Raw genomic sequence first — 72,089 nt, 5'->3', positions numbered from 1 at the left:
AGAACACAACTTTAAGTCTCTAGTTGTAGAACTGCTAGGAAAAGGGATGTATACTTTTCACTAGAGAAAAACAAAGGAAGCATAATCTTTATTAGCGAATAAAGAAAAATCCAGAAACCATTGTAAACAAAAAGCACAAGATAAGATAAGAATACCAATCATATCAGCTATAACAATTAAAACACAAAGACTTTTAGGGTTCATATATATGGTAAGAATTAAAATCCAACTCTGGTCTGTCTACTTTTTTTATATCAATATTTGGTAATAGTGGAAAAAAACTTGAGAAAAATAAATTGTATTAATAGGGGAATGATGACCTAAACTGCAGTGCATCCACATTATGAAATATAAAGCAGTCAAAAGATGAAGTGGGAGAGTGGCGTGGACATACATACACTACCAAATGTAAAATAGATAGCTGGTGGGAAGCAGCTGCACAGCACAGGGAGATCAGCTCGGTGCTTTGTGACCACCTAGAGGGGTGGGATAGGGAGAGTGGGAGGGAGGCTCAAAAGGGAGGAGATATGGGGATATATGTATATGTATAGCTGACTCACTTTGTTATAGAGCAGAAACTAACACACCATTGTAAAGCAATTATACTCCAATAAATATGAGAAAGAAAGGAAGGAAGGAAGGAAGGAAGGAGGGAGGGAGGAAAGGAAGTAAGGAAGGAAGGAGGGAACGAAGGAAGGCAGGAAGGAAGTTAGGAAGGAGAGAAAGAAAGAATTTGGTCATGTTCCATACGCTACGCATGCAAAATGGAATGCTCTTCAAGATATAGTAAGTTAAAAAATCAAATTATAAATTAATATCCAACCTGTAATCTCATTTATTTAGAACAAAACAGTAACTTTCATATGTACAAAAATATATGTAGGTAAAGGCATAGACAGAGTTCTTAGATGATGCATCCCATTTGAATGACAGGGGTTATCTCAGGGACTAGAACTACATGGGATTCAAGGAGGCTTTCATTGGCTATGTATTGATTTTATTTTTCACACTGAACTTATTTACATTTTAAACTTACAAATACATTTAAGAATTTTTAAATCAGAGCAACAATGCCTATTATAGCTTGAATTAGACGACTCATTTAAAAATGTTATTTCTTTTCCAAATTAATTTATAAATTAATGTAATTCCAATGAAAAAGTTTTCTTTGTATGTTTTACATTTAGATTGTTTCTCCTTTTTCACAGTTAAAAACATCTTAAATTATTCTCCATGACTCTTGACTCTGGAGAGAGGACTTAGTGATGAATTTTCTATCATAGCTCGATCTTCTGGATAACTTGCTGCAGCTCCTATATCAGGAGATAAGCACATGGAAAGAATTTTTAAATAGGTTAGGGAGTATACTTTATACTCTATTGGACAGCCAGTGGAGAATCAGAACATGAAACTGGTGAAATAGAACTTTTAGAAGTTTAATTTGATAACTGGTGCATATTGAACTGGAGGAGAAAAAGAATTGAGGCAGAAAAAAACAACCAACTTAGAATTTGAGCATTGTTAAATATTGCAAAGATCATGTAGTTCAAGATTTTTCATTTAGGGATGAAGAAACTGAAGTCGAGAAAAGTCACAGACCTTGTGTGATGCAGCTTCAGTAGAATTCAGGTCTCTTCAAATCTAGTGCTTTATCTGAAGCTCTGTTCTACTGTTAAAAGTCTAGTGTATCAGGCTAAGCATAAGGTGATAAGACTCTAGAAGATGATGGCCATAGGAATGAAGAAAATAAACCTAAGTGTGAGAGTAGAGAATGACAGCAGCATTGGGGGAAGTATTATTTATATAACAGTCATGGAATGCCTCCCTTAGGTGATGTACTTGAACAGAATCATGATGTCAGTGAGGGGGAGTCATGTGAAATCCGGAGGAGGAAAGTTCCAAGAAAGATGTACAGCCAGTACAAATCCCTGAGACAGAAATGAGCAAGAGGGCCATAATACTGTTAGCTGACAAGCAAAGGTAGAGTGGTACAAGGCGATATCCTTAGGCAAAGGTCCGATTGTAGGGGATCTTGTAGAGCCTTGTAGGCCATATGAAAGAGTTTGGAGTTCCTTGGATATGTAATGGAAAGTTGGAAGGCTTTGACCAGGATACTGAGATGCAAATGTACTTTTAAAAAATCACTCTGAATATCTGTAGAGAATTCACTATGGAGAAGCCAGATGGGAAGGAAGACTAACCCAGACAAGAAAAGATCAGATCAGAGTGATAATGGCACAGCTGGCAAGAAGTGATTCTAGATATATTTTCATTTAGCACAGCTGAGTGACTGGCAGTGTCATTTACTGACATGAGCATGGTATGGGGATGAGTGGGGAAGAAAAAAATTCTATATGGTTAATGAAAATTTTGAGATGACTATCAGTTCACAATCTCTGATCTGAAACTCTTGAGATCACATGTCTATAGGAACCTAATTTTTTCAGAATTAAGGAAGGTAATATTGTTCATATAATTCATATCACATAACATCCCTAACAGAGTCTGGGACAGTATCTCTTAATCCTTTTATCAAGCACATTAAAATCTCTGCAGTAGAAGTATTCATTCTTTTTAAATTTTTTTTTAGACTTTTATCAATTTAACCTGAATTAACAAGGTTTTACTATATCAGTGATGTATATTACAAGATTAATGTCTACCAATGTTATGCTAATGATCTCTCTATACAGCATCATTTTTGGCATGGTTGTTGTGGTATATCTTGTACATTTGATTGTTAGCTGTTGATAGAATTGACATAGCAATAAATCTGATTCAGTTCTTAAATTTTAAAAAATGCCAGATATGATACTGTGTCATAATCCCATTATACTTTTTTTGTTGTTTTGTTTTTTGATTTTTTACATCTTTATTGGAATATAATTGCTTTACAGTGGTGTGTTAGCTTCTGCTTTATAACAAAGTGAATCAGTTATACGTATACATATGTTCCCATATCTCTTCCCTCTGGCATCTCCCTCCCTCCCACCCACCCTATCCTACCCCTCTAGGTGGTCACAAAGCACGGAGCTGATCGCCCTGTGCTGCTATGCGGCTGCTTCCCACTAGCTATCTGCCTTACGTTTGGTAGTGTGTATATGTCCATGCCTCTCTCTCACTTTGTCTCAGCTTACCTTTCCCCCTCCCCATATCCTCAAGTCCATTCTCTAGTAGGTCTGTGTCTTTATTCCCGTCTTACTCCTAGGTTCTTCATGACATTTTTTTTCTTAGATTCCATATATATGTATTAGCATACAGTATTTGTCTTTCTCTTTCTTACTTACTTCACTCTGTATGACAGACTCTAGGTCCATCCACCTCATTACAAATAGCTCAATTTCGTTTCTTTTTATGGCTGAGTAATATTCCATTGTATATATGTGCCACATCTTCTTTATCCATTCATCCGATGTCTTTTTAAATTTTTTTTATTGAAGTATACTTGATTTACAATGTCAGGTGTGCAGCCAAGTGATTCAGTTATATACTTTATATATATATATATATATATATATATATATATATACACACACACACACATTTATTCTTTTTCAGATTCTTTTCCCTTATAGGTTATTATAAAATATTGAGTATAATTCCCTGTGCTGTACAGTAGGTCTTTGTTGGCTATCCATTTTATATATAGTAGCATGTATATGTTAATCACAACCTCCTAATTTATCCCTCTCCCACCCCTTTCACCTTTGGTAACTGTAAGTTTATTTTCTGTGTCTGTGGGTCTATTTCTGTTTTGTAAATAAGTTCATTTGTATCTTTTTTTTCATATTCCATATATAAGCAATATCATATGATATTTGTCTTTCTCTGTCTGGCTTACTTGACTTAGTATGATAATCTCTAGGTCCATCCATGTTGCTGCAAATGACATTACTTCATTCTTTTTTATGGCTGAGTAATATTCCGTTGTAAATAATGTGCCACATCTTCTTTATCCATTCCTCTGTCGATGGACACTTAGGTTGCTTCCATGTCTTAGCTATCATAAATAGTGTTGCAATGTACATTGGGGTGCATGTATCTTTTCAAATTATGGTTTTCTCTGGATACATGACCAGGAGTAGGATTGCAGGATCATATGGTAGTTCTGTTTTTAGTTTTTTAAGGAACCTCATACTGTTCTGCGTAGTGGCTGTACCAATTTACATTCCCACCAACGGTGTAGGAGGGTTCCTTTTTCTCCACACCCTCTCCAGCATTTATTGTTTGCAGACTTTTTGATGATGGCCATTCTGACCAGAGTGAGGTGATACCTCACTGTAGTTTTGATTTGCATTTCTCTAATAATTAGAGATGTTGAGCATCTTTTCATGTGCCTGTTAGCCATCTGTGTGTCTTCTTTGGAGAAATGTCCATTTAAGTCTTCTGCCCATTTTTTGATTGGCTTGTTTAAGAAATAGTCATTCTTAAATGGGATAAATTGAGATAATAAATAGCTCAAGTCAGTTCAAGTCAAATTCTGCCTATAAGGGAGTCTAGGGCAATGCTTTTTGGATTTTGGAATAGCGCATAAGAGGTTGTAGATTCATATTAAATCTATAAGGCTTTTGGGGGGATAGGTAAGTGATATGTGTGGAGTGCCTCCCAACTTTGTAAAAACATGGTAAACTAAAGGGAAAATCATTGTTTTATTGATTCCTTTATACCTTGGGTCAGTGGGGATTGATAACTAGACGTGCTATAACCCAGTAAAGTCACACTGGTTAAAAACTCTGATAAAGAGAAACTGCATGATTTTCATCCCACATTACTTGAAGACTGTTGGTGCCATTTCCTGAAATAATGAAGGCAAGGTTGAAATAATGAAGACAACAAAGGTAATGGAAGCTATGGTGTCTTTTAGCAGTTTTCGTCTAAACAGGGCCAAATAATAAATACTTTAGGTTTTGCAGTCCATTGTATGTAGTGCCAAAGCAGCCATGGATAATAGGTAAAGGAATGAATGTGGCAGTGTTCCAATAAAGCTTTATTTACGGACTCTGAAATTCAAATTTCATATAATTTTCACATCCACAAAATAAAATAATAAATAATAATAAAAGTTTTTTCAAACTTTTAAAAATAACAGAACTCATTCTTAGCTCAAGGGACATTTTAAAACAGGTAGTGGGTCAAATTTAGCTGGTTGGCCATAGTTTGCTGACTCTTGCACTAGAGTGACAAGTTAATAGCTTCATATAATTATAAAGAATGTCCACATCCAGAGGATTGGAGGTAGAGTCAGAATCAAAGAGGTAGTAATATTATGAGAGAATGGCTCTAAACAGGGAGAGATGACATGAAAGAGATGGAGTCCAGGGGAGGAATTCTTTGCACATGTATATTTGTTTTCCCTATGAAACAGTCACTCAGAGCATCACAATGTGGTCTCCGTGGCACTATGCTTTTCTTGCTTCCTAGAAGTCTCAATCTCTGCTCAGAAAAACACTATCTCACGTACTTGAAGGATCTGCCAGCCCACCCTTTGTGATTTGTCGGCCAAGTATTGTAGTTGACTTTATATTTCCTTCCTTTCAGCAACCTCTTAGCTACAAAAATCAACTAGATATAGTCTTCTAAAACTATGAATCTTGGCTCTAAAAAGATGGAAAATATAATTTTCTTTTCCAGTGAGCCTAAACATAAAGCATCATATTTTAAAGTTTTTTAAAGTCAGAGATTGATGCAGAATTTTATTTTAATATTAATTTAAATGTTTCTATCTAACCCCTCAATTCCCATATACTCTTCTTTCCCATATAATTTGGCCTTAAGGGAAACTAAGGAAGAAAAAAAAAAGAGTTCAAGAAAACAGATCTGCAATGGTGTCTCTAGCAGGTGGCAGAGAGGAGAATTAAAGAGACCAAAATTACCAGATCCTTCTCTTTTTTGTCCCCCACCCCCAACCCCTGATTCTTTCTCATGATAAAGTCTAGCGCATTAAAATAAAGATGGGATGCTTTGACCTTTAAGTCTGATGGGACAATGAATTCCGTTTTTTCAAATTATCTGATAATAGCTAAGTTACTGGCTCTAGTGGTTTTTAAAAATTATTAAATCATTTTTTTAGAAAGACTGTAAAATTATTTAAATTTCTGTGTGTACTATGTGATATTTCTGGTTCTCTTTCACACTTAAAGCTCTCATTGAGAATAAAACAGTTTTTTGCATCAAACTGTAACATGATTTGGCATTTATATATCCTGTACAAGAGAGTGAAACACTACCTGCTTTAAATTATGATTTCTAGGAGGGTTTCTGGATGTAGTAAGCCTCAGATACCAAAAAGTGAAGTAAAAATTTTGAAATTGCCTTGCCAAGGGTAAGATTCATATGTCTATTTTTACTCAACACCAAATAAAGGTACCATTTCTAATCCAAGAACCTTGCCGTCTTCCATCATATTGACATTTTCCACATGCATTTCTTGTTTTACTTAATATATTTTTTCTAGTTTTTCTTAATATGATATATGAGGATTTTTGTTGCTATTGATTTAAAAATTTTAAATTATGGTTAAATTGTGACTATCCTGCACATTGTCAGAGGTACGTTTACTATTTTCAAAGCTTTTTGTATTTGTTGGCTTTGATTAAATAAAACTTCAAGGGGGATAATTCAGAGAATTTTTTTAAATTGTAGAATGAAGTAGAGCTCTGAATGCAAAGTAGAACTTCCCAACACTGCAAGAGATTTCCATTGCCATCCATATGTAGCTGGACAAAGAATAGTTTTGGTCAGAAAGCTTATTTTTCCCATAGCAATAACATGAGGAAGGATAGTATGATTTTTCTAAGTACTGTTTATTTAATTACTTGGAGGCATTTTGTACATTAAAATTCAACTCCAAATTAAAGTAATTTATCCCATTGTATATTTAACCATATGAGGTCAAATTATTTCTTTCATAATTATTTTGCATTTAGGTTATTGCTTTCTAAGATCACTTACTTGGTTTCAAAAGAAAAACATGGTTATAGGCTCATGATTACTATGAAAACAAGATTTTTAAATATTTGATTTCACAAGTTCATGAGAAGGCAAATAGGTTTTCTTTCTCATTTTGTTCTGGTTTTTTGTTTGTTTCATTTAAATTTTCCCAAATTATGCCAAAAATATTTTCTGATATAATAAATATCACTTCTGATATTTCAGCAATATCTGTGGGCAATCTTTACTTTGACCTTCACTTTTTTTTTCATGAAACATAAGCAAGAGGAATTCCCATTTTATGTGTAACGTACACTTTACCCAGGGAAAAACTCAACTAGAGGATGCTGCTAAAGCCAATAGCTTTGAAAGTTTAGGAGAAAATGATTAGAAACTGATATGAGCAAAACTAAGAATATCAGGATAATAAATTAGGGTAAAATAACCAGAGTTATCCATGCTTATTCTGCAGAACATAATCTCCTAACATTTGCAAAAACACCCAAGTTCTATTCTTGGATTAAGTAACATGTCTAAATTTTACCACTTGTTTAGAATGGTCCCTTGGTTATATCAGTTTCCCAGTGTGATTAGATTAAAGAACAACTCAGTCTCCATCACAGCTCTATTATTCCTACATATCCCACAATCCTAAAAGGAAACATAAAGGTAAAGGTTACAAAAGTGCTTTCTCTGCCACACCATGAAATCTGTCCTACTTGCAAATAAAAAGGCTCCTGTAGAACCCTTTCTTGCCATCAAGAATCCAAATTAGCAACAGCTTGCAATGATAATCAGTTCATTTCAGTGTACTCAAAATGGGCTCATTATTATTAATTTTTGCCAACTCCCAAGCAATTCATGAACCATTTTTAGATTTTCAAAAAGCAGTTCATGAATCAGACAAAAAAATTTAAAAGGAACCCATCCCACAATGAGATGATGACTCAGAGTCCTTTGCTGTAGCTGTGTCAACTGCCGAGCATCTGAAATCTGATGAGGATGGGGTTGATGGAGAAAAGGCCATGATGAGCATGAAACAATGTGTTGAATTTACATGTTAAAACTTCTTGTTGGTTTTGGCAATTTTTGCTGAGGATTATTGAGAAATCTATAACATCTGGATGTGGGGGAGAAGTTCCACTAAAATGATGAAGTTTATATTGGTCGACAAGACTATAAATGGAAAAGAAAGTAGTTTCTTAACACAGCTGTTTCCAATTTTGTTAACATTTTAGGCCAAATTCATTTGAAAAAAAAAGAAATAACATAAAACTCTAATGTTCAAGATATACTTTACAAGTCTGACTTAATGTACACATACTGAAGACATTCTTGACTCAAACTAGTATATCCAGAGGATGGACAGATAGCCACTGGCCTAAGTCTAGTCCCTAATCTGTCTTTAAAATAGATGCTAGCATAAGCCATTTTGCCAAGAAATTTGGATTTCAAAATCAAATCATCACTTTAGGTTAATTTGGTTTTAAGTGAAATAAAACCATTAGACTCCTGGCACTATCTTCTGTTTCAGTACATATCATAGCTCTCATGTCTTAGAAGATAATTTAAGGGATAGATCATTGGTTGACTCTCAAAAGAACTAGATATTCTTCATTCTTCCCACTGACTGGGTGACGTCTTACTCATCACTTACTCTTTCTGCCCTTTATTTTCTTTCTCTGTAAGATGAGAATTATGCAAGAAGACAAAGAAAATATATGCAAATATATTTTCTAGTGCTCTTGAAAGGAACACTGAATAAATCAAATACATTAACAATATGCATGTATGTGCACAAATGTACACAGATATATTTATTTAAGCAATGTCATGTTGGCTTCCAATTTCTCATTTTTCTGTTATTACTTTTCTGATATATCTTTTCCTATATTTTAGCAGGAAAAGCATGGCAAACATTTAAAAATTCTCTTCCATTTTCTCTTTGCCTCTTTTTTCCTTCTTTTCCTTTCTTTTCATTTTTCCTCTCGCAGCCTTCAAACACCTTTTTGGATTTTTGCACAAAGAACAAAAGTGGAATAAGAAGCTCAAAGATAAACAAGCTTCCCTATCATTTTCATTTTGTGACCCTCTGAAGTCATTATGCAGCCAAATAAAATGGGAGCAGCATCTTTGTCAAATGTTCTATATTAGCTTGTTGATGCTTTTTGTCTGGAGATGACTCTTAAATATTGATGACAATTACAATTTACTTCCTATGCTTTTATTTTCAAAATTCAAGATTTGGTAAAGGCATGAACATACGAGTATCAGATAGATTTGTTAATTCTCCTTGACATAAGTAAAGTCTGGGACAGCAAGATGTTTTAAAGATCATCAACAATATGATCAATACAGATTGCCAAAATCAATTCTGGAGTCTGACTCTGCCTGCTGTGAGCAGTTGTCACAATGTTCTTTGAGAAAACTGGCAAGAAATGATAAGGATTCTGTCAACAGACACCCATCAATAGGAAATAATCTCCCTGCAGACATATTGCACTCCTTTTGCCTTTTCCTTGCAAACAGGTCATGAATAAGGAAAGCCTGGCTGAATTTTGTAATTAATCAAGTTAATATGAGATCTTATCTAAGATCTTGGTTATGAACAGATTAATAACATTAAATTGGAAAATACACTTCTCAATTTACAGAGTACTTCAGAACTCAAAAGCAGTACCTATTGTATGAAATTTATTTGAAGTTTCTATAAGTAATTTATTTTAAATTTTTATTTTATACTGGAGTATAGTTGATTAACAATGCTGTGTTAGTTTCAGGTGTACAGCAAAGTGATTCAGTTACACCTATATACATGTGTTTATTTTTTTTCAGATTCTTTTCCCATTTAGGGTATTACAGAATACTGAGCAGAGTTCCTTGTGCTATACAGTATGTCCTTGTTTTTATCTATCTTAAATATAGATAACCAACATGTCATGTACATGTACATGTGTACATGTACATCCCAAACTCGCAATCTATCCATCCCCTCAACCTTTCCCCCCCAGTAACCATAAGTTCATTAAGTCTGTGAGTCTGTTTCTGTTTTGTAAATAAGTTCATTTGTATCATTTTTTTTAGATACTGCATATAAGCAATATCATAGGATATTTGTCTTTCTCTGTCTGACTTACTTCACTTAGTATGATAATCTCTAGGCCCATCTATATTGCTGCAAATGGCATTATTTCATTCTTTTTTATGGCTGAGTAATTTTCCATTGTATATAGGTACCACATCTTCTTTATCCATTTGTCTGTTGATGGACATTTAGATTGATTCCATGTCTTGGCTATTGTAAACAGCACTGCAATGAACATTGGGGTGCATGTATCCTTTCAAACCATGTTTTTCTTTGGATAAATGCCCAGGAGTAGGATTGCAGGATCATATGGTAGTTCTATTTTTAGTTTTGTAAGGAGTCCCCATACGGTTTTCCATAGTGGCTGTATCAATTTACATTCCCACCAACAGTGTAAGAGGGTTCCCTTTTCTCCACACCCTCTCTAGCATTTATTGTTTGTAGATTTTTTGCTGATGGCCATTCTGACTGGTGTGAGGTGATATCTTATTGTAGTTTTGATTTGCATTTCTCTAATAATTAGAGATTTGAGCATCTTTTCATGTGCCTCTTGGCCATCTGTATGTCTTCTTTGGAGAAATGTCTATTTTGGTCTTCTGCCCATTTTTTGATTGGGTTGTTTGTTTTTTTGATATTGAGCCGCATGAGCTGTTTGTAAATTTTGGAGACTAATCCCTTGTCAGTCACATCAATGGAAACCATAGACAAAACAAAAAGACAACCTACAGAATGGGAGAAAATATAAGTAGTTTTTTTTAAATTCAGTGAGATTCCTTCCATAGGTACAGAGTTTGACACTTTAGGTAGCTTGTTGGTTGACTTTGGTAAGGATCTTTGTTGTTGTTGTTGCTTTTTAACTTCTTAACTTCACCATATTTAGAAAAGCTGCATATGTGGTTGACTATAGAATTTGTTTTAGAGGTTTCCTAAAGCTTTTACTGGCACCTGTGGATCCTATGAGTTTATGAATGTCTTCAAGATGTCTATGAACTTCCTAAAATTGAATTAAAACATTTTGTGTGTGTGTTCACAGTTATATTATTTACGGAGATAGGAATCCTAACAATTACCTGACTGACCAAAGTGCGTATGAAAAAAAATTTTTTTAAAGAATGGAAGGAAGGAGAGAAGGAATGGGAGAAAGCTATCTGATAGAAAATGATTTTTCAAAACTTGGATAATTTATCCCTACCCAGGCATCAATCTATTAAAAGATAAGTGCTCATTGAGTGCTTATTATGTGCCATCAGTGGGCTATAATAACAGAAAGCTCCACCCTTGAAGAGCTTATATTCACATAACAGAACGACAATAGAGTAGGTCAAGTTTTATGTGATACAAACCTAAAATATAACCCTCCAATAACTTTATCCGTTTTGCAGCTATGCTATTAGGAAACAGAATAGAATTGTTATACAAATAACAAACAAATTTGCTTTTTTTTAAAGCAAATAGTTTCTAATATTCTTTGGCAATTCCTTAACAATAGATTCAACGCCTCTTTCTAAAGAGTTGTCCCTTACCCTGGGTACTACTGACATTTGAGTCAGTTAATTCCCTTATGAGGAGCTGTCCTGTGTATCTGTTTAGCAGCAATCCTGGCCTCTACCCACTAGATGCCAGTAGTTAGCCCTCCCCAGTTATTATATCTAAGAATTTCTCTAGAAATCGCCAAATGTTCCCTGGAGGAGAAAATCACTCCTCTCTTGAGAACCACTACTGTACAGAATGCATCTGTCAATAGTTCAAGCCAATAGCAAGGCGTGTAGTGATGAATGCAATGTTTTCATTGTCATGGAAAACTTCCCATGTCTTGGAGAGAACCCAGTCTTGAAGGAATCAAATTTAGAATTCATCAGTCTACAAAATATCTACTAAAAAAGCATACCTTGTTCTTGAAGGAAGTTTTTTCTCTCTCCTTCCTCCTTGCTTTCCCATTTTCTTTTACTTTTTATTTGCTTACTTATTTTTTGTCTGTTTTTCTTTCATACCTAAGCTAATGGAGGGCCAATGTTATAGGCATTCTCTTACTAAACAAAATTGACTTTCTAATAGTACAATCTAGCTGTTTAAAATGTAACTAATATTGAAGATACTTACTTAAAGGAGGGATTTGTAGATTTGTAAGTAGCATCTAGAAATCCAAGAAAAATAGCTAAAGGAATAAAAGTTAAAGAAATAAATATTGATATAGATTTATTGATTTTTTTCTTTCATTGAAGCTCAAAATTTCTAGTTATTTCAGAGATCCTGAATTCAGCAGTAACAGCCTCTTTTGACTCTCTGTCACTGCCATTCTTATAAAGGAAACACCTCCAGGAAGAAAGAAAACAAGGCTGTATTAAAAGGAGTAGAGGAAAATAGAGTCAATTTAATGAGAAAGTATAGGAAGAAGGTAGAAAAAGCAGGCAAAAGATGACAAAAATTAGTTATAAAATAGGAATAAAAAAATCAGGAAAAAAGTAAATGGAAATAATTATTTTTAAAGAAGGAATAAATGGAAGCCTATGCTGGTATAGAGAAAGAAGAGAAAACAGAAAAAAAAATGTTTCTAAAGTAGTAGGCTACATAAATTTGCTACATGTTTCCCTATTGATTTGCATATATGAGGTGTTTAGAGATTGACCCTAGAAGGACACTCAGAACACATTTAAGATTGACATAAGGACTCTTTCCTTCTCCAAGAAAAGCCTCTCTAGCTCCTCAAACTAAATGACAGTCCTACTAGTGTATTCTGATACACTCTAATTTATCAAGGATTTGAATGCCTTGTAAACTCTGTTCACCATCAAGAAAAATTGATTCCCCCTCTTTTTAAACTTCCATTATTGTAAGGTTAAATTCACTTTTTTGAGCAGCCACATAGTTTTTACTCTTCTCTTCTTATTGGAGATCAATAATTCAGGTCTTTTCCTTGTATTTTGTATTTTTTATACCGCTTGTATCTTGACCAAACAAAATTAAGTTTAGATTCCAAATTCAGGTTTTACAATTATCTATGTTGGATTGAATCCATTACTCAAGGCTATTCAGTTATTTTGTCCAGACTTTGCCATTCAAGGCACTTGCAATTCATCTTGAATTCATATAATCTGCAAATTTGAATAGAATGGGTGACATTATAGTATTCTCTGCCAACAGCACCTCTGCTTTCTGGCTGTAAGAGTGTGCCTTCCAATATAAAGGCTGAAATACAAATATTCACTTCCCAGCCTTCTTTGTGGTAGGTCATGAGTATGTAATTTAATTCTGGCCAATGGAATTTGACCATTGGATGGCTCCTAAGGGCTTTGCGGAAAGGTTTTGCTCCATAAATATTCACTGAGCATTCATATGATACATGGAACTGCTATAGCTCTGTTGCAACCAGGAAGGAAGACAACAGTGATAGAGTTGGCAGAGTGGAAAGATAAAAAATCACTGGTTCTTTGATATCATTAAGCCACAAATTAACCCTAAAACAGTCTCCCTCTAGATATTTTGTTATTTAAGATCACACACATCTTAACATTTAATTCAACGTGGATTGTGTATTTGGTTGCTTGTATTTGGTAGCCCAAAGAATTCCAACTGATACAATAAATATGTCTCCTATATCTTCATTGACGCTTCATGATGCCTTCTCTTTAATATATTAACTTGGACTTGGGGATATAAACATATTTAGAACAGCTGTTTGGAAGAATTTACCCATCATGAGTTTCAGATCATTTTATTCAGTTCCCTCTCCTTCTTCAGTTTATTCCATCGTTTTTGATCTGTGACCCATCCTGGAATTTAGTAAAAGAGAGAGACATAATATTTAAAATCAAGGTGTATGAATAGTGTATGGAGATAGCATATGGAGGAAAGAAAAGAAAGTCAAAAGTGAGAGCTCTGGAAGTTCCTGTTTTGATTGGAAGTAGAAAATATTAAACAGTGAAATAGACCAAGAAGGGAGCAACCAAGAGGAGGGGGAATAGAAAAGTTGGTTCCATATGTTGACAGGAAGTAGGCGATTGTCAGAAAGATTTAATAGATTCTTGAATTGGATCTTTCAGCATCCATTTTGCCCTCATTCTATTTGTAAAGTCTAGGGACTTAAAATCTGTATTTCCTAAATTCCCTGGCAGCTGGGCTTCTGAATGAGACTTGGATGCTGTCAGCTAGATGCTCTCATACAATATTTAAAAGGCGAAAGAGAGGCAGAGGTCATCCTTCCCATGACTAGTGACTGATAAGTGGTGGGCAGACCTCGAGTTCCAGTGACTAGTTGCCAGCCTTGTTGGGTGCGGTCTCTGCAACAGTGGCAGTGCAGGCTTAGCAGCTGCAGATTCCTGATATCTGTGTCAAAGCAACAGTGGAATGACTTTCAAATGATACAGAGGCAGTCTCCTGAATTCTACTCCACCAGGACTTCCAACAATTTTGAAGGCATTTAATTCCCTAGAAGAACCCCTTTTCAGCTTGAAATATCTAAGGTGATAGAGAAGTATAGGCAACATGGTCAAATAACACTGATAGGTTAAGATCATGACTGTTAAGAGAATTTTGAATGGCAATTAAAGTATCTAGAAAGCAATTTCATCAGACTAATGAGAGCACAGACCTAGATACCAGGAATTAAAGAATATAATTCAGAAAAGTGTTGATTACAAGTTAGAGAAAACAAACTCAAACTTGCACAAAAAGAGATGTGCTGCACCTGGGTTGCAGCATATCCTAACCAAAGGACATAAATAGGTTCATTAAATCTGTCTCATCATCTTGAACTCTTACCTCTACTTATCTCTGCTTAGTTCTCTCTTTGAAGATGGGTGAGTGGCTTCTGACAATCCTAAGCTCACAATATCCCAGCATCCATAAATCAATTCCGCAGAAATTCAGACTGGTTTGTTCACATGCCCACTCTTGGATTAATCTGTTTCCAGAAAGGGTTTGTGTGTTATTTTTAAGGTGGGGTACCCATCTTTTTACTTGGTAGTTTAACAAAAACCACATGAGCAGGTGAGAAAATTTCTGCGAGGATAGGAAAATACTGTAGCACGTGAATGAGGAAAAGGATGCTGGGATAAAAACCAATAGAATTCCTGTACAAGGAATGAGTGAATAGGGGGGAAGAGACGCTAATGTCTTGAGTGAGATTAAGGCCAATGTAGGATGTATAAGATATTAGAAAGCTGGTGTATATATAGACTGGGAAAAAGAACCATCTCAGAGGAAGGAATGTCACTTTTAATGGGAAGAAGCAGAAATATTTGCTCAAAGTCTACAAATAGTAGGGGAAGTAGAGAGAGCTAATTTTGAGAATAATGCAGAGAACATGTTCATCTTAAATAAAAAAGAAAAAAATTATATATTTATTATATATATATAAATATAATGGTCATTGATAATACATTATATATATTATATGGTGTAGAAACACTTGAAGTAGAGAGGAATGAACTTGAAAGTTTTATTTATGATTATTCTTTTAAAAAAAATAAGGCCATTTGCTGAAATTTACGTTTTAGTCAGCCAGGCTGGAACCTTAAGGTTTTATACACCTTTGTATGTTTTGAATATCTATGGTGATCATGTATTACATTTATTAAAAATAATGAGAAAGCCTATTAGAATGTGGAACATTTCTGAGTAATGATAAGAAATAATGGGAGGGGGCCTCCCTGGTGGCGCAGTGGTTGAGGGTCTGCCTGCCAATGCGGGGGACACGGGTTCGAGCCCTGGTCTGGGAGGATCCCACATGCCGCAGAGCAGCTGGGCCTGTGAACCACAACTACTGAGCCTGCGCGTCTGGAGCCTGTGCTCCACAACAAGAGAGGCCGCCATAGTGAGAGGCCCACATACCGCGATTTAGAGTGGCCCCCACTTGCCACAACTAGAGAAAGCCCTCGCAGAGAAACGAAGACCCAGCACAGCCATAAATAATAAATAAATAAATAAATAAGTTAATAATTAAAAAAAAAAAAGAAAGAATGGGGGGGTGTTTCAGTGAAAATTACTGCACGATGTTACACAAGTTACATGATGATTGAAGGGATTTAACTGCCGAGTGTTGCCTTTATGAATCAGCAGGCGTCTAAGGAGTAGGAGGCGTTGCAGATGTGAAGTAGTGGTTGTTGGGCAAAAAAATCCAGGTTTCAACTGGGGAAAGGAGGCTAAAGAGGCAAGTGAGACAAGCCAAGGACAGAGAAGTTACATTAAATCAGGGGTGTAAATTGGCGGCTAAGCCAGGCCAGCAGTCAGGACTGTGTGGCCCACGTGGTGTATGCTCATTCTGATGCTTTAATCCTGGGCTTGCTTGCTCGATTGATCACAATTTCTACCACTCTGAATGCACTGTAGAGTTCTTGTGCAGTTTTCATATTTATTATCTTATGTATGCTCACAACAATTTTGTGCTCACAATAGATTTTCCGATTTTCAGTTGAGCATTTTGGACAGGCCACTGGGTCCAATAAACAAAATAATTGTCTAAGATACTTTGATGTAGTGTCCAGTTTCTGGGCCTTCCATGGAGAGCCCATGCTATGTGGAAGGTGAAGGAACATAAGGTTTGAGCTGGAAATTTAGCTCTGATACCTCCTCTCTCTGTTTCTGTTAATCCTCTGCAGAATCTAATTTCTGATCTCAAAGAACTCTGGACTTAGATTTAGAATATCTGGATCCTTAAATTCTATTCCTGGGAAGTTAGGCTAAAAATCACAAAAAATAAAACAAGTCTTATGAATAAAGGCAAACAAAGCAACACTATTTCTAATGAAACAGAATTAGAAAAAATTAAAATTTCTAGTCATAAGGGAATGGATAAACAAACAATGATAGCCCACCATGGAGCCATTAGAAATATTTATGGAGGCATAAAAAATTGAGTAATATGTTAATTGAATAAAGCAAGATATATTGTACATACACCATATAATGTATAATAAACAGTATATAAATAAATGCACTTATTTAAAATGAAATTAAAATGGTGACAACACTTCTGCTTAGGTTACAGTACAGCAGGTACCATTTTCCCTTTCAACTTTTCTACATTTTCAAGATTGTTAAAATAAAAATAGTTAAATACAAGTAATGGTCATTGAAGAGAAATAATTCTCAGAATTTAGGAGAATACCAACTGCCAGAAAAAATACCTAGGGCCTAATGTAAGATCCTATAAATGAGCTGCTAAGGGAGGGAGACCAAAAACTATGTAGAAAAAAAATATGTTCAAATCTCTTAAAATGTAGTTAAGAGGTACTGAGAAGGATGATGGGGTCAGTTGGGAAGAGGGATAAAAATGAGTGTGTTTTTCAGGGGAAACATATTTTACCTCAATATATTTCTGTTTTATTCAAATTTAATATTTTATTATTAGATATTGGATACCTTATTCTTTGCACAAATAGAGAAAAAGTTACTGCAAAAGGGGCATCAAAGGATTTGATTTTTCTTTCTCTTATTCACTTAGTTTGGCTGTTGCCATTGGACCTGACTTCCAGAGAGTTGCACATTGCAAGGAAAATATTATGACTTTATGAATTAAGATTAAATAAATTAATATTTATAAAGTTCTTAGAAAATAGTCTGGCACAGAATAAGCACTATTTAGAATATTGTTATATAAGTACTCTACTTTTGAGTAGCCTGACATATTGCATAAAACATCTTTAAAAAACAACCCCTTAATCTCTAAGTACCAGAATGTAACTTGGAAATATTGTACTTTTTTTTCCTAATGCTTTAGAACAACCAAAAAAACCTAAAAAGGTACAAAGCAAATAACTCTTTATTTTGTTTCATAGACCCAAAATAATGAAAATGGGTATATACCAATTTGAATTTTAAAAAAGAATGAACAGGCACACTATCTTTAAAGCCACTGTAAATTACCAGCTTAATAAATTGCAAAGATTGTGTGTAGCTATTTATTCTTCTCTTCAGTAAAAAAAATGTATAGTTACCATGGCAACTACCAAATCTCATAGTGTGTGTGCTACTTCTATGATATGATCACTTTTTGTAATAAAGACATGAGTAATATATCATCTGGGCTCTGGTATTAAATGTTTTGAAATGCTTTCAAACACACACGTTGCTGATATACATATTCACTATTTTTGACTCCTTTAGCTCTCTGACATTAAATACACTTTAAAGTTTAAAATTTTTGTGCTTCAGATATTTTCTGAATATATTACCACGTTATATCAAATCTCTGAAAATTGTAGAATTACAGTCAACACCCCAAATTTCTCAATGACTTGTAATTGGCTTTCCATAAGCACTATAGAAATGGATTAAAGGAATGTTTTTCCTAAAGAATTTAAAATGGAGTTCCAATTTTTTTTTAAAATTGAATCTTCCATAACAAGAAAAGCACTCTTTATATTTTCTTAAAATAAATAACAATTTGTATTAGAAATTGACCAAGATACTGTTTTCCAAGTCTCTATGCTCCTGTACATTTAATGCAGGGTCCATTTATGAGACAGCTAAAATTAAATATAAAAGTGCAACATTTCTTCACAGCTATTATTAGACAAAATGATATGAACCCCTAAAGTGAGCTGTGCCTCACTTGAACCCATGTCCCCAAGCATATGGAGGAAAGAGAAGAGAGTCAAGAGTGAGAGCTCTGGAGACTACTGTGTTTTTTGGGAGCAGCTGAGAGAAAGGGGAACAGAAAAGTTGATACCATATGTTGACAGGAAGTAGACAATTGTCAGAAAGATTTAATAGATTCTTGAATTGGATCTTTCAACGTCTGTTTTGTTCTCATCTATTGCGGATGAGACTTGGGTGCTGTTAGTTAGATGTTCTCATACAATATCTAAATGGCGAACGAGAGGCAGAGGTCATCTTCCACAGAAGAAGATTTAGCTGAAGCTTAGATGCAACATTGGCTCATGTTTTGTCATGTCTCCTTGGCTTCCTTTGAAAAACTCAAGGGGAGGTTATTCTCTCTGAAAATCTCACCAGGTAAATAAGAGGGCTTGGATCCCCAGGGTTGCCGATGGGATGCTTTCTGTAAAAACTTAGCCTAACTGAAATATGGTTAACTTGACCTAACTGAAATATGGTTAACTTCCTTGCTCTATTAGTCTCAAAAAGCAGGAGCTACAGTGAGCAAAATGAAGCAGAAATTTCACAAATCATAAAATTACTTAATCATTTAAATGCCTAATGTTTTTTGAGTTGTGCTGCTCTTTTGTTTGATTTTTTTTGACTCTCCCATGAAGAAGAAAGGGCTTTATTACATTTAATTTTTAATGGAATTGAATTAAATTATTGTCACAAATATTTAATGTCTTACCTTAAGGTAATTGTGTAAAACCAAGGCAATCAGTATTATTAAGAAGATGTTTGGTTGTTATGCCAAATATTCTCATTACATAAATTTTAGGAAAAAAGAAAATAGGCATCTAAAGCAGAGAAAGCCCTGTACCAAGGTTGCTAAATTCTCCTTATCTGGCAGCTCTTTCTTTTTAGAATTCCGTAGATTTATTTTTCTTGCATTTATTTAACAACTTAGAGTTTGCATAGTGCTTTCCTAGACATGATTCCCTGTGCTCTTCACAACATCTTTATGAGGGGACAGGGTTCATAGTATTTATTTTTAACTTCTGTTTACCAAGATTTAAAGAGGTTACAATAAGGGGAGAGAGATGAGAACAGAATCAGAGATGAAGGTTAAAGATGAGGTAAAGTAATAAAATATAAAAGAAGAAAGGTGAATAAAGCTAGATGGAAAAATATCCCACAGACTGTAAGCAAGTAGATGGAGACAAACCATTAACAGCCACAAGGCATGATACTGGGATAAGCAGAGGAAGCAATTGGATATCTGAGAACAAAACCTCAAAGCGGGTTGTGGCCTTGCAGTTCTGGGTGAATGCAGGAACCAGTACTAGGAGAGTCTGAGAGACTGAGGCTGGACAGCTTCTATGAGCTATCAACCTGACCCATTAGGGCTCCTTTCCAGGACAGGGCCCCATACTGGGGAGAACATTAAGGGAATGGAATAAATATTGAGGAGAAATAGGGACAAGAGACACAGACAAGCAAAGGGAAGGTCTAGATCTGCCCTATTCAATAACGTAGCCAATAGCTATTGTAGTGACACTGTTGAGCACTTTAACTGAGACCAGTCTGAACTGAGATGTGGTGCTGTAAGTGTAAGATACACCATGGATATTGAAGACTTAGAATAAAAACTATAAATGATCTTATTAATAATTTTAAAATATTTGATTACATGTTAAAACGGTAATAGTTTGGTTATATTGGGTTACATCAAATATACTAAATTGATTTCACCTTTTGTCCGTTTTTCTAAAATGTGATTACTGGGAATTCCCTGGTGGTCCAGTCGTTAGGACTCCATGCTTCCACTGTAGGGGGCACAGGTCTCCTGGTCGGGGAACTAAGTTCCTGCATGCTTGCATGGTGCGGCCAAAACAAACAAAAAAAAGTGTTTAAAAAATGTGATTATTAAAAATTTTAAATTATGTATGTGCTTTATATTTGTGGTTCTCATCTATTGGACAAATTGGACCAGAGGTAGACAAACTATGGCTTGTGCGCCAAATCCAACCTGCTACTTACTTCTGTAAATAACGTCTGATTAAGGTACAGCCCTGCTCATTTGCTTAGGTATTGTCTATAGAGTTGAATAGATATAAAAGAGACTATATAGTCTGCAAAGCCTAAAATATTTACTACCTGGCCTCGAGAGAAAAAAACTTTACCAATGCCTGATATAAACCAATTGGAGGAAGAAAAAAACATAGTCAGAAAATCCCAGAAATCAAGCCAGCCTATTTCTGAACACTATGCAAAAACAGTAAGAGAGAAAGCTCTTTGAAATTAAAAAGCTTTCCTGAACGCTGCCTCATTTTAGAAGTCTGGCAAAATTAATTTCATGTAAATATTAACAACATAGAAGGATCAAGGTCAAATTCAATGCAAAAGTACTATACAAAGAAAAAGAATAAAGAACAGGATAATTTTTTCCCACATCAGAAAGCTAAGTCCACAATCAGAATGAAACTGAAACCACATTTTGAAAATGAGCTAAAAGACACAAAGAAAATGTTACAACACTTAAAAGCAAAACATAAATCAGAATTAGAAATCTTTGTAAATGTGTGACTGAACTCAAGAAATAATTCAAAATAAAAAATTAAATAAAACATAGTGTAACTTTAAATAAATAGATGAAAAAGAAATATTTAAAAACCAAATAAATAAATAAAATTAGCAAGAGATAAAAAAGATCCAAGAAAAAGTGATAAATATTGAAAAGAGGCCAAAAATACAAAAAAAATGTATAAGATGGTCTTGTGTAGTCTGATAATGAGTGTCTCAAGTCTGGGATGAAGGCTTATGAACAAAATTGAAAGCAAATAGAGTGTCTTAAAATCTTTGGGTTAGTGAAGATTATACTCATCCTACCCTCTTCCTGAATGTTAGTATTCATAGAAGCTAATGTAATAGAAATGGACCTTTTGAAATAACTGAAGATTATGAGAAAGACATGCAATCTTTTTGCATAAAAAGTTTTTGCATAAAAAGCACTCCCTTTGTTACTTAGTAGCAGAGTACAGAAGAACAAGAGCCTTGTCATGCCACAAAGCAGTCAGAAGGAAAGGTAGAACGTTGGGTAGGGGATAGTGAAGGTGTTCAACAGGTTCAAGATGTTATGAGTGAGGGAAAAAAATGAAAGGAGAGAAGAAAAGAAAAGGCCTGGGAGACACACTTACAGATTACCCTGAGAGTCCGGGACTAACTGGGCCATCTTCCACAGATGGACCACAGGGCTAAATTAAACAGAATAGAAATTCTACTATGAACCTCTGTACCTTTATATAGTCTGGCTTTTGTCACTTGACTCTGAAAGAAAGGACTGATGAAAACTTCTTTTGGACTCTTTGAGTCTATGCTTGACCAATTAACAGTGAGAATATGTTCATGTTGTTGCAGATACTGGCTGAGATTGCTAATAATACCCCCAATAGTCATTTCTTACTCTTATTGATATAGCACTTGGTAATAGAAATAAAATAAAAATTTAGCAGGACACATTGTTATCCAGGTTGGGATAACACTTTCCTGCCTCTTTTGCAGCTAGTTATGGCCATGTGACTCAGTTCTGCCCAGTGAGATGTGAGCAAAAGAAATCCATATTACTTCTTAGCTGTACCCTTAAAAGAAGCATCTTGCCCTCCAATTTCTCTTTCATCCTTGCCACAGACTCGAGCATGGAGCAGGTAGGACCTAAGGGGTTGACAGAGAAGTAAGATAAATGATCTTATGGAGCCTGCCAAGTCAAATTTTTCAATGAGCAAGTAATAAATATTCTCTTTTGCATAAGCCACTATTCTTTTGGTCTCTATTGAAGCTACTAGACAAATATCCTAGCAATATACTACTGTTCTTTTCTTTATATAATTAAGAGCTAGCACATGGGCCCTAAGACATTATTGGAATGGTGGTAGGAATCAAATTACAATGCACCACTGAGCCAAGTGTCACCTCACCATGACAGCCAAACTCTTAGCAAAATGGTGCAGAGGAATGGAATTATTCATTTAAGCACTAACTCAAAATATTTGGAGAAAACTCTTAGACATGCTAGAAATTCTTTCTGGAGAGAAAAGACAATGGAGCCTAAGTATGGGTTTCTTGGACTCTGTGTGTCACGCTACTGTGAATAACATCATTCAATAAGGATTCATTCCTTTTTTCTGTATGTTTAAGTGAGAGCCCCCACCTTCCATACTTTCTTCTTTTGTAAATTAAGGGAAAGAAAGAAGGGAGTTCATCTGACATGACCCTAAACTGAAGGATAAATACCAAATGGCCTATCATTTGCCTACCATGTCAATATAAAGTAGCGGTTAAGAATGTAAGTGAAACTAGTTTTTCTGAGGTTAAACCAATGGTGTGACTTTCAACAATTTATTTAACCTTCCCATGCATCAGTTTCATCATCTATAAAATGGATAATAATAGTACCTATCATACTGAGTTGTTGTTCACTAAATGAGTTAATACACACAGAGCACTCCAATCAATGCCTGTTACTTAGTAAATAATAAATGTTAGCAAATATTATCTTAGATAACTAAGATATTATTATCTTAGATAACTAAGATATTATTATCTTAGTTGGGGGGAAAAACTCAAACAATCCAAGGGTGATGCCCAAAACAACAGACTGGAGATTGCATTGCTACAAAATACTGCAGTGCTGGGCATTCATGAAATAAGTGATCACTGGAAATGGTCTAGTATTCTATGGTGAATCATTAGGTACCTGTCAGTTTATAAACTGCAATGAGAGTTCAGAGAAGAGCCAATAGCAGTGGGTAAGGGACCTGCTAAGACCCAAGACACTAAGCCCCAAGGCAGGATTTGTTATACATAAGTGAGATAAGGCCTGTAGGATAAGGAAGCAGACTTTAACTGGAAATAAAGGTGAGGCACATGAATATAAAAATTAGTCATGAAGCAATAAGTTTTAAGTTAATTAGACCCTGCTGAATATCACAAATGATGATGAGGACTGAGAAAAAGGTGACAACATAAAACAAGAGGAAAAATTGGCTCTTCTCAGAAGGCACGAGATATCACTCAGTATTGAGCTAAATTTAATGAACATTTTAATGTTCTCACCACACACAAACAGATAATTATGTGAGGTGATAGATGTGATAGATGTGTTAACCTTATCATGGTTATTGCAATATACAGGTGTATCAAATCATCATGTTGCACACCTTAAACATATACAATGTTATATGTCAGTTATATCTCAATAAAGCTGAAAAAGATTTTTCCAGGTTGTTACATACAGCACAAGTTCATTCATTTTACCTGCTGCATAATATTCCGCTGAGTAAATTTATTTATTTATACTTCTACTAATGATCATTTAGATGCTGGGAATTTTTCACTATTATAAACAAGGCTACAAATGACTACTCTTCCTCATGATTACTGATATACCTCTGCAGCTGTTTCTCTATATTATGTTTATACATCCAGATTTGAACTTTCTGGGTCAAAAGGCATAGGCAAATTCAATTTCTTTGGAAATGGCCAAATTGTTCTCACATTTGGCTTTACCAAATAACACTCAATTCTTTTATTCTGTTATTTATACCATATTTCAAAGAAGCGTATTATTCCACTTTAACACTGTGCAACACTACATGAACTAACTTTTAAATATGCCTTACAGATCAATGCTTACTTCTTATCTAACATAGGTCAAAGATACGTATGATGGATTAAGACAAGTCCTAATATTTGCAAAATATCAGGGTTATAAAAGAATATAGGAAGGGAAAAACAAATCAAAACTTTTTTCTGGGTAGACTTGGAGAAGCAATAAAACCAAACTTCTTCCCAGCAAAAATGTATTATTCTTATTACTTCTTGTCTTTCAGTAGTTTTGTACATATTATTGCATGATAGATGACAATTCAATAATAGGATGTGAAATATAGAAAATACTTTGCATACAACTCTACATAAAGCTTCCATTCTTAAATCATTCCTAAATCATTGAAACATGTTTGCATTTAGTCTGTATTTAATATCCAACTCTGTAACTGAAAGCAAAGCTAGTGAAAATTTTTTCTTCATATATAAAACATAATGGTGATTTTTTTCTCCCATGTTTCTCTCTTTTTGATGATATGTTTTTCAAAGTGAGTACTTGAGGAATAAAGATGTAGACCACATAGGCACTTCTTTCTGCTTAGAAGAGACACAGTTAAGAAATGAGAAAGGCATAAACCAAAATAAGGAGATTTCACAAGTGCTCTGAATAAAGCATAAGATGCTTCAGCACGCATATGCTGCAAAATGCTGTCACATTAACTCAATATTCTAGACGAGTTTTATCCTAAACAATTTTTTCTACCTTACCTTAACTGATCAAAGACCTATAGGTATAATTTCTCCATATATTATTTATTCTGTTCAGATATCATCTTTCAAGTATCTTGAAATGATTGTAATAGCAAATTGCTGATTTTTAAAAGCTGAATCAGTGATAGCTTCAGTAGTGTACTGTCATTACATTAGAGATTTTAGACATTGATGCATAACTCAGGTGTTTAAAACATAGAACTATTACTTCTCATTATTGTTTTTCTTTCAACTTAATATAATTATTCATTCAAGAAAGTACCTCATCAATTATTTTTTATCTATGTAGTGTATTGCTTTAAATGATTTTGCCTTTCTATTTTGCCAGAAATAATTGTTCTTAACTGGCTACAAAAGTGAAGTCATCGAGTCTCTTACCACCTTAGTATCATCCATGAAATTGGCTACTGTTCTCTATCCTTTTGTTTTATTATCAAACCACAAAGGAAAGACTGATCTTGGCCTTGCCTCCCTTCAAAGCACACGTGCTATTTATCCCATGTCAGATGTGCAGAGTTATTGCAACACTCTTAAATATTATAACAAGAATAAATTAAATGCTTAAAAAACATTGAGAAGATACAATGACTTGTTGTAGAGACATGTACTAAAAAATGAGGAAATTCCAAACTGGGAATATATATGCAAGACTCACAGACAGAGTGCATAGTATCTTGGGAATGTCTTCATAGCAATAATTTGTGGAGTGGCTGAAATTTTTATCTTTCATTTCTCTGGATTAAATAATAATGTTAATATAAACATGTCAAAGTTTACTTAAAATTTTCCTTTTTTCTATATTTGTCTTAATCCTGAATTATGTTAGACTATTTCAGTGACAACACAAAGAAATAATAATTGCTTGAGTTAAAATTTTTACCATAAAAGGTGAAATTTAAGTGGAGAGCCTCTCTCTTTAACTCAGATAACTTTAGTTATAAATATTTTTAACTTTTGGTATTGAATGTGAAATGAACAACTCATTTTGTAAGTAGCTAACTTTACGGGGGGGCAAATTACTGAAAACAACAATTTTAAAATTATTTCTTGTTTGGAAAGATTATTCCAACATTTATTTAATGTAGGGTAGTTTATCAATTATTTGTAATTTTAGAAGTGTTAAACAAGATTCTAGAGAACCTAGAATACTAGCCCTCGTTCTGTCATTAACAGTGTATTTTAGGAAAAATTATTTAATGTCTCTATTTTAAAATGTACAAATAATGCTAAATGTAGACTTCAGTGACATAGATTTGAAGATTCTGAATAACATAGATTTACAGGTTCTAAAGATTCTGTAGACTTTAGTAACATAGATTTGAAGATTCTGAATTCTTTGGCATAGTCATAATTACAAAGTGTGTAGTTGTTGGTGGAAGGAGAGATGCCAGAAAACTTGAAGGGGCAGGAAGACATGATCTAATGTCAATGTCAATTAGGAGACCATGATAGCTCCTAATTTCACAGCCTGTACATTCGCTTGCCTTCTAACCTTGATCTTTAGCCATTTTGACAGGCTCCAGGCTAATCTCTGGGAAAATGTCCCCTTTTTAGTCTTCAAATAATATCAATATGAAATAAGAGGTGTTTTTAAGAAATCAGATCTGTTTTGAGCTGACATGAGAAAAAAGGGTTTATATATATATATGTGTGTGTATAAAACACTTGTTGTGGAAGGGAAAAGCAAGTAATGATAAAAAAATTTCCTTTTCTATAACACCAAATGTGGTGATAGGAACACATCTTCATTAATACCTACTACACTCAGATGGCCACATGACATAGCTTCTGTTCTTTCCCCAGCATCCTAAATTCATTCTCTAGTTTCGTAGTCTTCACACAAATTTTTTCAAGTGAGTGTTGCTGTGATGATGGTACCATTTGGTTGTGGCCAACATGCGACACTACATGAAAATCTTCACTACCATTGCCTTTCTTCTCTCTCAAAGGAATGGTACAAATGACATACTCCCACTTTTTTCTTTACAATTTACTTCTAAATTCAGTTTATTTGTTTAATGAAGTCTTTTTTTAAAATCATATGAACACACATATATTTGTAAATACTTATTTCCTTTTTTCTTCCCAGGTCTTGCATACTAACCTAAGGAAAAAACTCTTTCTTTTCTCTTCAGCCTTCATTTCTTTTTCTTTTCCTTTACCCAAATAAATCTAATCTAATCTAATAATGCATAAAGTTTCCTGTGTCAAGGAAATAGAAATCTATGTGTTTTGTTACACTTAGACAAGGCAGAGACTCAGTGCCCTTGGTTTCTGTAACCTTGACTCTACTCTTTTACATGCTTCAGGTATCTTTCTTCCCTGCTTGCAGTTATTTATTCTCCTTTCCATCACTCATGAACATTTCTAGAGCATTCTGCACTCCCACTGTGTTACTCAATGGAAATGTGATAATAAGTAAGACACAGTTCCTGACCAAAAAGGAGAAAGACAAATATATAAGGACTCATTTTTCAATTTGGTTTATTTAATAACATTCATTGAAGCAATATTGTTTAAGTATTTTTTGGGACAAATAAGGTTTATGTAAGTTATATCATGGGTTAAATAGGTTGTGCAATAACTGCCAACTATTTACATCCAAAAACTTATTTCCATAGCACTGTTTTCACAGGAAAAAAAGTCTGAATTCCAGTCCACTGCCTACAAATGCAGTGTTGGAACACAACTCACTTACGTGTAGTCTGCTTGTTAAATTATGTTGAATTGCACCTTTTCTCAGAAGGACCCTCTAAATATCTCCACGTGTAATATCATGGGGTCTTATTTGTTTATTCTCTGTTTTCTTTCACAAGCAATTTGAAACAGTTTACACATATAACAAAATAATAATGCAATATAAACAAGGTAAAGAGGTAGGACTAGGAAAAATTGTAAATGAAAGCAGAAATCCAAGCCTGGAGTAGGGCGGGGCCAGGTGGGCCAGCACACGTGTAGCTATGACTGCCCTGTAGAAGGTGCCCTGTGGAAGATGACCATGAGAGGATGTTGGGCATTTGCACTGAAGACTCTTCTTTGGAGTCTCTGCTGAGTTGCTACTTGAAAGTGAATCCATAGGCTTCAGAAACTTGAAGAGTAGATGAAAAGTTTGGCATTCGTTTGGGAAAACTTAGAAGCCTCTTGGAAATGATTTCTTTAACATAAGAAAAAGTCACATCTCTACCTAGAAGTGGGTTTCAAAGTGGCCTATAGAAAAATTCAAGAGATTATCTCAATAAATCCTTGGAGGTTCTCTCTAACACAGTTTATTGGCTTCTTTAATCTCCCAAATCTTATCATGCAGAGTTGACTAAGATGATTGGGGGCTGAAAGATTTTCAGAGCAGCTATTTCCAGGTAGCTAACACAGGTAAATAACAATATGAATCATAAAGATATTTTGGAATATTCAATTTTGGGTATTATATTGCCCTGCTGAATGTTCCAGAAAAAATTAATTTCTAAAAGTGTTACTGAGTAGCTCAAGATGTAGACTATTATATAAGATTATTGGAAATAAAATGCCCAAATTGAAGAGATAATCTACAAAAAGATGGCTTCATTTTTTAATAGTTTAAATCATTATTTCCAACAAAGATGGTAGAGGCAATTATCTTTCATGTCTCTTTTTAGAGAGGCACAATGTGGTCATATCATCAGTAAATAATATGATGTTATTTAGTCTTAAAATAAATGCTCTTGTGAATTAGACATAAGACAATGCATTATTTCTATTTTACAAAGACAAAACTGAAGTGATGAAGAAAAAATTGTAGTGAAAATTAAGCCAAGGATTGAGGATGTTCTGCTGGGCATGTGGTGTACAAGCACTTAATATTTGCTAAGTAGTTGATTGTTTTACATCTATATGTGTGACAGCTAAATCGAAATGGCCGATAGCTTTAAATAACTTAGTTTTTTTATATTGTTTAGTGATGATCACAAGTCTCATAGTGACAGAAATTTAGAATATTGGTCTTTTGCATTTTCATCTAATATAGCAGTCCCTGAACCCTAAATAGCTGTCGATCAGAAAGCCTTAATGAATTTTCAGTGTAAAATCAAAGACATAGTGATTCTAAATTTAGTCACAAGAGAAGTACATTGCTTCCCTTGGCTCTTTGTGAATCATATTAGAATTGCTTCACCCAAATTAAGTATTTACTTATTAGAAGATGGACTTTTCTAATGTGCATAATGTTCTTTGCTTTTAAAAGTTATGTCACACTGTAGCAAATAAGGGAATTTAATTCAATCATATTTTTAAAATATGATCCCAAGATTCCTATGAAAAACTTCTGGACAAACTAAAGAATTAATTTTTAAAACATTTTACTTTTGCCTAAATATAATAGGCCTTATTATGAAATATGATATCCATATGAAATATAATAAATTCTTAAATATATGTTAAAATGCCTGTCTTAATTCCTTCCTTTTCCCTTTTTCTTCGCTAAGCTTATAAAAGTAAAAATCAATTACACTGATGAAAAAAACTCTGTATTTAAATTGCAGAATGTTACATAAACAACACCCCCCCAAAAAAAGCAAAACAAGTAGTATTTGAATATTTAATAGTTTCAATTTCCATTTGTTCTGGAGTAAATTCTATGTGAGATGTATTTCTGAGCAACCAATAAAAATATGTTCAAATAAAACAATCATTTGGAGTTAGAGAAAACATTAAATATCTTTTTAAAACACAAGCAGCTTTTTCATTTTTAAATTTTCATGCAAAATAGTGCAAATAGAACTGCTGCTATAAATAGATTGTAGAATATTAACACTGTGTTGTAGGTGGATATTTGCATTATTATAATAAAAGATCTAAATCTTAGTTTGGGAAACAATTCATTTTGAGTGTTATCAACCAACCAATATTTATTGACCATCTGACCAAATATTCTTAATATTGAGTTAGTGGCTTTTTGGTTTGGGAATGAAGTGATCCTGAAGAAGTTTAGGGCATGGGGTCTGCTTTTAAGGAAATTAAAATCTAAGTTTCTGTTTGCATCCCTATATAAACCAATACTCAAGTCTTTAAAGCCATTTTCAAGAAAACACAATCCCTCTCACAGTAAAGGAGAAACCAAAAAGAGTTAGAGCACCACAAGATTTAGGAGGTGTTCTGAATAGTTAATAAATATTATGATCTGACTGAGATGTGATTAAAACCAAGTGTAGGAAGTGTCTATATTCATTGGAATGGTAGTTGTCACATTGCCATTTCTGCCACAAAATGCTATTTCATGCTTGAAAACAACCCTCTCCATTAGCAAAGGTATAAGTCAGCTACTTGGAAATGGTTACGCAATTCTTTCCTCCAATGCTAAAAGCAGAATCACAGTTCCTGTTTTTCTTTTCCTTGAAAGGAGGTGAAAATCTGACAGCTCAAAATGAATCAAAAACCCAAGATAAAACCGACACCATTTTGTGCCCACTCAGTCTTCTTTCCAGGGTCATACATGTGTAAGTGGCTGTTTGTTTATAGTCAAGACCTTCTGTGGGTAAATCTGGCAGGATATCAAAGACATTTAGCATAGATATTTCATTTTCAATGCATGTGTCTATTTTTTCCCCTGTTGATGAACCAAATATAGCACATGCAGATGATTTTTAGGAATTTATTTTAAATCATAAATGTTTCCTTTTTTTCTTTCTCTGAATGTTCACAGTAGCTGGGAGACAAGTAAGTATTTGCCTATCACTCCCCTCTCATCACAGCATTGAATGGTTGGGTGAAATGGAACACAAAATTACATAATGTGTTTCCCTCCTTTACTATCTCTCTGTCTCTATCAATCTATTAATTAATAATATAGTCATCAATCTAGTAATCATCTATCATCTATCTGTTTGTCATTTATAACCCATAGCATAGTGTTTAAGAATAAGGGCTTTGAATTTAGTTAAACCTGGAGTTGAAGGCAGGGTCTGCCTGTTATTAGCTGAATGGCCTTAGTTAAATCACTTAACCTCTCTAAGCCTAATTGGCTTATCAGTTTAAACCAAGCAATGAAAATATTTATTTCATTAGGAATGTTATGAAGATTAAAACAGATAACTCATGCAAAGGGCTTAGCACATTGCTTGGCATGTAGTAAACATTCAATAAAATTTAAAGATTATTCTTATTTTTTAAAATAACAATAATCACTTTCAGAATAGATGACAAGCATGAGGCAGAGATCATTCAAATTTCAGTTTAATATCTTTAGTAGTATTTCATTCATTGATGAAAAAACGTGATTTTAGTTAACTCTAGGCAAAACCGGGAGATAGTAAAATTTTTCTTTTAATTAATGGTTCTTTCATCTCCCCATTTCAGATATTTTCATAACAGTGGTACTGTTTTTCTCTTTTCCTAATAGAATAAAATGTTTTCCAATTGTTCTTTTCTTTCAGTAGCAAAATACTTGCTTTTATAGTTTATTGTGACTAAGTCGATGCATAACCTCCTTGTAATACAGTTTGGTGGGGTATTTTTGGGTTTTTTTTGTTTTGTTTTTCTGTGTTTTTTATTTTGGAAATGCTATCTTAACCCAGTTTGAAGCCCTAGCTAGAAGATCATCAGTTCACCACAAGCAGCTGATTAAGTCCATACCACAACCACTTTGGGGGGCTCTCTCACACACCAGGATCACTGTGCACCCACCCGAATCGCCCCGTGACCAGGTACCAGATAACTAGAGACAGCTCTTATGCTCTAGAGTCCGGGGAATTACTCAAATTAGCCAATCCAGAGAGAACCCCAGAAACCTAGCTAACTCCACCCCTCTCACCACACCTAAACTGCCCCCCTAGGTATAGCTCCAGCTTGTGGTACCTTTGCCCCCACCCCCAGTGCTACTCCCTGTATGACCCTGAGTGAAGCCTTCTCTCTTTCAAAGTTGGAAGCAACAAAGCCACCAAAGTCTTTAAATCTTATAAAACACTTCCTTAACCAGTTTTTATTTGAAGCCTTTGTGCTCTATTATCAGATATGAGCATTTTATTGTATGTTAAAGGAGTTTTTATTTTAAATATTATAATTATGTTCAGAAGTAATACAGGGTCATTTTAGGACTTACTGAAAATACTAAAAAAAAAAATTCCTAAAGAAAAAAAATCCATTCACAAACTCATAAAAAGCTAATACCAAAGTTTAGTTATACTTTCTATTAGTTTTTAACCATATATGTCACTATCTATTATATTTATATATACATACCCATACATATGGAGATATAGTCATATCTATATATGCATATGTATATGTATTTTTATCCAGTATAGCTAGACAGATACAGATATATATCTTTTCTATTTGTACAAAGATAAATAACTTTAAATAAATCAATTCATAAATTTCCTTCAGAATTCATATCACAATTATAGTTAAATAATTATTTATATAATTATGTAAAACTTAATCCCACCTCTAGATTATAAACACCATGAGTGTAAGGTTTGTGACTGCTCTAAACAGTTTGCCTAATGTGGTCTCTGACAAATGGATGATCCATGAATTTGTTGAAGGAATGAAAATAACTTTTATGAACACTGCACATAACCTGCTTTATTTTTTAATTCACTTAATCTTTTTCTGTATATCCTTAAATTTCATACTATTTCATATGATATATGTTAAAGGAATACAAAACATCAACAAGCAGCAATAGATCCAACTATATCATACTCCTAAAATACACCGCAGCTAGTTATCAACGCTGCCTATATGAAGGAGACTGGCCTGTCCAATTCATTTCCTTCAGTCTGATGGGTAGAATGGAATGTAAGATCATGTGCAATGAAGCTGTGAGGCTCTGCAAAAAAACCAAGTTTGTATCATATAAAACAAAGGGAAGTGTTGACAATTATTTACTCGTCTGAACTAAATAATTCAGTAATAAAATGTTTTGTTGTGTTTAAAGAAGCTGGTTCTGTAGGTAAAATTAAGGGGCTAATTGCCAAAGTTGTATACTTGGCACAGGAAAAATAGAGAGAGAGAGAGAGAGAGAGAGAGAGAACAGAGAGACAGGGGGAAAGATAGAGACAGAGAAACAGAATAGCTCAGGAAAAAAAATAAAGTTGTACCTCTATGCCATTGAGAGAGACGGCATAATCTTGCAAGAATTATGTGAGTCATTTCAGAATTTACTCAGTCCAAAACACAACTGATCAGTGAAAAACAGGCACTTCCTGATAACATGTACATTCTATTAACCTGAAAGAGAGCTCAACCTAATTAGAAATAAACATTGTGACAGATAGATAGATATAGATATGTAGATACAGGGAGAGAATAGTAAATTTACAAGTGCAATAGAAGTAACCTCTTCTGCAGAGAGAAGGTGTTATTTGAGTTGTTTCTTGTTCAAAGAAAGAGGGGTAGGAATGGATTCTGAATGGAGATAATAACATGAATAAAGATGGAGTGGTGTGAAAATGTACAATGGAGGGTATATATCTGGAGGATGTAGTGTGAGACAAAGCTAGAGACCACACATGGGTTTATAAATAGGGCTTATTTCTTTCTATTTTATCCTCTATGAGACCAGTTGTTCTCAGCCAGAGGCAATTTTTGTCCCTGAGGGACATTTGACAATATCTGGAGACAAATATCTTGGGGATGGGTGCCACTGGCATCTAGTGAGAATCCAGAGATAATGCTAAATATCCTATGATGAATAGGATAGCACCCTCCACACCAAAAAGAATTTTCTAGCTGAAATGTCAGTAGTCCAAGATTAAGAGAGCCTGGACTGCACCAGTGGTCTCCAAAATGGGATGTTTGAACCTGATGAGTGATAAAAGAGAACACATTAGGGTGCAGAAAGAAAATATTAAAATTTTATAGTTGTATTATCTCATTTCTAAAATTTTGTTTTTGAAAGTATATTTTGTAGCACACAAAGTATATATTTGTGGTACATGTGTGCAATTTATAAATATATGTACATGCATTTGTAGTGCCTGCTCAACCTTTTTTCCTACTGGGTTACACAGCCAAAAAGTTTGTAGACCCTTGATTTAGCAAATAGGACGCCATCAAAAATTTAGGTGGGTATGTTATAGAAAAACAAATGTGGTTGTAATATTGGGAAAGGATGAGAACAAAGAAGACTGGAGGCATGGAGAAGAGTCGGGCATCTACTGCAATATTCCAGGCAGGAAATGAAAAAGATAGGCTTTAAGGCATTGTCATTAGAGATAAAATAAGGAGATCAATTCAAGACACATGTTTGAAGGAGATTCAACAAGAATTCTTGGGTGACAGATTGGATTTGAGAATTGAGTAAGAAAGATGTTGGGAAATAACTCTAAGGTTTCCACCTTAGACTTGCTCATTGTTCTTTCTGCCTCATATTTTAATTGATAGTATGCAGGTCTCTCTGATTTTGTGTAAACGCAGAGCCAGAGTTTGAGTTATCTTGGGGACTGGTGGATGAGGGAGAAACTTAGGATGACCCTGATGAGTAAATTGTGGATAGTGAAGGTACCATCAGAGATGAGAATGTGAGAGGAAATACAGTGGATATCTTTTATTTGAGATGGGTATAGTAAGTTTATTTTGATGATTTTGATTTTGTAGTCTTCTGGGAACTCAGGTAAACATGTCAGATAAAGATTTGGAGACTACTTTTTCTGCTTAGGTAAAGCTGAAAGGATAAGTTTGAGGAGGTAACTAAAAAGACTAATGATATTGGTAATAATATATTTCTAACAATGTGAATTATCTTACTTATACCTTGTTCTTTGATCCCTGCATAGTAACCAAAAAAAGGAAAAAGGCAAAAAGAGAGAAAGAAAGAAAGAGAGAGAGGAAGAGAAAGAGAGAAAGGGAGAAAGAAAGAAAGAAAGAAAGAAAGAAAAAGAAAGAAAGAAAGAAAGAAGAAAGAAAGAAAGAAAGAAAGAAAGAAAGAAAGAAAGAAAGAAAGAAAGAAAGAAAGAAAGAAAGAAAGAAAGAGAGAGAAAGAGAGAAAGAAAGAAAGAAAGAGAAAGTAAGTTTGGAATAATGCAGAGCTGGGGGTTAAAATGATTGGTAGAGTGAAGAATACAAGGTTTAGAAGTTAAGATTGCAGCAGAAGGATTAATAGTGTCATTTCAGGCTATGGCAGTAAGGGGGAAATTAAAGTGAGAAGACATTTATTCAAAAGAATGTGGAAGGTTTAAGACAAGGTCTCGAGGATGGTGAAGAGAAAGTCTAGTTGGAGTAATGGGTGGGAAGAATGGAAAAATTAGAGGTTGTGGTCCAAGAGTATAATTTCTCGGTTTACAAATTTTAGTTTTATAATTATTATTTCCATAGGACTGTATAGAAGACTCTCATATATCTCAACATACACACACGTCTATGAAAGGAATTTGGAAAATAAACTACTCATTACAAAGAATGAGTACAAAAGTAATGGAAGGGAATTTAGTATCTGTTCTTAATAAATGTCATCTTCTCCTGAATTTTCCTCTTCCTACACAGTTTAAGTAGTAATAAGTATGTTTCATCTGGCCTTCCAGATCTCTCAGTGCATCCAAAAAAAAATTCTTTAAGGCCAATCCTGCAACTGTATTTTCTCAAATAGAGATGGAATAAAAGAGAGGGATGGGGGAGAGAGAAATTCATCATAGACACATTTGCTGAAAAAGTCTGGCAGATGAACAAAACATGATTTTTTGAGAGGTTCTGTAATGGATAGATCTTTTTCTCACTTATGTACTTATGTGAAACTAGGAAAGATAGTAAAGTGCAAAAAAAAACCTACCAACTTTAAAAAAATTACTAAATCTTAGCAGCTTTGACTCTAGCGACTTATAGTTAAGTTATCCAAATGCTCTTAAGGCTGCCTTTTTATTTCCTTTCATTTTGACACTATAATATAATGTTTCATTTCTCAAAATCAGAATGTGAATCAGATAGATACAGTAAATTGATAAATCCTACATCTGTGATTTTATCTTCAGCAGTAAAAATAATGTCATACCATAAGGTCAAAGATTATTAACTACAAAACATTAAAACTACTGAGTTTAAAATATTTTTCCTATTTTCTAGAGGAAGAGGCCAAGAAGCATACTTTAAATTTTCACATTTTCTCCACACATTAGCTGGGCTACAGTTTTATTTCTAAGGCATAATTAAACAAATATGCCACTTTAGGGAGATTCTATAAGCCATTCAATTCACTTTAGGTTAACAAGAAAGTGAAATCCATAATAAAATATGTTGTTGAATTGTCATTGTACTTAGTCATTTCTTCATAGATATTTGCATGTTTTGTATTATTTTCCTCACATTATTTCACAAGGGGAAGTTTAGTAAAAATGGTTTTTGATAGTAACAAATAAGCAGAAATCCTTCCAGGATGCCCAAGATGGCATATGGAAAACACTTTTTTTTCTTAATAATCTCTACTGGCATTCATTTAGAAATTGTTGAAATTCTAAGGAGTCACACAACTAGCTACCATTAGAATAGAAAGCCTGCCAGATCCCGGCAGCAAAAGAGTTACTCTTTCAGTCTTGCTCCCCCACATCGCTACCTACAATTTACTTTTAGGTCTATGTGCCCTAAACTGTTTATACGATTGTCAAGGACGAATTGTTCTGATATTCGTACCGTGCTGTTTTACACATTGCTCTGTTAAGAGGTTTCCTAGGGACTAAGGAATCTGTTTATTAGAATTCTTGTGTTGGTGGTGTTTCTTTTAATGAAATGTTCAGTTTATGGTTAGCATTATGACAAGAGACCAAAGCCTTTTTGTCAGGATAGAGGTTTCCTCTCCATGACTGACAAAATCCTTTGACGCTCTCTCTCTGGCAATAAACAAAAAACAAAATAAGAGTTTGAAAGGGTAGAAGTAAGGAGCTCTCTAGAAATTTCTCTACACTTTTGCTTCTGTCTTATGAGGGCAAGTCTTACATACCAACTTCAGAGCAGGACCCTGAATGCCCATTTTGGATTATTAATCCCATATTTCAAACTAAAATAGAAGCCAAAAAAATGGAACCTGTACCAAGCTAATTATAATTGAATTAGATTCCGATATTATAGCCAAAAGGGCAAAGAGAAGGGTTCTTAGCAGATTAGAAGCAGTTTATGTATAGGAAAAATGAAGAACATTACAAGACAAAAAGGCTCTCAGAGATTAGAAGATAAAAAGGTTGATAGCAGGAGAGATTTTTCACCTTTTTACATGGATAAAATATAATATTGGCTTGTTAGGGACTATCTGAATCTGGGAGCGTGTGGAAGCAAGCATTGTAAGTGCCTCCTTGAAACAAGTATCCCTTAACCACAGGAGGGGGTTTGACCCATACTTGGAAAATACCACTCTAAAATTTATCTCTTCCCCTTTCCTTTATATATAAATCACAAAGCACTAAAAGAAAAGACATGGGACTATAACAAGGCATTGCGTAGTTAGCAAAGAAATGCCTAGCCTTCAAGAGTTGTAGGTTTAAGAAGAGCCAAGTGGAATGAACTAGTCCTTTTGGTTTGCTACTAAAATAGAAAACGGAATACATGGCTGAATCTCTAAAAATGCTAAATTTGATATATGGTTGGGTAAAAGACTTGGGCTTTTTGACTTAAGGAAACCTTTTATGTCTTATTCTGTAAATGAAGAAAGAAAGGACTGCTATCTTTGTATAAGGGGTCTATGGAGAAATATGTAAGAACAGCATGCCACATAAATGTGAAATTATAGCAACAAGAGCAAAAAGCCCCTTTTTTTTGTCAGTTTAATATCAAGATTGAATTATTTCAAACATTCACATAACAGGACTTTATTAATCGCTATCAAGTGTGGCCCAGTCCAGGGAAATCCATATGTCTCTCCAGTTCCCAGATGAGCACTACACAGATTTCTGAAAATGTTTTCTGCTAGTGTCCATGAGCAGACAAGCACTAGACAAATAATACTTGCAGAGTTCTTTTCCTGGCTTCATTTTCCTTACTCCCTTACTTTGTTTTTCTGTCCTCCCTGTCTTTCAGGGAGTATAACTGGCTGCTCAAAATACTGATTAGTAGCATATAATAATTCTCAATTTAAATTCATGAAAAGTAGTATGAATTGAACAACATCTCAGCTTCGTCTTTTATTTTCTTTTAAGAAGATTTTCTTAACTCCGTACTATTTGGATGCCTGAGTTCTTTTGGTTTTGAACTCATCTAAGAGATGCCTTCTGTCTAATGCTTGAATTCCTTTTTTTTTCCTTCTTTCTAACCTCACCTGAATGCTGAGAGGAAATCTGTTATTGTTTCTACCTTGTCAGAGTAAATGTTGCTTATTAACTGGTGTCTCACCAGTATGAGAGGTCCCTTTGAACTCCTAGGGAATAAAAACCAGGAGTGTGCTCCATGGAAAGAGTCAATAGCTCATCATTTTATTTCTAAGAATTGCTTGAGAGAGGTTTAAATCCTTTGAGAGAAGTCCACTAAAGTGGAAAAATAAAACAAAACAAAAAAACACAAGGGCCTTAGATGAAATAGTCCATAATTTAAATCTGGCATCCCTACATAGAAGTTTTATGACTCTGGCCAAGTTCAGTTTCCTCATCCACAAAGCTAGAAATAGCAATATATATTTCTGTTAGTCAACTAGTAAATGTGAATGCACCTAGTATTAGCTTGATCCATTAAAAAAAATCATTATTTTTGGAGGCCCCAAATAGTCAATATCAGCAAATGTATATGGTTCATAATATATAGCAGAGGCTTAAATATGATTAGGTAAAAATCTATAATATTTTCTCCTCTCTTCTTTTTTTTTTTCCTTGCGGTACGCGGGCCTCTCACTGTTGTGGCCTCTCCCGTTGCGGAGCACAGGCTCCGGACGCGCAGGCTCAGCGGCCGTGGCTCACGGGCCCAGCTTCTCCGCAGCATGTGGGATCCTCTCGGACCGGGGCACAAACCCGTGTCCCCTGCATCGGGGGACCACTGCGCCACCAGGGAAGCCCTCCTCTCTTCTTTTGTCTTTTGTTTTCTTCTCAAATTTATTGGCATATAAAATATTCTTTCAAAACACTCCGTATCTTGCCACTAAATGTAATATCTGGTTAAAGTATACCTCATAGGATATACATATAATCATAAAAATTATGATTATGGAAGTAAGTGTATCTAGAGCTTGTCCCTTGTCCAAATCCACTGAAATGGATCCACTGTATACATGCTTGCTAATATTTTCTAATAATCTGCAGAGCTTTATTCTCCTTTTGTTATGTTTGGAAACTATGAGAGTTAGATTGCATGACTGTGTGTTCAGACTGCCAAATGCCAATAGGAGCAGACTGCACAGGAAGAGAAGTGTGTTCGTTTGACAATGTGTTATACACTATTGATGATGATTTTGAAATCGAAGTTGGTACTCTTGCCTTTTGCTCAGGGATATGAAGTTTTAAAATTGTCTTTATTTCAATTAAAGAGCAATGGTTAGTGCTGTTGTTTATGTTCATCCCTCCTGTCAGTGTATGTGTGTAATTATAACACGTAAGGTTTTACTCTCCCAAATGCTTTTGAATTTTGTCCAGAACAACATATTTCTTAAGGTATTTGCATTTATTCAGCAGAGACTATTCATGATGCTGCTTATTTTCTTGATTAAATAGTGTTTACTCAGAGTCGCCTGTCTCCTCTGTTTCTAATTCCTAAGCTGGGACTGCTCATCATCATAGCCCGTGATAGATGCAGGACAGACCCACACGACTTTGGGATTTTTTTCCTGACAGTCCTCAACAAATATTAAGTAACTTAAATTCTTATTGCTTACATTATAGCTTAGAGGAAATATGGAAATAAAAGAATTGGGATTCTTGCTTTCCACCAATATGCAAATTGCTTAGCAGTTTACAAATGTCAGATTCTGAGAGTAAATGATTTTCATTTTCATCACAACAGCTTCTCTAGCTGATAAATGACGATAATTGTACTTGTCTCATACTTGAAACCGATACTGAAGGTCATGCAAAATGCTATAGAGAAACAGGTGAAGAGACATTATTGACTCAAGTGTGTGTTTGTATTTGTGTGCATTTGTCAACCTTCAGGACAAAAGTAGGGGATTTGACCCAGGGGAAGTTGCCAGATTTCAGTGAGCCCCAAAGGCAATACAGAGGGAGAATTTCCACATCAGGTGTTTCTCCATGAATTACTCCAGATAGTTGCTTGTATGCTGAAAGAAATTCTAGGATGTCATTTCAAGTTTTTGAGAATTATTTCTACACTGTTCTAATGAAATGTCATATACGTGTTTAGAAAATTTCTAATATCCTTTCAAAGCGACCTGAGAAGAGAATCCTGTCATTAGTAGGTGGCTAATATTTGAGAATTACTAAGGATCCAGCAAGAAGACTAGGGCTTAACTATCCAGGTTTTGTTTTCCTCTTAGTACAAAAGACACTTAAAATGTATGTGTTTCACGGAGATATTTAGCTGAGAAAAAATATGTACCCAAAAATGTGCACTTTGGCGGGGAGAACTTACTAACAGGACAGCCATTTCCCGTTTACCACATTTGCAACTTTGTAGCTGGAAAGACACTAGACATGGTTCTCACCGATAAGATGTGAGCAGAAGTGCCTTAAGAATCTTTCATTTTTCTTTCTGCCATAAAATAAAAACAAATTACATGAGGACAAACCTTTTGCTCTGCTCCCCCCCCAGCTTCCTTTTGGGGGGATGGCAGTCATAGAGCCTGGAAGTAGAACAGCCAGTATGGAGCCCTAAGAACAAAAGTCTTATCCTGATAATGATAATATGGAAAGATAGAAGGAGCCTGTGTTCTTGAGGGCATCGTTTGGCCACTGTGCCATCTGTGGACTGTCTTTCCGGGGAATTCTTATTGTTGAATATATATAAACTCTTTCCTTATTTATGCTACTGTTGATCAGATTTTCAGTTTCTGGTAGCTGAAAATATTTGTGCTGAAAAAACCCCCACCATTCCATTCTCTGCACCAATGTTTTTCAGATTTTAGTGTGCATCAGAATCACCTAAGGGCTTGCTAAAGCATGGATTGTTGGGTCCACAGTAAGTCTGCGATGACACCTGAGAATTTGCTTTTCTAGCAGGTTCCCAGGTGATGCTGATGCCAGTGGTCCAGCGGCCACACTTTGAGCACCATTGCTCAGAAGAATGATTTTCCTAAAATATAAATTTTAGGGTTTTCCTGGTGGTGCAGTGGTTAAGAATCTGCCTGCCAATGCAGGGGACACGGGTTCGATCCCTGGTCTGGGAATATCCCACATGCCGTGGAGCATCTAAGCCTTTTTGCCACAACTACTGAGCCTGCGTGCCCTAGAGCCTGTGCTCTGCAGCAAGAGAAGGCACCACAATGAGAAGCCCATGCGCCGCAACAAAGAGTAGCCCCTGCTCGCGGCAACAAAGACCCGATGCAGCCATATATATATAAATTTTAATATGACAATTATCTGCTTAAAATATATTAGTACTATCCCCCAAACCTTTCAAAACAAAAGGCAAGCTCTTTGCAATGATATCTAGATCTGTTTCTCCATCTTTGTCTTTGGTATCTCTTCCATGTTGACCCTAAGCTCCTGACACACTCAACTGTCCATAGTTCCCTGATAGTATTCTCTCTTCTCTGTAGCCACTTTGTAACATACTTTTTCCTCTGCCTAGAATATTCTTCTCTAGTATTTTCTTGACCCTTCTAACTAGTCTTTCAAGACTCAGTCTTCACTTGGCTAAGTCATGGAGTTAAGCACCCTACAGTGTGAAACAATTGTTTACTTTTCGGTCCTATGCATGTACTTTTCTTGGAGTGGAGTCTGTGGCATTCAGGCACTCACCTCCATAGCCCTAGTGCCCAACATACGTGCTGAAACATAGGAAGTACTCAGTTAAAAGGCTTGCTGAGTGAAAGACTGAGTATTTGTTGAAGCATCAGGAATGTTATGTGTTTATGATATAGTTCTTTTATACCCGTAATATGAAATAGAACTTCCCTCTTTCTGTAGAGATCTGTTTGTTGTTTATAATAACACAATTTAATACTTTATTATAATCACTTTCGTCACAGTTTTAAAATAATTTTGATGGGTGACCTTTGAACATAGTCCCTTGCAAGGGACAAAGGCCTTGTTTTCTCTCTCTCTCTCTTCTTTTTTTTTTGATGCAACAGAAATTGAAACCAGAAAATTCTCACAGAACAGATGCCCTTGCAATTGAAAAGCACTCCCTCTAATAATGCTTGGCATAATTTTTGTTAGGTTTGTATCTCTGGTATAATTACATGATGATTTTAGTGGAAATTATAAAGAAGTATTTTACAAAGGAATGGAATATTTTATGTGTAGTTATATGTAAATTTACTCTTATAAATATGCAAGCTTTCTTTTTCACATGGGTATTTGCTTAAGGATCACTCTGATAAATGCAAACAAGCCTCATATTATTTATTAGAAGATTGCTGAGATATATAACAGTAATTGTCATACCACTCTGTAGAATTCACTTCCAGAATCTGCAGTTGTTCCGATTGACTGATAATGCACAGTAAAAATTGGCGTATTTATAAATTCTGTTGAGATATTAAAATATCTAAGTTTTTATTTTCTTCAGATGCATAAATCACTTTTTATGTGCATGTTGTTATTTACCAAGCTAATCTGGCTTTCAAATGAGGCAAAAGCTTTAGTTTGTACAATGTGATTCCTGATAGTATCATTCATAGCAGTGTTAATCTAATAATAGATAAGAGAAGTATAAAGGATGAAAAGTTTGATCTGTGGAATCCTGTATGATACAATATATCATAAGAGGAATGTTCCACTACTGGCTGTGTTTTCCCAAGGTTAAGTTTGAGGTACAAATAACATTAGTGTCCATTTCACAACAAGATGTACAAGACTATTCTTTCCTTTATAAGGTAAATAGCAGCATTTCCATAAGAAAATTAAAACAAACAAAAAACTTGAGTTCAGTTCATTTCAGTTAATATAACACCACTTGTTGAGAGTCTTCTGCTTCATTAGCACTGTCTAAATATTCTGGGAAGCGCTTGAATGCATAGATGCATAAAGACATAAGGATAAACACTAAAATTATTTTGCAATGCTTAGTATTTTAGGCCAACTTCAGAAGATAGTGGCTTGGTTTCAGCCATGGCAAATGTCCATTGCTTATTTCCTTATTCTCTGTGCATCAAAATGTTTAATTATTCAAGAGATGTTCTTGTTTTCTAAGTGAAACTCAGGAAAGAGCATGACAGGTCCCTAGAGTGATACTGAGATATTGTCATAAAGACTTTCTTTAAATAATTTAAATTCTGAAACATGGTCAGAAAATGTTAAGAGCTTAAATACATCTCAAGACATACAAATCATGTATTACTGAATTCTCGAGGATAGACACACTGGCTCTGTTTTTCTCCCTTTTATGGCATGATATCATGTTGGAAAAATCAGGTAACACTTGAGGCAGAGGAAATTCTAAATGCCTTCTTGGTATGGTTGGCACCATCTCTTCATGGCAAATAAGTCACATGATACCTAGAATCAGGGTCCCATCCAACGTATCACCAATGGAGGCAGTTCCTCCAGACCCACTCCTGGTCTAAGTGTTTCTCATACAAGTAGCCACCAGGGAGAGTGAGAAAACTATGCAGGCTCTTTGTTCTAGGAGGACCCATGGCTTCAATACATCTATAACTGTTTTACAATTACCAGGCAAATGAGACTGCTTTGCTCTGTGTCTCCGGTTACTAAACTTGTATTATGACTTATTTATTTCACCACAGATATTTTAAACCTGATTTACCTTTTTATAATAGTGTAGATGGCACTAACCTGCTGCCTGGATACCCTCCCCACTCTGATCGGGCTTTGACACTTCACTGTGATTTGCTCTATGGGGGTCACTCTCTCAGTCCACTTGATCTAGACACTCTATGCTGACTATTCACCCTTGGCCCCTTCACCCTTGGACCTACCTAATGGCTTTTGAACTAAATTTTTTGGAAAGGAAGGAAAGGAAAAAGCTTTTTGTTAAGTCTTAATTGTCTCCACCATATTAAAATTATTTATAAGTATTCAGAAGAATTATTTTTAATTGGTCCTTTGAGGACAAGTTTTCAGCAGGAATGCAGGCTTCTATCTGTTTCTCTACTATAGCTTTAAATACAAACAAAACAATGAGCAGTGTTGGGATACACTAACAAGACAGTATTACCTTTAGTTTCAGTTTCAGGTTGGATTGAAGAGAAGCAGATAGAGTGAGGAGCCTTGTTTCAATTAATCCACCCTTATGATTAGAAGGCACCCAGGAAAATAAAGACAAGATCTAGTTATCAATGATTATCCAATTCTAATGGGCTAAATATTGAGGTCCAGATAGATTCTAAGTAGCTCTAGTTTCTTCAGATCCCACAGATAGGGATAAACACATTTTTTTTTTTTTTTTTTTTTTTTTGGTGGTATGCGGGCCTCTCGCTGTTGTGGCCTCTCCCGTGGTGGAGCACAGGCTCCGGACGCGCAGGCTCAGCGGCCATGGCTCACGGGCCCAGCCGCTCCGTGGCATGTGGGATCCTCCCGGACCGGGGCATGAACCCATGTTCCCTGCATCAGCAGGCGGACTCTCAACCACTGCGCCACCAGGGAAGCCCTAAAACACATATTAACAATGGTTTTATATGAAGGTAAACAGTACTTGAAAATATGTGATAATAGGTAGAAACACTGAAATGCTCCTCAAAGTGCATAGAAAACTTTTTATCTTTAATTCTTCTTGAAATGCTCTGCATTTCTGGCAAACCATGTAGATAAGCTTCTTTTATTAATTCAGCCAACACTTATTGAATTTTCACTGTGTACTAATTAGGTAGTTCAGTGTAATGTGTCAAGTGCTATGATTCAGACGAGAACTGTATTCTCTGGATGTGCATACAGTCATCCCCTCATGATATGGTCAGGAGAGGCTCACTGGAGCCTCTATTTGAGCACCACCTTGAAAGAAGAGTCAGGAGAAGATAGGGCATTGGATCAGGAAGTATGACCACTCAGAAGCTTGAGAGCACAGGTTTGCAGCACCACAGGTCATTCAGTTTATTGGATCTTAGTATTTAAGGTGGGGAGTTGTGAAAGGCAGTATTCTAAAGATATTCCCCTAAGATTTGTATACCTTGGTTATTCATCGAGCACTAATCTAGGTGCTGGCCGAAGAAACTTTGCATATGTGATTAAAATTACATTCCTGAAAATGGAGAAATTATCTTGGATTATTAGGGTGGGGCAAATCTAATCACTTGAGCCATTAGAAGCAAACACATTTCCCCAAGTGGAGTCAGAGAGTTGCAGCCAAACGATGAGGCAGAATGGGAAGAAAGATTTGAAGTGTGAGGAGGAATTGACCCTCTATTGCTGGCTTTGAAGAGGGACAATAGCCAGGGAATGTGGATGGCCTCTAGAAGCTGAAAATGACCCCCCGAAGGTCAGCAAGTAAAGAAGAACCTCAGTTCTACAGATGCAAGGAACTGAATTCAACCAACAATTTGAATGAGCTTGGAAGCCAATTCTTCTCAGAGCCTCCTGTTAAGAGTCCAACTAGCTAAGACCTTATTTCTGTCCTTGTGAATCCAACGGCAGAGAAAACAGCCTAGTCAACCTGAACTTGTAACCAACGAGACTGTGAGATAATAAATTGGTGTTGTTTTAAGCCACTAAATTGTGGTAATTTATGTCAGCAAAGCAAAACTAATAAAGGAGTAATGGTGAAAAACGAACCTAGAAGCAGTGATTCTTAACCAGGCAGAATGGTGTCCCCCAGAGGACATTGACAATAACTAGAGAGATTTTTGTTTGTCACAACAGGTGGGCGTTGGGGAGATGGAGTGGTGTTTGCTACAGACATCTAGTAGGTAGAGGCCAGAGATGCTACTAAAATTTTATAATGCACAGAACAGCCACCACAGCAAAGTATTATGTGGCCCAAAATATCAAGTATCAAAGCTGAGAAATCCTAGATGAGAAGTAGGCAAGCACTGGCTAGATCATCAAAGGTCTTATATGCCTTGATCCTAAGGAGTTTGTATTTTATCTTCAAGGCTATGACAGCCATGGAAGGTTATTTTGTGCTCTTTTCTCCCCCTAGCTAGATGGAGAATATGTTAAATTCTTTTGTTGAAAAAAGTGCACCAAGCAAGACTACATTCATTATTAGAAGCAGTTCTGTTATTTAGCAAACATCAACTGAAAAAGTAGCTAATAAATGAAATCACATCAAACCTCTTTGCTGCTGATCTAACATAAATAATTATTTGTCTAGGCAAGTGGTCATTTAAAAAGTAATAATAATTGCCAAAAAGGTGACTTACAATGATGAGTCATTCTTAAAACTGGAAGCCTAATGATATTTTAGAAAAATATTTTAAAGAAAACACCAGAAGGAAGATTTCACTTAATTAATTTCCTGTGTCTTTATCTTTGTGAAGATGGCTCATCATATTAGTGATTTTACTTATTCACGTAAAATTCTCTGCTTGGTTAGTTTACTGTATAATTAGGCTATTGAACATCTACTTCCTTTAAATCCCTTTGTCTTAATCTTTTATATATATATAGGAGCACTGTTGCTGGATCTTACAGTTAAGACCATGTTTACATTTGTCAGAAACTGACAAACTGTTTTCCATAGTTACTATACCATTTTGCATTCCCATCAGCAATGAATCTTTTAGTGTTTTTCGTTTGTTTGTTTTTTGTTTTTGTTTTTTTCATTTATCTGCAGGTTGCATTTCCTGGATGAGCCTAAAACTTTGTTGATCCTGTATATGCCTTAAAAAGTCAGGAGTAAAAAATAAGTTCCCTTTTATCTCCTTAAACTCTCACAAACAATTAGCATATGTCATATTGGTAAGGATGATTGATAAGAATAATTCAGAAGTTCTGATTGTACTGATTTTTACTCACATTCTTAAGATTTCAATTGGAATTTTAATATAAAAATATATTCACTTAGTATGTGCTTGACCTAACTTATCCCAGACTGTTCCCTCCTTTAAAATAATGACTCCTATTGACTTGTCCTTCTTGATTATTAGATTGTATTATTTTTGAGTTATTACATTTCTTAGTTAATATACCTTATCATCATTGGTGCATACAGGCCCTCTCTTGTTTTCACTGATTTTTTTTAGTTTGTGTGGTTCATGCTAAATGGGCATTTTCTCTGGGCAATTTTAATTCATGTAAATGGTATACAGTTATATATCTCATTCTGTTTTTTTCCACTAAGTACTCTGTTTTTAAACTCTACCCACAGTATTCTACCTGCGTCCATCCAGCACATTTTAACTCTCCCAGTGTTGTCACTGTCCCAGTGATGTACACCCAGGTTATCTCCTCCCACTCTCCATTATGCAAATATTGTCACTGTGACACCTTCATAAATAAAAATGTACAATTATTTGTCTAAGCATGCAAGGCATGCCAGTGATTTCTTTGGAATACAGACTATGGAGCAAAATTCACAATGATAGGATATTCATCTTATACATTTGACTCAAATATGTCAGCAGTCTCCAATGAATGTACACTCTGGTTCATGAGCAACAACAGTGGTATCATCAGCTTTCTGGTTTTGTTGGCCTTTTAGCTATGAAATGATAACACATTGTAATTTAAACATGTTCATGACTTAGAACATTTCTTCATGTGTGTGTTAGATTTAGGGCTTCCCTTTTATGTAAATTGCCCGGTCATGATTTTTGCCTGCTTTTCTTTTACAGTGGCTATCTATTCCTTGTTAATTTGCAAGAATTCCTTGTATATTATATATTAACCTTTTGTGAATATTATTCATTCAAAATATCTTCTCCATTTTGTCTTCTGTATATTGATTTTGTCCAAACATACCTTCATTGAACAGAAAGCCTTAATATTGATTTAATAAAATGTATCTCCTCCTCTCCCACAGCATGGTTTGTATTTTGTTTTATTTTTTTAAGTCATTTGCTCACCTTGGGTCTCAAAGATATTTGCCCACATTTTACTCTATTAACTTTATAATTTTGCCTTTCAAATATATGTTCTTTTAATTAACTTTTTAAATTTCAGGAATAGTTTTAGACTTACGGAAAAATTGTGAAGATAGTACAGAGAGTTCCAATATACCCCACACTCAGTTTTCTCTATTATTAACATATATTAATATAAATTAGCATGCTATATGATACCACTAAAGAACAAAATTGATACATTATTATCAACTGAAGTCCATGCTTTATGCAGATGTCCTTAGTTTTTTACCAAGTGTCCTTTTTCTCTTCTGGGATCCCTTCCAGGACCACAACACATTTAGTCATTGTGTCTTCTTAGACTTCTCTTGGCTGAGATGGTCTTTCAGACATTCCCTGTTTTTGATAACCTTGATGGTTTTAAGGAATACCGGTTTGGCATTTTGTAAAATGTCCCTTTATTGGGATTTGCCTGATTTGTCTGATGTTTTTCTCATGCTTAGTCTGGGGTTATGGGTTTAGAAGAAGAAGATCACAGAAGAAGATGCCATTTTCGTCACATCTTATCAAGGTCACATACTTTCAACATGATTTATCGTTGTTGATATTGGCCTTGCTCACCTAGCTGATATACCGTTGACTATGTTTTTCCTCTAAATAGTTACTTTCTCCCCCCTTTTCCACACTGTACTCTTTAAGAGGAAGTCACTGTGCACAGCTCACTAAAGAAGTGGAGAATTATACTAAATCTTGTTGAGGGCGAAGTATCTATGAAAATTATTGGAATTTATCCATTTAGGAGATTTGTCTATTCCCCCATTTATTTATTTATTCAATCATTTATTTATAGAAGTACAGACTCGTGAAAACTTACACTTTGTGTTATAATCCAGCACTACTTTAATTATTTTGATACTCAAATTGTGCCAGGTTTGGCCCTTGTTTCAGTTGGCTTCTGTGCCCCTTCGACATACTCCAATCTTCATGATTCCTGGAGTACTTCCTTACTTTCTGGCACTATAAGATACACCAGGCTCATCTTGTGTATTTCCCGCCCCAGTCCTAGAATCAGCCATGTCTCCAAAGAGCCCTGGTTTCTTTTATTGGAAAATGGTATTAGAAACCAAGATCTCAGCACTAGGTATACTCATCGCTACTGGTTCTAGGCCCTTACAGCTAACAGAGCAAGGATATATAATACGTATAATATATATAACATTATAGGTAGAGGTAATATATCATACTATATGATAAATATATATAATATAATCTCCATATATGCAAATTTACAAATATTTCTATATGTTACCTTTTATACCAACATTAAGCTAAGCCTGAATTCATACTGATATCTCCAACTCTAATCCATTAACACATGTATTATTCTAACCCTCCTCTCCTTTCTTATCTGTAACTTCCTACCCCAATAGTAAAAAACCTGGCTCCATCCATTTACTTAACTGTTCAGTTCGGGTAAATGTGTATGTTTCAGAATTCTTAACCTGTAAGTCCATGGGGAACAGCTAGAGCACAGTGCTTAATTACAGTTACTTTTTTCTTTAGTCTTACATAATCCACTCATTTCCAAAGTTACATAGGTCAGCACCTTTTCACCCACCCCCTAGAATAAGATAGTTTCACACTTTTGTAGTACAATTACATTATTTTATCATATTTTGCACTTCACCCTGACCTCCTGAAGTTTTAAAAATCTACATACATTAAGATTCGTTCTTTGTGATGTGAAGTTCTACGGGTTTTGACAAATGCATGATATCATGTATCCCCCATTATATTATCATATGAAATATCACTTCCCTGCATAATTCCCTACTCAATCCCTTCCCTGCACCCCTGAACTTTTGACAACCACTAATCTGTTGCCTCCTCTATTTTTTGCCTTTTCCAGAAGGCCAAATAAATAGAATCATGTATCATAGAGCCTTTTCAGAATATATTCTTCACTTACCAATATGCACTTAAGATTCATTCAAGTCTTTGTGTAGTTTGATAGCTTATTCCTTTTTATTGCTGTATAGTTTTCCATTGTATGAATATACAATGGTTTGTTTAACTGTTCACCTTTTTGAAAGGAGATCTTGGTTGCTTCCAGTTTTTGGTAATTGTTCATAAAGTTATTATGAACATTTATGGGCTACTCTTTGTGTGGACATAAGTTTCAAATCAAATTCAGTGATTGCTGTATCATATAGTAAGAAAATATTTAGCTTTGTAAGAAACTGCCAAATTGCCTTCCAAAGTGAATGTACCACTTTGCGTTCCTCCTAGTAAAGAATGAGTTTCTTTGCTCAACATCTTTGTGTCAGCAATTGATATTGCTAGTATTTTTCAGATTTTAGCCATTCTAACACATGTTTAATTATATCTAGTTGTATGGGTCTTCGCTGCTGCACACGGGCTTTCTCCAGTTACAGCAAGCGGGGGCCACCCTTCGTTGCGGTGCGCGGGCCCCTCATTGTGGTGGCTTCTCTTGCTGCAGAGCACGGGCTCTAGGCACGTGGGCTTCAGTAGTTGTGGCTCGCGGGCTCTAGAGCGCAGGTTCAGTACTTGTGGCGCACGGGCGTCGTTGCTCCGCGGCATGTGGGATCTTCCCGAACCAGGGCCCGTGTCCTCTGCATTGGCAGGCGGATTCTTAACCACTGCGCCACCAAGGAAGCCCTAATTTGCATTTTTCTAATAAAAAACAATGTTGAAAATATTTTTGTATGTTTATTGCCATCTGTATATCATCTTTGGTGAGGTGCCTCTTCAAATCTTTTACCCACTTTTTAATTGGGTTGTTTGATTTCTTATTGTTGACTTTTGAATACAAGTCCTCTACCAGATATGAGTTTTACAAATATTTTCTCCCAGTTCATGGTGTATCTTTTCATTCTCTTGACACTGTTTTTCAAACAGCATAGGTTCTTAATTTACTAAAGTGCAACTGCTAAATTTTTTTCTTTCATGGATCATGCATTTGGTGTTTTATCTAAGTTTATCACCAACCACAAAACATGTAGATTTCCTTCTAGAAGTTGCATAGTTTTCTGTTTTACATATGGGTCTATGTTCTACTTTTAGTTAATTTTTCTAAAATGTGTGTAGGTCTGTGTCTAGGGTCTTCTTTTTTTTTTTTTTTTTTTGCATATGTACATCCCATCGTCCGGGGTCATTTGTTGAAAAGACTATTCTTTCTCCATTGAATTGCCTTTGAATCTTTGCCAAATATTGGTTGACTACATTTGTGTGGATCTATTTCTGGGCTGTCTATTCTTTTCCATTCATCTAACTATCTATTCCTTCACCAATACCATGCTGTATTGATTACTGTAGATTTATAGTAGGTCTTGAAATTGAGCAGAGTGAGTCCCTCAACTTTGTTCTTCATCATATTATATTGGATAATCTATGAATTTTGCCTTTACATATAAACTTTAGAATCACTTTGTCAATGTCTGTAAAATAGCTTGCAGATATTTTGATTGAGTTGTGTTGAACTAGTAGATTGAATTTGAAAAAATTGGCATCTTAGCAATATTGAATCTTCATCCATGAACAAGAAATGTCTGTTCATTTATTTAAATGTTCTCTTATTTCTTTCAACAGTGTTCTGTAGCACATATAGGTTTTTTTTAATTAATTGTTTTAACTGAAGTATAGTTGATTTAAAATGTTGCGTTAGTTTTTGCTGTTCGGCGAAGTGAATCAGCTATATAGGGGTTTGGGTTTTTTTAATATTTATTTATTCATTTGGCTGTGCCAGGTCTTAGTTGCGGCATGTGGGCTGTTCGTTGCCACGTGCTGGATCTTTAGTTGCAGTATGCTCCTCTTAGTTAAGGCATGTGGGATCTAGTTCCCTGACCAAGGATTGAACCCAGGCCCCCTGCATTGGGAGTGCGGAGTCTTAACCAGGCATATAAGTTTTTAATGTAACCAAATTGGCCTTTGTACATGATGTTTGTAAGGAATCCAGTGTTATATATATATATGTGTATATATATATGTATATATATATGTATATATATTCACTGAACACCATATACTCAACAATCTATGCTCCTCTGTTGATTTGTGGCTTCATCTTCATCGAATATTTAATTTCATGGACACATTTGCTTATAAGATCTCTATTTTGTCCATTAGATATTTTTTCCATTAATGCTATATATAATTTTCTGACCAAATCTTTGAAATGATTATTAATACCCAGTAGAAAAGTCCCATTGTTTCTTTTTAATGTTGAATTGTTGATTTAATACAATTTTTAAATTAATTTTTTAAATGAAATTTTAAATTTATACCTAAGTAAGTATGTAAGGTTCTTAGGAAATTCTCTATGGTGTATTGCTTGTATTTTCACCAAATTTTAGGGGATTTTAAATCTTTAGAATATGTTATCCTGTTGAAGAACATGGACTACCTCTCAATTTATTTAGTTCTTATATCCCATGCTAAATTTTTTTAAATTAAAATTTTGATTTATTTTTTGCTAAAGTTAGTTACCATGTAGTTTATTTTTTTGTTATTAGGAATGTTATGATATTTTTATTATATTTTTCACTACATTACTGCTACAAGAGATGAATCGCATTGGTATTTGTAGGTTTGACTCTGTTCTAATAGTTTATTCTCACTTTTAAATTTATTTGTGTCGGTAGATGATTATATCATTCCCAAATAGTATCCATTTTTCTACTTCCCTTTCAATTTTTAAATCTCTTATTTCTTTTCTTTTTTTTTTTACACCTTTATTGGAGTATAATTGCTTTACAATGGTATGTTAGTCTCTGCTTTATAACAAAGTGAATCAGTTACACATACACATATTATCCCCATATGTCTTCCCTTGTGCATCTCCCTCCCTCCCACCCTCCCTATCCCACCCCTCTAGGTGGTCACAAAGCAGGAGCTGATTTCCCTGTGCTATGCGGCTGCTTCCTACTAGCTATCGATTTTACATTTAGTAGTGTATATATGTCCATGCCACTCTCTCACTTTGTCTCAGCTTACCCTTCCTCCTCCCCATGTCCTCAAGTCCATTTTCTAGTAGATCTGCATCTTTATTCCCATCCTGCCCCTGGGTTCTTCATAACCATTTTTGTTTGTTTTTTTTTTTAGATTCCATATATGTGTGTTAGCATACGGTATTTGTTTTTCTGACTTACTTCACTCTGTATGACAGACTCTAGGTCCATCCACCTCACTACAAATAACGCAATTTTGTTTCTTTTTATGGCTGAGTAATGTTCCATTGTATATATATGTGCCACATCTTCTTTATCCATTTGTCTGTCGATGGACACTTAGGTTGCTTCCATGTCCTGGCTATTGTAAATAGAGCTGCAGTGAACGTTGTGGTACGTGACTCTTTTTGAATTATGGTTTTCTCAGGGTATATGCCCAGTAGTGGGTTTGCTGGGTCGTATGGTAGTTCTATTTGTAGTTTTTTAAGGAACCTCAATACCGTTCTCCATAGTGGCTGTATCAATTTACATTTCCACCGACAGTGCAAGAGGGTTCCCTTTTCTCCACACCCTCTCCAGCATTTACTGTTTGTAGATTTTTTGATGGTGGCCATTCTGACTGGTGTGAGGTGATACCTCATTGTAGTTTTGATTTGCATTTCTCTAGTGATTAGTTATGTTAAGCATCCTTTCATGTGTTTGTTGGCAATCTGTATATCTTCTTTGGAGAAATGTCTATTTAGGTCTTCTGCCCATTTTTGGATTGGGTTGTTTGCTTTTTTGATATTGAGCTGCCTGAGCTGCTTGTAAATCTCTTATTTCTCTTCCTTTCTTTACTGCATTGGCCTTGACTTTCAGAGCTAACCTAACCTTAAAGGAAAACTTCTAAAGTTTAAACTGATTGTAGAATTTTGACACATTATTTTTATCAGGTTGACCGTTCTCTTTTATGTGTAGCTTGCTAAGAGTTGCTATCATAAATAGTTGTTGAACCATATTAAATGATTTTATTTTTCTGCACTGAGTTGATTATCTGATTTTTCTCTTTTAGATGATTAGTTTAATAAATTACATTAATACATTTTCTGATGTTAAACCAACCATACATTCCTTGGATTAATGCTACTTAATCATGATTCATAATTTTTAAATTCAGTGTTCAATTCATTTACTAGTATTTTACTTAGAGGTTTTATATCAAAGGTCTTGTGTGGGTCAAGACTATAAAAGTATTATAAATAACTGAGTGTAGCCAAAGTAATAACATTGTCATTTCACTTCATGTTAGAAAATTTGTCAACTAAGTGTTAATAAGTAATCATTTCAATAGTGCTAGCTGTAAGACATTGTGAATGTCACTAGAAAATTCTCAGAGTCTCAATCTCACCATTTATAATGTTAAGGGCTTTAAGTAGGTGATTCTTAAATTTTTTTCAAACTCTTTCTAACAAATGCTTGAGTCTTCCTAACAGTTGAACTCATTTTTCAGTAATGAGTTTAGGGCATTCATGAGGTATTCAAGTGAAGATGATGTAAGTATGGTCCTTAGAAGTTGAAGTCTGAGCTTAATAATCAACCTTGAATGCAAATTAAGTTAAAAGGAATGAAAAAGATTTTCTAGGAGGGTTAGTAGTGTTAGAAGTGGCTAAAGGTATTCTCTCTCCTGAAAGATACCACATTTTAATCAATAGTAGTAGGGAAAAGAAAAAAACACTAAAGAGATTTATATGGGATGTCCTGAGTCATGAGAAAAACCCAATTTGAAATGTATCTCAGACATCAAAGGAAGATAGCAATTACATATTAGTTTTCTCTTGTTGTATAGCAGTATTACCACAGACTTAATGACTTAAAAGAGCATGCATTTATTATCTCACAGTATCTGTGGATGTAGTCTCTGGGCACAATTTAAGTAGGTCCTTGCAAGCGTACAGTCAAGGTGTTTACCAGGGCTGGGTTTTCATCCAAGTCTTACCTGAAGAATAAACCTCTTTTTTTTTCTTTTTCTTTATCTTAAGACTTTTTAAAGAGCAATTTTAGGTTAGCAGCAAAGTCGAGAGGAAGGTACAGAGATTTCCCATATACCCCCTCCCCGCCATACATAGCCTCCCTATTTCAACATCCCCTACCAAATTGTACATTTGTTACAACTGATGAACCGACATCGACACATTATAATCACCAAAGTCCATTGTTTACGTTAGGGTTCACTCTTGATGTTGTACATTCTGTGGGTTTGTACAAATGCATAATGACATAGACCCAACATTGTAGTTTCATACACAGTATTTTCACTGCCCTAAAAAACCCCTCTGTGGTCTACCTATTCATCCCTTCCCCTCCCCACCAACTCCTTGCAACTGCTGATCTTTTTTTACTGACTCCACAGTGTTGCCTTTTCTACAATGTTGTAGAGCTGGAATCATATAGGGTGTAGCCTTTTCAGTTTGGCTTCTTTCACTTAGTAATATGCATTTAAGTTTCCTCCATGTCTTTTCATGACTTGGTAGTTAATTTCTTTTTAGCACTGAATAATATTCCATGGTCTGGATATAACACAATTTATTTATCCATTCACCTTCTGAAGGACATCTTGGTTGCTTCAAGTTTTGGCTATTATGAATAAAGCTTCTGTAAATATCCATGTGCAGGTTTTTGTGTGGACATAAATTTTCAACTCCTTTGGGTAAATACTGAGTGCATTTGCTGAATTGTATGGGAAGAGGATGTTCAGTTTCATAAGAAACTGCCAATCTGTCTTTCAAAGTGGCTGTACCATTTTGCATTCCACGAGCAATGAATGAGAGTCTCCGTTGCACAACATCCTCGTCAGCATTTGGTGCTGTCGGTGGTGTGGATTTTGGCCATTCTAATAGGTGTGTAACAATTCTCTTTTAAACTCAGGTAGCTGTTGGTCTCATGTTTGTAGGACTGAGGGCTTTAGTTTCTTACTGGCCTCAGTTCCTGGAGGCCACCTGTGGTTCCTTGCTTCATTGGAGTCCCTAATATGGCTGCTTGTGTCCTCAACACCAGCAAGGGAGCGGGAGACACCAAGAGAGTTAAGTAGTGTCACGTGAAGCCACGAGTTCCATTAAGTTGAAGATTTTTTAAACTGTTTATGTAATTTTGTAACTATATTTAGTTGAATTAAGAAGTGATTTGGAATTGATAAAAAGAAAACCTGATGTGCACATCAGTATTCCCTAAAGCTAGTCTGTACAATAAGGAAAGATAAAAAGTCAGTTCCTAAAGACATATATAGAAGGGGAGGTTTAATGTTGCTTTCTTTTGTTCTTTGGGTAGGAAAAATACTGAACAAAATTAACATTTCCTCAATACTTTAATTAAAAATATATGTTTTATTGAAATGTCTAACTTTGTACTTGTTAATAAGGTAGTTATCCAAACTAGTATTATTTTTGATACTAATATTTTTATTTAAATAATGGCTTAGATTTTACTAAACATCTAATATATATTCATTTATTTCTTTAAAATGTGCCAAGTTTTAGGCAAAATATTGTGATAACACTATTTTGTTTACTTTTATTTTTCCTTTATTTCCTTTATTGTTTCATTTATTTTTCATAAAAACTTCACAATATGTTGCACGATGGTCCACTGCAATGCACTATTACTTCATTTAAAATTTGAACAATGAATAGGGCATTTGAAGTACGTTAAACATTAAAATGTAATTTATTCACTCACATACTGGAAAGGGCAAGGCATCCATTTCCTAGTTACAGCTCTACATCAAACAGAAAACTCAGGGCCCTGAGTCAGTCATCTTTTCCATCATGCCTTATCTGTTGTTTGTTCTCATATATTTTCCACAAAGAGCAAACATGGCTACCAGCCCCTCCAGACATGTAACATTTCTTTTCCAATAATTCCAGCTGTGGTTCTGGGCTGAAACATCACTGAGATTAATTGGCCAGTGTGGGTCCTGAGCCCATCAGTTGTGTAAGGGAAGTAAGGTCTGCTCTACCCTGAACACATGGACTCAGATGGGGAGGATTTCCTCAAAGGAAAGTCAGAATACTGTATCAAAAGAAAGAGGAAAAGAGGTTAAGAAAGGACAAACACAGGGTGGGCGGGGCTGGGAGCTGAGGCTCAGGCTTCCTGGGAGCGCAGGGAGAGGACTGAAGGTGTGGGCACAGCCTGCAGGGGGTTAGTGCACCACGGCTAGCCTGCAGGGAGTCTGGGAAAAAGTCTGGAGCTGCCAAAGAGGCAAGAGATTTTTTCTTCCCTCTTTGTTTCCTGGTGCGCGAGGAGAGGGGATTAAGAGCACTGCTTAAAGGAGCTCCAGAGGTGGGCGCGAGCTGCAGCTAACAGCGCGGACCCCAGAGACGGGCGGGAGACGCTAAGGCTGCTGCTGCCGCCACCAAGAAGCCTGTGTACAAGCACAGGTCACTATCCACACCCCCTTTCTGGGGAGCCTGTGCAGCCCACCACTGCCAGGGTCCCGTGATCCAGGGACAACTTCCCCGGGAGAACACACGGTATTCCTCAGGCTGGTGCAATGTCCCGCCGGCCTCTGCCGCTGCAGGATCGCCCCGCATCATGCCACTCCCTCCCCCCGGACTGAGTGAGCCAGAGCCCCTGAATCAGAAGCTCCTTTAACCCCATCCTGTCTGAGCGAAGAACAGATGCCCTCCAGCGACCTACACGCAGAGGCGGGGCCAAATCCAAAGCTGAACCCAGGGAGCTGTGCGAACAAAGAAGAGAAAGGGAAATCTCTCCCAGCAGCCTCAGGAGCAGCGGATTAAATCTCCACAAACAACTTGGATGTACCCTGCATCTGTGGAAGGCCTGAATAGACAACGAATCGTCCCAAATTGAGGAGGTGGACTTTGAGAGCAAGAGTTATTATTTTTTCCTCTTTTCCTCTTTTTGTGAGTGTGTATCTGTATGCTTCTGTGTGAGATTTTGTCTGTATAGCTTTGCTTTCACCATTTGTCCTAGGGTTCTATCCGTCCATTTTTGTTTTGTTTTTACTTAAAAAAATATTTTTTTTCTTAATAATTACTTTTTTATTTTAATCACTTATTTTATGTTATCTTACTTTATTTTATTTTATCCTCTTTCTTTCTTTCTACTTTTTCTCCCTTTTATTCTGAGCCGTGTAGATGAAAGGCTCTTGGTGCTGCAGCCAGGGGTCAGTGCTGTGCCTCTGAGGTGGGAGAGCCAACTTCAGGACACTGGTCCACAAGAGACCTCCCAGCTCCATGTAATATCAAATGGCAAAAATCTCCCAGGGATCTCCATCTCAACACCAACACCCAGCTTCACTCAACGACCAGCAAGCTACAGTGTCGGACACCCTATGCCAAACAAGCAAGACAAGAACACAACCCCAACCATTAGCAGAGAGGCAACCTAAAATCATAATAAGTCCACAGACACCCTAAAACACACCACCAGACGTGGACCTGCCCACCAGAAAGACAAGATCCAGCCTCATCCACCAGAACACAGGCTCTAGTCCTTTCCACCAGGAAGCCTACACAACCCACTGAACTAACTTTAGCCACTGGGCTAAAGCCACTGGCACCAAAAACAATGGGAACTACGAACCTGCAGCCTGCAAAAAGGAGACCTCAAACACAGTAAGATAAGCAAAATGAGAAGACAGAAAAACACACAGCAGATGAAGGAGCAAGATAAAAACCCACCAGACCTAACAAATGAAGAGGAAATAGGCAGTCTACCTGAAAAAGAATTCAGAATAATGATAGTAAAGATGATCCAAAATCTTGGAAATAGAATAGACAAAATGCAAGAAACATTTAACAAGGACCTAGAAGAACTAAAGATGAAACAAGCAACGGTGAACAACAGATCAATAGCAGACTAACTGAGGCAGAAGAACGAATAAGTGACCTGGAAGATAAAATAGTGGAAATAACTACTGCAGAGCAGAATAAAGAAAAAAGAATGAAAAGAACTGAGGACAGTCTCAGAGACCTCTGGGACAACATTAAACACACAAACATTTGCATCACAGGGGTTCCAGAAGAAGAAGAGAAAAAGAAAGGGACTGAGAAAATATTTGAAGAGATTATAGTTGAAAACTTCCCTAATATGGGAAAGGCAATAGTTAATCAAGTCCAGGAAGCACAGAGAGTCCCATACAGGGAAAATCCAAGGAGAAATACGCCAAGACACATATTAATCAAACTGTCAAAAATTAAATACAAAGAAAACATTAAAAGCAGCAAGGGAAAACAACAAATAACACACAAGGGAATCCCCATAAGGTTAACAGCTGATCTTTCAGCAGAAACTCTACAACCCAGAAGGGACTGGCAGGACACATTTAAAGTCATGAAGGAGAAAAACCTACAACCAAGATTACTCTACCCAGCAAGGATCTCATTCAGATTTGATGGAGAAATTAAAACCTTTACAGACAAGCAAAAGCTGAGAGAGTTCAGCACCACCAAACCAGCTTTAAAACAAATGCTAAAGGACCTACTCTAGGCAAGTAAAAAAAGATAAGGAAAAGACCTACAATAACAAACCCAAAACAATTAAGAAAATGGGAGTAGAAACATACATATTGATAATTACCTTAAATGTAAATGGATTAAATGCTCCCACCAAAAGACACAGACTGGCTGAATGGATACAAAAAGAAGACCCATATATATGCTATCTACAAGAGACCCACTACAGACCTAGAGACACATACACACTGAAAGTGAGGGGATGGAAAAAGATATTCCATGGAAATGAAAACCAAAAGAAAGCTGGAGTAGCAATTCTCATATCAGACAAAATAGATTTTAAAATAAAGACTATTAGAAGACACAAAGAAGGACACTACATAATGATCAAATGATCGATCCAAGAAGAAGATATAACAATTGTAAATATTTATGCACCCAACATAGGAGCAGCTCAATACATAAGGCAAATGCTAACAGCCATAAAAGGGGAAATCGACAGTAACACATTCATAGTAGGGGACTTTAACACCCCACTTTCACCAATGGACATATCATTCAAAATGAAAATAACTAAAGAAACACAAGCTTTAAATGATACATTAAACAAGATGGACTTAATTGATATTTATAAGGGCATTCCATCCAAAAACAACAGAATACACATTTTTCTCAAGTGCTCATGGAACATTCTCCAGGATAGATCATATCTTGGGTCACAAATCAAGCCTTGGTAAATTTAAGAAAATTGAAATTGTATCAAGTATCTTTTCTGACCACAATGCTATGAGACTAGATATCAATTACAGGAAAAGATCTGTAAAAAATACAAACATATGGAAGCTAAACATTAACACTACTTAATAGCGAAGTAATTACTGAAGAAATCAAAGAGGAAATAAAAAAATACCTAGAAACAAATGACAGTGGAGACACGACGACCAAAACCTATGGGATGCAGCAAAAGCAGTTCTAAGGGGGAAGTTTATAGCAATAGAATCCTACCTTAAGAAACAGGAAACATCTCGAATAAACATCTTAACCTTGTACCTAAAGCAATTAGAGAAAGAAGAACAAAAAACCCCAAAAGTTAGCACAAGGAAAGAAATCATAAAGATCAGAAATAAATGAAAAAGAACTGAAAGAAATGATAGCAAAAATCAATAAAACTAAAAGCTGGTTCTTTGAGAAGATAAACAAAATTGATAAACCATTAGCCAGACTCATCAAAAAAAAAAAAGAGAAGACTCACATCAATAGAATTAGAAATGAAAAAGGAGAAGTAACAACTGACACTGCAGAAATACAAAAGATCATGAGAGATTACTACAAGCAACTCTATGCCAATAAAATGGACAACCTGGAAGAAATGGACACATTCTTTGAAATGCACAGTGTGCCAAGACTGAAACAGGAAGTAATAGAAAATATGAGCAGACCAATCACAAGCACTGAAATTGAAACTGTGATTAAAAATCGTCCAACAAACAAAAGCCCAGGACCAGATGGCTTCACAGGCGAATTCCATCAGACATTTAGAGAAGAGCTAACACCTATCCTTCTCAAGCTCTTCCAAATATAGCAGAGGGAGGAACACTCCCAAACTCATTCTACGCGGCCACCATCACCCTGATACCAAAAACAGACAAAGATGTCACAAAGAAAGAAAACTACAGGGCAATATCACTGATGAATATAGATGCAAAAATCCTCAACAAAATACTAGCAAACAGAATCCAACAGCACATTAAGAGGATCATACACCATGATCAGGTGGGGTTTATTCCAGGAATGCAAGGATTCTTCAGTATACGCAAATCAATCAATGTGATACACCATATTAACAAATTGAAGGAGAAAAACCATATGATCATCTCAATAGATGCAGAGAAAGCTTTTGGCAAAATTCAACACCCATTTATGATAAAAACCCTGCAGAAAGTAGGCATAGATGGAACTTTCCTCAACATAAAAAGGCCATATATGACAAATGCACAGCCAACATCTTTCTCAATGGTGAAAAACTGAAACCATTTCCACTAAGATCAGGAACAAGACAAGGTTGCCCACTCTCACCACTCTTATTCAACATAGTTTTGGAAGTTTTAGCCACAGCAATCAGAGAAGAAAAGGAAATAAAAGGAATCCAAATCGGAAAAGAAGAAGTAAAGCTGTCACTCTTTGCAGATGACATGATACTATACATAGAGAATCCTAAAGATGCTACCAGAAAACTACTAGAGCTAATCAATGAATTTGGTAAAGTAGCAGGATACAAAATTAATGCACAGAAATCTCTGGCATTCCTACACACTAATGATGAAAAATCTGAAAGTGAAATCAAGAAAACACTCCCATTTACCACTGCAACAAACAGAATAAAATATCTAGGAATAAACCTACCTAAGGAGACAAAAGACCTGTATGTAGAAATTATAAGACACTGATGAAAATAATTAAGGATGATACAAATAGATGGAGAGATATGCCATGTTCTTGGACTGGAAGAATCTACATTGTGAAAATGACTCTACTACCCAAAGCAATCTACAGATTCAATGCAATCCCTATCAAACTACCACTGGTAGTTTTCACAGAACTAGAACGAAAAATTTCACAATTTATATGGAAACACAAAAAACTCCAAATAGTCAAAGCAATCTTGAGAACGAAAATTCCTGAAGGAATCAGGCTACCTGACTTCAGACTATACTACAAAGCTACAGTAATCAAGACAGTATGGTACTGACACAAAAACAGAAACATAGATCAATGGAACAAGATAGAAAGCCCAGAGATAAACCCACACACATATGGTCACCTTATCTTTCATAAAGGAGGCAGGAATGTACAGTGGAGAATGGACAGCCTCTTCAATAAGTGGTGCTGGGCAAACTGGACAAGCACATGTAAAATTATGAGATTAGATCACTCCCTAACACCATACACAAAAATAAGCTCAAAATGGATTAAAGACCTAAATGTAAGGCCAGAAACTATCAAACTCTTAGAGGAAAACATAGGCAGGACCCTCTATGACATAAATCACAGCAAGATCCTTTTTGACCCACCTCCTAGAGAAATAGAAATAAAAACAAAAATAAACAAATGGGACCTAATGAAACTTAAAAGCTTTTTCACAGCAAAGGAAACCATAAACAAGACCAAAAGACAACCCTCAGAATGGGAGAAAATATTTACAAACTAAGCAACTGACAAAGGATTAATCTCCAAAGTTTACAAGCAGCTCATGCAGCCCAATAGCAAAAAAACAATCAACCCAATCCAAAAATGGGCAGAAGACCTAAATAGACATTTCTGCAAAGAAGATATACAGAGTGCCAACAAACACATGAAAGAATGCTCAACATCATTAATCATTAGAGAAATGCAAATCAAAACTACAATGAGATATCATCTCAACCGGTAAAAATGGACATCATCAAAAAATTTAGAAACAATAAATGCTGGAGAGGGTGTGGAGAAAAGGGAACACTCTTGCACTGCTGGTGGGAATGTGAATTGGTACAACCACTATGGAGAACAGTATGGAGATTCCTTAAAAAACTACAAATAGAACTACCATATGACCCAGCAATCCCACTACTGGGCGTATAGCCTGAGAAAACCATAATTCAAAAAGAGTCATGTACCAAAATGTTCATTGCAGCTCTATTTATAATAGCCCGGAGATGGAAACGACCTAAGTGCCCATTATCAGATGAATGGATAAAGAAGATGTGGCACATATATACCATGCAATATTACTCAGCCATAAAAGGAAACGAACTTCAGCTATTTGTAATGAAGTGGATAGACCTAGAGTCTGTCATACAGAGTGAAGTAAGTCAGAAAGAGAAAGACAAATACCTTATGCTAACACATATATATGGAATTTAAGTAAAAAAATGTCATGAAGAACCTAGGGGTAAGACAGGAATAAAGACACAGACCTACTAGAGAATGGACTTGAGGATATGGGGAGGGGGAAGGGTAAACTGTGACAAAGCGAGAGAGAGGCATGGACATATATACACTACCAAACGTAAGGTAGATAGCTAGTGGGAAACAGCCACATAGCACAGGGAGATCAGCTGGGTGCTTTGTGGCCACCTGGAGAGGTGAGATAGGGAGGGTGGGAGGGAGGGAGATGCAAGAGGGAAGAGATATGGGAACATATGTATATGTATATGTATAACTGACTACTTTGTTATAAAGCAGAAACTAACACACCATTGTAAAGCAATTATACTCCAATAAAGGTGGAAAAAAAAAAAAACATTCCAAGTTGAGTGCTTTTTCACTACCCCAGAATTTCTTCTGATTCAGGAGGAAGCTTAAGCTTATCTTGTGGAATGCGTTGGGATATTTATTTATATAGAGTGTTTTCATACATGTTATTTCACTTGAGGAGGCAATATACATACACGACATACACGTTTTCCATCCTGAATTCCTTTAGCTGTTCCTGGCAGGCTTCACTTTGTTAAACTGACTCTTTGGAGTAGAGTAGCACTCAAAATCAGAGCCATTCTCTCAACTTGCCTGTGGCAAGAGCGTGTATGTATAGTTGTCATTATATTATATTCCTACTGTGATGTAACCTGAATATAAAGTAAAAATAGGAAGAGAGACTGAATCAACAACAACAAAAAAAAAAGTAAAGCAGGATATGTGCTTTCGGTGGAGCATCTACAGTAAATGCTGTTGATAGATGTTGACATGTAGTTCCCTGAAGTATGGATAGTCCACTCTTAGATAACCGAGGGTTGATTATACATGGAAAATAAGTTATAGCTTCACATTCCCAGTCAAGATTTCTGGCACTGAATTACTCTGCAGCATAACAAAAGGACTATTTTAACCCAGCAAGAGCATTCTATTACAAATCAATTCAAAAATTGAAACCAACTTATTACGCAGGGCAAACCCAAATACAAAAAGGGAATGTCAAGTAATGCAAAAGGATAAAATTTCATACTTTGTATATAATGATAATCATTACTACATTAGATTGAATTCAGTACTCAGAAATGTTTCTTTTTTTCTAATTTGAATTTAATTCCTTAAAGGTTCATTCAACAACCTGTAATAAATGATGACCAGTAGAAATCTGAAGAAAAGTTTCTAATGGCTTTATTACTGAAATGTATGATTTCCACAAATTTTTCTTTTCTTTAGTTTTTATGTAAATTTTTTTCAATTTTGCTTAAAATATTTTGAGATTTTTTAAAGTCTCAGTTTTATCTGAAGGAAGACATATATTTATTAATTATTTCCAACAAGGATGGCTGTCATTTACTCTATCATTTGCAATGTTTGCGTTTTTAATTTTTGCATTAAAAACAGTGATTTGGGGGTTGAACAAAATGAACCTGATGTACATTTCCCTACAGATAGCTTATTGCAGCATCATGAGCATGAAGCCTGTACACAAATACCTATAATGCCATACAGAGTATGCAGGGATAAGCTTATGTTTGAAGAAAGGAATGGTTGTTTTCAGTTGGCAGCACCAGAGAAGATGTCTTGGAGAAGGTAGCATTTGAGCTGGATTGGACACCAATGGACATTTGAGGTACAGGAAATAGCAAGAGAAAATTTCGAAGCTTGCTGTTTGCTCAAACTCTCTCTCAGCTACCCTCTAGCAACATCAGACTATATACTTGTCCCTAAACACTCTGTTCTTTTAGAGTTCATTTCACATTAATATCTGGAATGCACTCACATTCTCTAAAAGAACATTATCTTCAGAGGTCAGTCTCAGATGCTACCTTCCCTGGAGAGATGTTGAAGGTGTTTGAACAGTATTGTGACATGATCAGAGCTGTGCTTTTGAAATATGACAGTAGGGTAGAAGATGGTTTGAACCAGGTGATAGGGAAATACAACTGTGTTCCTATGAGGAAGTAAGGGCTTAATATTAAACAATACCAGTGTCTAGGAAGAGGTAGAAATAGTTATGAGAGAGATTTGATCGATCATACTATATTTTGAGCTTCCTTATCTTGGAGTAAGGTGATTCTTTTAAAATAAAATGTGAACATGGAAGAAGGAAAAATTTAGGGGGTGGAAAATAATGAATTGGATTCTAGTCACGTTGAGTTAAAGGTGTTTGTAAGGCATCCAAATGGAGATGTTCCATGGACACTTGGAAAAGAGGATCTGGAGCTTATGAGGATAAAATTGTCTAGAATTTGGCCCCTTACAAATGATCATTGAAATAATGAAATTAGACTACAATGCTAAGCAAAATATACAGAAATGAGAAAAAGGTACTACCATTGTAAAACTGTGTTGCTTTAAATATATTGTTCATAAATTTTAGTATCAGCTACCGTAGGCAGTGATGAAATGTTGATATCTGAAGATGCTTAAAGATTAAATAGACTGCTTTCTGCAGTGGTTTACCTCAACTAAGCATTGACCAAGACTATTTCATTCTAGTATGTTTGACCATTTAATGATTAAAGAGCTAAATATACAGTTGAGGTTAAAGTTAATAGGCAAATCTCCCCCCAAATATAAGGAAACAAAAGACACATTCTAATGACCATCTGTGACATTTACTGAAAACTCTTTGGTGAATTCTAGGTGCTGTTTTTATGTTGTTAAAAGAAATCTCCACTAGATGGTGGTTGAATTGTCACTAAGAGCAAACATTCTTTGCCCGTCCGTATGATAATGGAATCATCCACTTAGTAAAAGTTAGTTTAATTTAATTTTAAAAAAATGTTTTGTCTTTTCTTCTTCCAATTTTATCGAGATATAATTGACATACAGCACTGTATAAGTTTAAGGTGTACGGCATAATGGTTTGATTTACATACATTGCGAAATGATTACCACGATAAGTTTAGTAAATATCCATCATCTTCTATAGATACAAAATAAAAGAAAAAGAAAAATATTTTTTCTTTGTGATGAGAACTCTTAGGATCTACTCTCTTAGCAACTTTCGTATATAACACACAGCAGTGTTAGTTATATTCATCACATGGTACATCACATCCCTAGTACTTATACCTGTCAAAATTAGTTTTAAAAGTCTGTGTATTATAGAAAATATGGATTATTTAAATGGATTTTAGAAGAGCATAAGTTACTTTTTGTTTCAATCTAGTTCGGAAACAAAATACTATTTAATTAGATTTTCTAACCACACTTTCTTCTGTCAATGGTTTCAAGTTCCATTGTTTTTAAAGCTTATATTTAGAATTAACTCAGAAATTAGAACTGATATGGAAATTTCAGTATTACTGGTATCACCATATCCCATCTATTATTGTCATGAAAAAAGGGTTCAGGGATTGGTCTAGTTTGTTCCTGTCAGTAGTCATTTCAATCTAATTTCTTTTAAATTGGATTTTTATTTAACACAACAAATTTTAATAGATTGAATCATTTCTATATAAGATATTTATAGTTAATCCAACTTAATAAATATATATTTTAAAGTATGATTCTTCAGCTAACCTTGAAGAATCAAAACTTTCTAATTTTTGTCTTTATTTAACTTCATAGTTTGTGTCAAATTATCTTTCCTCTTGCGCAATTTCCTGCTTGGCACTAAAAAGTAAAATGACAGAACACCCCAATCCTAGTCCTTGTGGGCCCACAGCATGACTTACTTAAATAACAAAACAAATTAGTTTGGGGAGGGGGAGCTAGGATCAAAATACACATTTTTGAGTTTGTTGTAAAGCTAATTACAAAGCTAATTCTTCCAGACTCAATGAGACTAAATATTTCATAGAGAAGTCATTAAATGATCTGATTTTGCAGAATCAAATAAATTTTTCTAATATGTTTAAGTAATCCACATTATCATTTTGCAGGGCCTCAAAAACTATAAGATACTGAGTTAAATATGTATAAATTAGTAAAATAAATATGGCTCAAATACATGATGAATTTAAATTTTGTCCCAAAATGCTGAAACATTTGTTAGGCAGAAGTTCTTGATGGTATGGCTAAACATTCCAAAAAAACCAGTTGACTGTTGCTCTTTTGGTCTCTTTCAAATAGGTGATGTGAATGTGGGCTAGGCACACAGTCCAAGACAGCCATCATCTCATCTCTCATCTGTTTTGCCAGCTTTTTCTGCAGAGAATGTCTTTCTTCTTCCTACCCTAGCAATGTGACCTCATCACGCACAGTGTACTCTTCATTTTCTGCATCTGCTTTTTAACCATGTGAATCTATATTTACTTAATAACTTGGCCACGCCTGTCTTGTTACAGTTTGGTCTTTATTCAGGAGTGATTACCTGAATAAAGGTAATTACCTGAATGAGAGATTACCAAGGAGAAAATAATTTCCACTGGCTCCTCTTCCCCCAGGGGAAGAAGACAAAAGATGTTTGCATAATCTTTCTGAGAGTTACTCATGAGGGGATCTCAGTCTTGCATCTAGAGATTGGAGGACTGAGGTATCCCTGAGCAAAAGTTACAACAGACTATTCACTTGTAGATCCTGTCTTAAAGGGTTTGAGTTGAGTAGGAACATGATCAGGATTTAGATGAGTCTTCTTCTAATTTCTTGGTGAAAAGTGGGTTAAATTGAGAATTTTAACTGTAAAGATGGCTACCTCTGCATTCTAAAAGAGACTCCTTGGCACTTCCAAGAGCATTTAAATAGATAACAGTAAAGTGACTCATCTGTATGTCTAATTTCATTACAAATGTTGCAATAGATATTTAGCAGATACAATTACCATCTGTCTTGACTCACATATAAGAGAGGGGGAAAAAAAGAAAAAGGAGCTTTTCCTAACATAAGTGGCCTTAGTTTGGAAGAAAAAAAAAGGAATAAGGGCAGAGAGAATGTGTAAATATGCCTGAGAAAGACATTTCCAAAAGCAGAATTAACTGAACTAGGAGAGGCAAAAGAAACACCAGGCAAGAATCAGTCCAGGAACTCTGGACTGGAAACCAGATGTATTCATTGGAATGAAACAGGTACTTGGAAACAAAGTGAATTCTAGAAGCTGGTAGGAAGTGTGGATATGTAATATCTGGCGATCCAGTTAAGCAGCCACATTTACAGTAGCATTCTGCCAGACAAAGTGAGTCCAGGGGCAGGGATTCAAGCATTGGTAGCATACAAAAATGGCTATGAGCAGATAGGGTCTAGATATTGGTCTGGAATTCCAGGGTTGCTAGGACTCCAGCCCTAGTTACAATAGAGATAATTAGAACTCCCAACGTAGAAGAATTGCAGTATAATGCAGGTTATCAATACAAAATTTTAGGTCACATCTTAGCTGAAGCAGTGTAGGTACTTCACCATCAGAACTCAATTTTAATGTAGGGACTTGGTCACAGGAATAGGGGAACCTAGACCCAATAAACATCATTAAAGGGAAACAATAGCAAACTGGACCTGACGCAAATATTCTGAACTAAATCTCCTTTACTGTCCAAGATTGGTTCCATATTTTAGAGTAGATTTGTGGTTTTATATAGAAGTTAAGTTGCTCCAGAAGGAGGCTTGTAGATGAAAATATAAAGAGCTCATTTTGTAATTTTTTCATTGATGATTTATTCAATCAAACATCTATATATTTATTGAGCCTCCCCTATATTCAAAGCTCTGAGCTAAGCAGGATACAAAAATGCTAAGGTATCAATCTAACATCAGAAGGTCTAAGGTATAGTTGTGAAACAGATAAGCAGATAAACCTGAGCTCTATGAAAAAATTACTGTATCAGATTTTATATATTAAGAAAAAATGTTATGGGAATACAGAAATTCCAGTAAGTTGGGAGAAATCAAGAAATACCCATGAGCAGGTGGCATTTGAAATGAATCTTAAGGTTAAGTTTATTTTTTCTAGCTGATTATATTGGGGGAAAATGAGAAGTAATAAAGTATAGAGTAATAATGATATCTACCACTTAAATAATATTATTAACTGTCAATTAGAGTTAAATGTGTCATCTTCCTTAATCTTGACAACAACTCTGATATGTACCAACTATCACAATTTTACAGATATAGAACTGAGGCTCTAAGAGGTTAAGTCATTTATCCAAGTTCCCAGAGCTGCAAGTGAAAGAGCTGGATTTTGATTATTTTTGTTTCTTTTTTCTTCAAAAACACCTGCTCTTTCTATTATGCAATAATGCTTCTGACATGTCCTGAGATGGGTGAGAAGTGAAATATGTCAGGAGTATAGACTTCACGGGCAATGTTTTCATGGGAATTGCTGAAACTGCAGAGGCCCAAGCTAGAGTGGGAGGACCTTTGCATGAAGAGGTAAGAAGAAAGGAAGAAGTTAAGCCTAAGAAGAAATCTCAGGTCATAAGGTTTACTGAGATGGTAAACTATTCATCATTAGGATGATGAAACCATTTTATTCTAAGAGTTGTGCTATTTTTGAACTAGAAAGAATTTAGAAAATTATGTTGTTCAACTCTTCAGATTTACAAGTAAAAAGATGTAGACCCAGGTCAAGAATATAAATTAGCCTGAAGTTAAGGCTTCTTTAGTTCTGCATGGGAGCTCTACTGAACCTATACTTCTCCCTTTTAGAGTAAGTAACGTAGGGCCACAGTTGGAGTGGAGAAGTGAGCTCAACAAGATGAGGAAAAGGGACAATCATGTGTGAGACAGTTGAGTACCATGAACATGGGACCAAGAAATTAGGCAGCCAAGTACTCACTCCTCTGGTTTTCTGAATACAAATCAATTAAATAACCATTCCAGTTTTAATGGTTGAGATCCCACAGGGTGTTTGGGGCCTGGAAACTATCAAAGAGATTTTCACTAATAATAGCAAACTTCATTATGAAGTTGACTTGTAAGTGACCAATACAATAACCCAGAAAAGTCAATTGCTTAAGTATGTTCTTAAAATTATAGCCTTTAGTTCTACTATGACTTTGATAACTACAACTACTAATTGTAGTTGAATTAGTACAAGAATATTGTATTCACCTATTAACCAAGGGCTTTCTCGTCAAAGAGAAATTGAGCTGACTCCAAGATGTCATAACAAAAATGAAAGAAAGGAAGAAAGGAAGAAAGGAAGGAAGAAAGAAAGGAAAGAGGGAGGGAGGGAGGGAAGGAAGGAAAGAAAATAAAACAACCCTCAGCTGTGTCATAACTGTAAGACTTTTCATTACTATTGACAATGAAAATGAGAGTCGTAAAGAACACAGCTGGAATTTTAACTCTTAAGTTGAGATCAAAGATTTGGCAGCTAGAAAAATCATCCTTTTGACTTGTAAACAAAACAAATCTTATATGGATGTCAGAATAAATAAAGTATTTCTTTTTTAAACAGTTACTGTTTTGGCTAAACTGTACTCATCATACTTATTCAGAGATGTAAGGCAGAGAATTTATTGCTTTTATTGCCATCTTAACCTAAGACACAATTATTTAAAATGAAATAAATATATACTTAGCAAACAAGGAAGATATATTACTAATTGTCCACTGGGCAGTCAATTGCCAGTTAGAGTAGCCACTTATGTAAACTCTGTCAAACATGCTGACCCAAACACGTCTCTAGCGATTTCTAACATCTGGCTTAAAAGCTTCCCTGTAATTATTTTCATTTTGCATAAGCAAAACTCACTAAACCCTGCATCTGTGGTGGTGATATACAAAACATATAAATTTGGAAGGATTCATTAGATAATGCCAAAGAAAATGCACCAACGGCTCAATGTCATTTAATTCCTGCACTTTTGGTGAATTAGCCAGCAGTGAAGGCCCTTTCTCTTCAGAAGATTATACAGATTATACACTGCTTCTCAACTTGTTTCTGTTGTGCTTCTACTGGAGTGTTTAATACATAGAAATTGACATATAGCAAAGTTATAAAAATGGGAGTACTTTTCCTTGATGTACTTGCCATCTTTGATTTTCTACAGAAAAAGACAGATAATAAAATGATACAGGTTTCAGAGTTACCACCCAGACTTTTTGCTGCTTTAAAGTGTGGTTCTTGGGCTTCCCTTGTGGCACAGTGGTTGAGAGTCCGCCTGCCAATGCAGGGGACACGGGTTCGTGCCCCGGTCTGGGAAGATCCCACATGCCGCGGAGCGGCTGGGCCCGTGAGCCATGGCCGCTGAGCCTGCGCGTCCGGAGCCTGTGCTCCGCCACGGGAGAGGCCACAACAGTGAGAGGCCCGCGTACCACAAAAAAAAAAAGTGTGGTTCTTATATTGTTACAGTTTTCTTGGAAGAATGCTTAAAACACATTTAACATATTTTTTATGAAGTATTTTCCAAATTCTGAGGTGTACAAACATCTAGATTCTCAAAACACTGCAAATAGTTTAAAATCGTAAAATACAGATGCATATATTTGTGAATGGAGTATAGATATATATTTTTTCTGATATCAGCAAAACCTTTCCATTATATCATAACTTCTTCTAAACTTGTGTTCAAATTGTATGTTGGAATGCCACAATTAAATGCTACTTGATTATACTTTGATTTATTAACCGTAGTTAAGCATATTCATTCATATCAAAATGTTCAAAACTGTTTCAAAGACATGTTTATTAGCACTCATTTTTGGTTAGCTATTTCTCTCAACCTGTTCCAGGGAAACTGGAATAGTCAAGGTCAGGGGATATATATTTATTAGCTTCAGAACCACATCTGTGTGTTCAGATTGGAGGAAAGGTCATAAACACAATGAATGTTGCTAGGAAACCATGCCTTTTAGTCAATTTAGTTGTGAAGATGAAAGGGTTTTTGGTACAAAGATGAGCTATTTGTATAGTACAATGAATAATCATTTTATTTTGATCTTTGAATTCGCATTTA

Source organism: Lagenorhynchus albirostris, chromosome 1 (genome assembly GCF_949774975.1).
Source record: "Lagenorhynchus albirostris chromosome 1, mLagAlb1.1, whole genome shotgun sequence".
Lineage (NCBI taxonomy): Eukaryota > Metazoa > Chordata > Mammalia > Artiodactyla > Delphinidae > Lagenorhynchus > Lagenorhynchus albirostris.
The sequence above is the reverse complement of the archived record's forward strand: the minus strand, read 5'-3'. Positions refer to the sequence as shown.